This window comes from Corvus kubaryi, unplaced genomic scaffold, assembly GCF_017639235.1.
Source record: "Corvus kubaryi isolate FWS band 111438036 unplaced genomic scaffold, C.kubaryi_AGA036_p1.0 37270, whole genome shotgun sequence".
Classification (NCBI taxonomy): Eukaryota; Metazoa; Chordata; class Aves; order Passeriformes; family Corvidae; genus Corvus; species Corvus kubaryi.
The window spans coordinates 889,703-961,791 of NW_024581083.1; the positions used below are offsets into that span (position 1 = coordinate 889,703).

Sequence of the window (72,089 nt, forward strand, 5' to 3'; positions counted from 1 at the left end):
CCTAGGTTTTAGATTTATATTTTCCTGATTCTGTACTGCTTAGAGTGTAACTCTGAGGTTTCTTGTAGCTTGCTAATTTCTGCTCACTTGTGCTAGGTAGACATAACAAAGCCTCTCCGGGCCTGCTCTCCAAGGTCACCCAGACTGTCCTAGACCCAAAAAGTATAATCCAAAGAGCTTCTAAGGGGGGGCCAGCAGAGGGGAAATTACATCATTGAACTGAAGCTTTAACTGGAGAATTAACCCTGCCTTGCAAATGAACCAAACATATAAAAGTGTGAAGAACTCGTGACCTGTCGTCCATCTTGGGGTCCATTTTTGGCAATAGCCTGTGGCTCCCAGGGTGTACCTTTGAAGGCCTTTCAAATAAATACCTATTTTATTCTTTTACTCCTGTCCAGTCTCTGTGTCTAGGAGGCCTCTTAAGGCATCAACTGCATCCAATTCACTGTAAGCTTGTGAAACTTTTTGGGACCAAGTAGGTACAGAGTTTCCAAAGATAAGGCACAGATTGCCAAAGAAGCAGTAGTTATTTGGGACTTTAAATCTTTTGTGGACACTGCCAGCTCAGCAAAGAATGGAAAGAAGCCATCTGCTGACTTCCAGAGCCCCACACCGTGAGAGAGATGAAAGCTTTCCTGGGAATGGTCGGGTGGTGCCAACTTCGGATACCGAACTACAGGTTACTGGTAAGGCCCCTGTATGGAGCATTAAAAGCAGCAGAAAAGGAAATCATTACATGGACTGAGAGCACAAGAGCCGCATTTAAACAGCTGAAACACACTCTAATGTCAGCTCCAGCACTGGGTTTACCAGACTTAACTAAGCCTTTTGAACATTTCACACGAGAGACTCAATGTGGCATTGGGCGTATTAACACAGCGCCTCAGAAGCCAACGGAGGGCTGTGGCTGACTTTTCCAAACAGCTGGACAATGTTAGCCACGGGTAGCCTCGGTGTTTGAAGGCCATGGTGGCTACTGTCATCTTGATTCAAGAGGCCTGGAAACTCACCCTTGGACAACACATTGTAGTGTATGCACCACATGCCATAGCAGCAGTACTGGAACAGAAAGGAGGACATTGGCTGTCCAACAATCGGATGCTTAGATATCAGTCACTGCTGTTAGAACAGGATGATGTTACCCTGAAAACAACTTCTGTTGTTAACCCTGCCATGTTTCTGTCCCCCACCTTAACTGATGATGCGCCTAAGCATGATTGTTTGCAGACAGTCATGGAGGTCTATTCCAGCACACCAGACCTGAAGGATGTGCCCCTAGAAAATCCAGACTGGGAGCTGTTTACAGACGTGAGCAGCTTCATGAGAAATGGTAAACAAATGACAGGTTATGCAGTAACAACCCAGGACAAGGTGATTGAGGCGAAGGCCCTGCCAGCAGATGTGTCATCACAGAAAGCTGAACTGATTGTGCTGACAGGAGCCTTGGATCTGAGCCAAGGAAAGAAGGTAAATATATGGACTGACTCTAAATATGCATTTAGTGTTGTCCATGCCCATGGAGCCATCTGGAAGGAGAGGACTGTTGAACACTCCAGGTAATCAAATCAAACATGCTGAACAAATCCTTGCCCTCTTGGAGAGCATCAGAAAACCCACAGAAGTAGCCATCATGCATTGTAGGGGTCACCAGAAAGGGAAAACCACTCCAGAACTGGGAAATTGCTTTGCTAATGAAACAGCAAGAGGAGTTACAGAAAAAGGTATTCCAGTAATTCCACAGAAAGAGATTAATTTGTCAGGGTTCATCCCAAAATATGATCAGGCAGACTACAAGTTAATTAAGTTTCTTAAGGTTGAGATCACAGAGAATGGATGGCTGTTACACAGCGAACCAGGTTGTAGTCCCACCTCTAATCCTTCGAGAGCTAGCTCAAAGAGAACATGAAAGCACACATTTCAGGGTTGAAAATCTTCTGAAACATCTAAAAAAGGTACTAATAGGAAAATGAATGGCTGATATTGTACAATCAGTAGTAAGCAAATGTGAAATCTGCTGTAAAAACAATCCTGATACGAGGAAAAGAGTTGTGTTAGGAGTAACAAAGGCAGGGGATCTTCCTGGAGATTACTGGCAAATGGATTTTGCTGAGTTACCACGCGAAGAGGGATACAGGTACATATTGGTATTAGCTGACACCTTCAGCAGATGGCCTGAAGCTTACCCCTAACACAGCCAAGGAGGTGGTGAAAGTTTTGCTTAATCAAATAATACTGAGGTTTGGGGTTCCTTTGGGGATGTCATCAGACAAGGGACCACGCTTTGTTGCAACAGTGATTCAGGAAGTTAGTCGGATTTTGGGAATTGCTTGGGATCTGCATACACCTTAAAGACCCCAAGCAAATGGTAAAGTTGAACGTATGAATGGAGCCCTAAACCACAAATTAGCAAAATTTGTCAAGAGACATCCATGACGTGGGTTAAGGCCTTGCCTATAGCCTTACTGAGGATCCGCATACAACTGAGGCGGAGGGACAACATCGGTCCCTATGAAATATTGTATGGCAGGCCATATCAAATTCCACATGTTCCAGGTGAAATTCACATGAGGGGGAAACTTGATTTGCAGAGATCTCTAATGGCTTTAGGTTCCACTTTGCAGAAGCTCCAGAATTACATTGTGTTATCCAGACCCATAGGACTGGACACCCCGGCACATCCCTTCCAGCCTGGAGATTGGGTCTATGGTTAAGTGGCAGGACAGTGACCCTCTACAGGCCGAGTGGAGAGGACCATTCCAGATTCTGCTGACTACCATCACTGCAGTCAAAGTCACTGGCAAAGGATCCTGGATTCACTACTCCAGAGTTAAGAAGGCTTCTGCTCCCAAAACAACTGAGAAAACAGAGACTGATACAAATGAAGATGATGTAGTTTAAATGATTCTTTCCTTGTGCTTGTTATCTACACAGTTGGCAACCCTGACTCAGGTTTGAAACCAAAATTTGCATATGATTCTGGTCCAAAGTGTATCCAAAGATATTCATCTGGATACAAAGCTAACAACTGATATGTAGATCAAAGTGGAAAGATCAGCAAAAATTTGTCTACAATTTGAGAACTAACTCAGATCTTACATTAGATAGCATTCAAAGTAAATACATTGAGTTTTGATTTGACACTGACTTCATGGTTACCAAACTGGCCCTAGATTTAAAAACTGTTCAGAGTAGTTATAATTATAATTCTCATTTATATATACTGCTGTTAGACACATATTACTAGTAAATATTTTGAATAGAGTCTCAACAAGGTAGAGGCCCTGTCAAGCCTCTAAGGGGGGGGAATGATGCCTTAGGATTTAAGCTTTTATATTTTTCAGATCCTGTACTGCCTAGTATGTAACTCTGAAACTTCATATAGCCTGTCAGCTACTGTTCTCATGTTTTGGTTAGGCATAACAAACCCTCTCTGGCCTGAACTCAAGGACACCTTGTTGTCCCAGGCCCTGAAATAGGTAAACTGAGCCTCTGGACAGGGGGAGCAAACTTGGGGTAATGGCATAATTACCTGGAATTATCACTGGAGAATTAACCCTGATATGCAAATGGACCAAACTTATAAAAGTGTGAAAAACCCGTGACCCAGCATCCACCTTGGGTGGAGCCCCTTGGGAGCTTCTGACTGCCCAAGGTGTTCCTATTGAAGGCACTCAATAAATACCTACTTTTATTCTCTTAATCTTGTCCAGCTTCTGTTTTCAGGTAGCCACTTCAAGGCATCAGTTCTTGAAAACAGAACAGCTGCAGAGACAGTTACAGGAGGAACAGAAAGAAAAACAAATTTGGAGGAAAAAGTTGAGTTAATGCTTATGCGGGCTCCAAATCCTCCTGACATCATGCAGATTAGAAAATTAACTGCATCTCCTGAAGATTGGCCAAATTCTGCCTTGTTACAAAATGGGATAAAATTAGAAAAGACACGACCTCTGATGCACAATTGGCCAGGAGTGTTGCTGACATTTTACAACACAGGGAAATCCCCACCTGTGCAACACTAATGCATGGTTGGTACCGCCACGAAAATCACCTCATTCCACATCTCACTAATATGGGTGAGATGTGGGATGGAGTGATTTTTGTGGCGATACCAAGAATACTACGTGTAATGTAGTCATTCAATGGTCAATACTAATTGACCATTCCCAGGAACTATGATTTACAGGTTGTCCACCCAGAAAACAGAGGTGGAAAGAGTTATATAATCAAACACATTATTTCTAAGAATTCCAAAAATTGCAATTCCCCTCCCCCTGGGCAAAGGTGAAAAAAAACCCTCACTAAAATTAGCAAAAAAAAATTTAGAAGTTGTATCATTTCCAACAGGAGCAGCACACCCCCAGATTCCTGTTATAGCAGGATGCATTTCAGGAGACAGAATGGAGATGTTCTGAATGGGAAAAGGGACTTTTATCTCTATTCTGAGCAGTGAAAATAATGCCTTGATGTGGCCACCTAAAACACAGAGACTAGACAAGAATAAGAGAATAAAAGTAGGTATTTACTTGAAGGGCCTTCAAAGGTACACCCTGGGCAGTCAAAAAGCTACATCTAAGATGGACGCTGGGTCACAGGTTCTTCACACTTTTATAAGTTTGGTCCACTTGCATATCAGGGTTAATTCGCCAATTATAACCTCAGTTAATGATGTAATTACTCCAAGTTTGCCCCCCCTCCCCTTAGAAGCTTTAGTTTACACATTTTGGGGCCTGGTGTCCTTGAGGAGCAAACCCAGAGAGGGTTTGTTACATCTAACCAGCACGAGAGAACAGTTGTTAACAGGCTGCATAAAACTTCAGAGTTACACACTAGGCAGTGCAGGATTTGAAAAAATATAAAAGTTAAAACCTAAGGCATCAAAACAAGCTCACATTTTCCATATAAGCAAGTACAATGGGCCAAAAAGGTGGAATTCAATAGGTTTTCCACACCCCATGTTAGCCCCAGTCAAATGGAAGCACAGAACGGGCTAATGGCCTGTTGCCACATGACTGAGTGGGACTCAGGGTACTTCACCAACTAAACAATAGCTGTGGCCTGCTCAAGCATTCTTTGCAAACCCTGAATGAGGTGCTTTACAATCCCGACAACCTGTTATGGTAAAAGCAACACGAACTGGAACTGTGCCTGTGACTAACTAAACGTCGGGGCGCACTTGCTTGGGGAACTACCAACAGCAGTGGTACAAACCACAGAATTAGTGCACGGTGGCTTTTTTCTTTCTTTAATGGGATAAGAACCTGTCCAGGCAAACCCTGCTGAGACTTGTATGCTTTGACTTTTTCAGGAAATGATGCCAGCACATCTCCACTGAAGATCGAGTTATCCACTGAAGGACTGCTTATTCTCACAGAATGAATCAGCACCAGAATGAACCAGACTGGGCATATAAATCACCAAGCCTGACCCACTGGATGGAAATCTTCACTTTTTCCATCTGTAATAGTCACCGTGGCAATGGCTGTAACCATGCTTAAGCCTGAATGACCAGTGCTAATGAACAAGCCTTAAGTGTACAAATTCAGGAGCTTAGCCTAACAACATGAATTTGGCAGAGGGTTAATATAACTTTAATATGTGAAGCACAACTTTCAACCAACAAGGGGGAAATTTATTTACTCAGCTTCCAATATTGACACAAAATATGAAAGGGAAGTTTTAGTGGAGATACAATGTATCCGCAACTGTAAGTGGGTAATACATACTAGCACAGCAAAAACTAATTTAAACCTCACAGTGCATTCCACTACCTCCCAGGCTCCTGACAAGATTGGTGAAATCTTACCTCCACAAATTTCTAAATTTGGATGGCATGCCATCCAATATACCGGCCAAAACAAGTACTATTTAATCCTTCATGGTCCCTCAAACGAGTGGAATTATCAATGCAGGTTAATATCTCTGCAATTAAACCTGCCATTTCTGTCTAATCCCTATGCACAGTGGTCGGCAGGGTTGCATGGACAGACCCTGACCCCTCCAAAACCATCAGGGAGAGAGTGACTGGTATCCTGGGGACAGAATTGGGAGCATTAAGTTACACAGATGCTGGAGTCCTAGCAAAAAAAAAAAATAAATAAACTCATTAACAAGTGATTTATACCAATTTAAAGATCCATCACGATCTTCCTTATCAGCATTAGGAACTAGCCAATGGCCCTTATCAGATACCTCGGTGCGAAAGGATTGAGGTACAAAATCACCAGCTAATAGTGAATGCCACCAGGTGGTGGCACCTCTATTTTCGAGGGGTTTCATCTTTGCTGAAGACCAAAAACCACCTCCGAATGAGGGTGAGAACCCCCACTGGGGAAATACGTGCTGAAAGCGGGATAAAAGACCATCCCCATTCCTTCCTCAGAGCCTCGTGGCCCGGCCCTGTGGCTCCCGGGATGGGTCCCAGCCCGGGGGTGCCTGGGCTGTGTGGAGAGGCAGGACCCAGCTCCCCTCGCTCAGCCCCCGATGCTAACGAGGGACTCGCGCACCTCCGGCACCGGCTGACCGCGGCTCATCGCGGGGAACGGCGCGGGGTGCGGCGGCTCCGCGCTGGGACCGGCGCTGCCCAGCCCTGTCTGCGCTCCCAGCCGGGGCCCGGGGCTCTGGCACCCGCGGGAAGGGCTTCCCCGAGGTGAGCCCTGCCCGCACCGGGGCTCGGGGCTCCGGTCCCCCGGGAAAGGGCGCCCGACGTGAGCCCTGCCCGCACCGGGGCTCGGGGGCTCCGGTCCCCTTGGGAAGGGCTTCCCCGAGGTGAGCCCTGCCCGCACCGGGGCTCGGGTCCTCGCAGGAAGGGCTTCCCCGAGGTGAGCCGTGCCCGCACCGGGCTCTCCCGCCGCCCTCACGGCCGGTCCGCCCCGATAGCGCCCACCTTCTCGTCCATCGCCGACACTCCTGCTCTTCGTGATGCCCCCGCCGTTCTCGTCGTTCCCGCCGTCTGGGCCGGGGGAGAAAAAGATCCAGCACCGCCCCCCGCGCCGCTCCACCCCGGACGTACCCCGCGGCAGCACCCGCCCGCGCCTTCGGGGCCTCACCTTGCTTTGCTTTGCCATGCGGTGCCTTGCCTCCCTCTCCTTCTTGTACTTGACCACTTGTATGCGAGGCGAGGCACGGCAGGGGTAGAGAAGGGAAGTAGTTGCTGCAAGAGCTACAACAGCACCACCAAACTCCCAACAGAATTGTCAAGGTTGGAAGAGACCTTCAAGAGCGTCTAGTCTTATCATCAGTGTGAAAGAAATGAGAAGGAGGTGTCTTTACAAACAGACTGGTAGATAAAGCTAGATACTGAGTGGTGAAATAAGCAATGGGAGTGAGAGGAAAGATGTGTGCTATTATCTCTACAATTTGATGTGTGTTAATGTGTTTGAAATGGGTCTTAATGTCTCTACTAACTTTGGGCAGCAGGTTCGTTACTGGGCCCAGACAGTTTGTCTCCTGAAACAGGCAAGGGTCTGCACCAGCCTGAACTTCTGAACTTTGGGGTAAAACAGTAGGTTCAAGGGGGGATATGTGGTAGGCGGTTCGGGAAGGCTGCACCTTCCCAGTACCTCAGCCGATGGGGAAAGGAAGAGGGCAACGTGCGGCCGGGAGTTAGGATAAAAGGGAGGCTGTGCCCTCCAAAACCTCGAGAGAGAAAACCTCGCGGGCGTGTGTCCCAGTGGCCTCTCTCCCGTTATTCAAATAAAGTTGAAGGACTCCTCTGTCTCCTTTTTGGGCATAAACCCCTGGCATTTGTGGATTTTCCGGACAATTAGGGGCTCGGTCCGGGATCCTTCCACCATTTGGGTCCAGCACATGGTAAGAGGAGCTGGAGGCGTGCCTCACCCAGGTTTTAGGTGACCAGCTCCCTTCGGCGCTGGCTGGCACCAGGAGATTGATTGGGCACCCGAGACTGCTCAGGAGACAGACGAGAGGCAGACTAGGGGGGTCCATGAAGAGTCTGTAGGAAAGGACCACTGGACATGGACGCCCAGGGTGGGCAGCAAAGGAAAGTCGAAAAGGGTCTCGACTATAGGGATGGCGATCCCAAAATACCTCCTAAGGGTCCTTTAGGAGAATGTTAAGACGGTTTACACATTCTCCCAGAGGTAGTTAAGGACATGGACGCCCAGAGGGGGCAATAAGAGGAACCGAGAAAGGGTCTCGGCAGCCCACGGCCAGAGCGGGCAATATGGTGTTGGTTTGGGAAAGGATTGGTTGAAGGGGAGTGTGTAGAAATATGATTGAGGCAAATAGCAGGGGAGGCTATGTGATAAGACTGGGAAGTTCTCTGCCTTATTTTTAAAATCTGCAGTCTAATACAGGCCGGCTGCAGGTCTTTTGTATTCCCGGATTCCAGGAGAGGGAAAACAGGGAGGCGTTGTTCCTACACCCCCACCCCCCCCTCCCCGGGTCACTATGGAAACAGGGTGGAGGATTTGGGTTTGTAAGGGGGTTCCTCTACAGTGAGGAGTGCCGAGGCTGGGTGCGGGAGTGCGGGATCGGCAGCAGGGGCTGGGGCTTGTGGGGGAGGTGCGGGGCCGAGCTGAGGCTGTGGGGCAGCCGGGGCTCAGCGCCGGGCGGTGCCAGCGGGGCTGCAGTGGCCCCCCGGCCCCCATGAGGTCGCAGAACGACCCGGCCGCCTGCCCGCCCCTGTAGAACCATCGGCTGGGCCCTCCCGCCGGCACCTGGTGCTTTACAGAGCTTGTGGTGCTGCGAGAGCGGCGCGGGGGCCCAGACGGGTGTGCTGTGGGGCTGTCTGGACTCTGCGGCTGGAGGGAGCGGCTTTGGTGTGCGGTGTAAGAGACAACGTGTCACCAAAGCCTGGCCTGACACACGAAGGGGTTTTGTTTGTGTCACTGGAGAAACGAGTGATTTTGAGCTGTGGGAAAATGAGCTCGAGGAAAGGCAGAATAAGCCTCTGGATGAAGTGGTTAGAAAGTGTACGGAGGAAGGGATGAGGAAAAGGCGAAGGCAAAGGCGATGGCAGAGTTCTTACAGAGCCGGAGGGCTGAAGCGCAGGGCCCAAGGGACCCGGGCTAGAAGAGACGGGAGCAGTCGCAAGGACGTGGCAGAGGCATTCCCTCCTCGGCAGGGGAGAGCCGACCGAAACAGCGGCTGGGAAGGAATCTGCCGTTTTACCGGGGCTCAACTGAGAAGTGTGTTTCCTAGTAGACACGGGAACTTCTCTGTCTCTGTCAAATGTTCTTTTCATAAGTGGGAAAGATGATTGGTGAGCGTGTGTGTATACGGGGATGCCGGTGAGAGTTTGCTGAATGTGTGAGATGAGTTTGAAAAGCATGAGTTTCTGATCATTCCCAGTTGTGATTGTGGTTTGCTGGGAGGGGAGTTTGATAGCTGTAGTTGGAAATGCAGATGGGTGTTGTGGGGAGTAATGGGGAGGCTAACACTGTTGTGAATGCTGGAGTGAACCCAGAGGTGTGGGCAGTCCCAGGGGAATATGGAAAACTGGATATGGAGCCTCTCCACATTACTCTGAGGTGATCTGGACAACTGGTGTCTAAAAGCAATACCCTATTTCAAAGGAGGGGAAAAGGGGGTTGCAGCCTGTTGCCGAGCTAAAGGCAGGTCTTTTGGAACTGTGTTTGTCCCCCCATAACACTCCTATCCTGCCAGTTATGGTGCAGGACCTGAGAATTGTAGGTGAAACTGTTAAATCCAGGCGCTCCACGGTACCAGGCCCTTTTACCATCTTGAACCGGATTCCCTCCTCACACTGCTACTATTCAGTACTTGATTTAAAGGATGCTTTCTGGGGATGCCCTTTCACAGAGGATAGTAAACAGTATTTTGCCTTTGAGTGGGAACAAGAGGGAGAAGGGATTATTTGGGCAAGACAAGCGAATTTACTCCATCCCCAGGAATTGGGTTATTTCAATATGTGAAGGACTTGCTCCTGTCTGGAGAATGGGAGGAGGTGGTAAGGGAAGCCACTGTGAAATTGTTTGGTTTTCTGGCTGGAAGCGAGGCTTGGAGTGTCTGAAGGAAAGGCACAGGTGATGGAGAGAAAGGTTAAATATTTGGGACATATTTTGACTGAAGGGTTGCTGTGTATTGACTCAGAGAGGGTGCAGGGAATTTTAGATTGAACTGTTACCTAGGACTAAAAAGGCAATTTTTGGGATTAATAGGGTATCGCAGGACCTGGGTTGAGGACTTTTCTGTTCTGGCCAGGCCGTTGTATGGCTTTTTAACCCAGGATAGTCCCAATGTTATTGTATAGACACCAGAAAGAAAGCAGAACTTAAGAAAATTAAAAGAAAGGTTGAATAATGCCCCAGCTTTCTCTCTCCCAGGCCCGGAAAAGGAATTGGAATTGTATGTGAACTGGTTCCAAAGACTGATTTCTCCAGTGTGAATCATTCATGAATGTGGAAATACCCTTTAGAAATACTGCTTTTCTGGTGATCCCATGCCCAAACTTAGGAATGGTGAAGGAATTTGCTGAGCAGAGAATGCTGAAGGTAGCCAGAATTGTAATAAGCAGCGTGGTCCTCTGGTACAGGCCTGTGCCAGAGGAATTCTAGTGCTAAAATGTTCGCAAAGAGGGGGGATGGCCCCACTGTTTGCTCTAACGGGAACTGAGGCTCTTTTGTCTGCAGAGTTGTGCAGCCACGGCTTTGATGATAACTGATGGCAGGACTGTTCAAGTCTGGCACCGAGTTCTAGCTGGATGACCTGCACTAGGCTGTTACAGTGTGAAATGAAACCAGGGGGACTTAGAATTGAGAAATGGGGATGGGGAGTTTAACCCAGCCTCCTGTTTAACTGGCCCCGAGAAAGGAGCCTTAAAGGAGGCTCGTGACTGTGTCCAGGTAACAGATCTCCAGACTAGAGCTGGGGAAGATTTACAAGACCCTTCTGCCAAATGAGGAAGAGGTGTTTATAATGGATCTTCAAGAATAATGGGAGGAAAACGAGTTATCAGATGTACTACAGTAAAGGGAAGGGAATTGCAAGAAGGGGAGAAGCTACCATGCACATGGTCAGCACAAACCACAGAATTGCATGCCTTAGTAAAAGCCTGCAAACTGTATCAAGAAAAGGTAGTGAATATTTACAGATTCAAAGTATGCATGTGGGGTGAGTTTGGAAAGCTGGGAGGAGAGAGGTTTGTTAACTTGCGGGAGAAAACGTTTGCTCATGAGACCTCAATTACTCACCTATTGGAGGTGATGAATTTATCAAAAGAGGTAGAAATAATACATGTTAGGGGACATCAGGCAGGGTACTCAGGAGAAACAATAGGTAATCAACTGGCCAATGGAGTGGTTCAGAAATCAGCACTTCTGCCACAAGTCTCCAGGATCCTCCCTCTGCCGCCTGTGACCCAGCTGTTGCCAGGGGAGGGGGGAAGTGGTGGTGCTGTCCTTCCCACCAGAGGAGTTGGAGATAATTAAAGGTGGGGGGGCAGAATAAAGAGGGGACACTTTAGTTACAAAGGACAGTAAAGAGCGGATGCCAGGAGCTTTGAGCCTGCACGTGTTAAAACAATTCCATGGGGGGAGTCATTGTGCCTCTCGAGGATTGGCAAAGACCTTCGAGATGTACTGCCTTAAATCTTTTTGTTTAGCAAAACGAGCTATTGAGGGCTGCCTGGCTAAAGTTAATAGCCAGACTACAAAGGAGGTTGCAAGGCAGGGGAATGACCTTGGGCTGTACGTCCTTTCCAAGGATGCAGGGTGTATTTTGCTGAGATGCCCTGGGTGAGAGCTTAGCTATCCTCCGGTAGTGGTATGCCTGCTGGCAGGGTGGCCAGGGGAGTTTCTGGTTGCTTCAGCAACAATTTGATAATTTAATAAATGATCCCCCCAGTTTTACAGGGGGATCCTTCAAGGGATTATGGCTGCTTTGAGAATTCAGTGGGACCTCCCTACCCCCTGGCACCCTGAGAATTCAGGTCAAGTAGAAAGGATGAATGGAGGAATAAAGAAACACCCTTTGAAGCTGGTGACAGAAACTAAGATGCCATGGGTATGGCTTCTGCCATTAGCTCTGGCAAGAATAAGAGCTGAACCCCGAGGGGATATTCAATTATTCCCCTTTGAATTGTTTGGGATTCTTACCCTGTTGATTTTCAACGTGGCAGGGAAGTGAAGATTTGTACTGGGACCAGTATGTGGCCAGGATACTGTGTCCAGTGCAATCTCTTTGACAGGAAGCCCAGTTAGCACAGACTTTGCTGTTCATAACAACCAGCCAGGACTGCAGAGACAGCAGCCAGGACAGCTGCACATGGAGGGACCCATCATACTCAGGTCAAGGCCTCTGAAGCCCTGGAGACTGGGACTTTTCAGCAGGAGGAAAAGGATGGGAGCCCTTGGCTAGCAATAGCATCTACAAGGATTAATGGGCTAATGTGAACTGTCATTGACTACTTTGTTCTCTGTATTTACTGCATAGGCTGTACCTTCCCAGTACCTCAGCCAAGGGGGAAAGGAAGAGGGCAGTGTGCAGTTGGGAGTTAGGATAAAAGGGAGGCTGTGCCCTCCAAAACCTTGAGAGAGAAAACCCCGTGGGAGTGTGTCCCAGTGGTCTCTCTCCCTTTATTCAAATAAAGCTCCTCTGTCTCCTTTTTGGACATAAACCTCTGGCATTTGTGCATTTTCCTGACAGGAGGAACCATAAGTTCCACAGGAATTCCACTAATTGACACAGACTGTTACTGACTCAAGGCTGTACTAAATCCCTGGGCTTAAAGAAAAAGAACAGAGACACAAGGAAGAAGAAAAAGGCAGGGGGCTACACATTAGAAGGGGGCCTGTATTAAATGATTCAGGGAGTCTGTATCTTTTAAGTGCCTCAGCCAATGGGGAAAGAGAGAGGGAAATGCTTCCAGGAAATGAGGATAAAAAGGAGGCTGCATCCTCCAGCAGCTTGAGAGACCCCATGAGAAATGCCCATGGCCTCTACCTTTATTCGAATAAAGTAACAGGACTGCTCTGTCTCCTTTTAGAACATAAAGCTCTGGTGTTTGTGGATTAATTTTCCTGACAAGTGCAATAAGACCTCAGATAACAACGTCCTGAAAAGATAGGCCGGGTTTGAACCTATTCATACCTGCACAGCTGGAAGGCTTCGTGCTGCTTTTTCCAATACCTACTAACAAAGATGAATTTTTGGGAGGGTCAGAAACATCTACTATGAAGAAATCCTTCAAACGATGTCTGATGCACAGGAGAGTGCACTGGCCTAAATCTCTACTGCATTATGAAGTGCACCTCTGTGAAAGACTGAGATGTTAATGGTTAATGGCTCAACAATCGCCCATTTGTGGAGGCAGCAGGGGCTTTGCTGGCTCTGGGTCCAGGGCAAGGACAAGAGTTTTTGGGGGTGTGGTGGCAAAACCTGATCTGCATGAGACAGAGGGGGTGTACACCCACCACCAGAGGCTCTGGGGTTTGAACCAGATCAGGGAGAAGGCCAGACAGACCATGGTGCTTGTTTTCATGCCAGTGTCCTCCCCCTGCCCTCAAGGAAGGGTGACATTCACACAGGACATTCACCCACTTGGGGCTGAAGGTTTTGATCCCTTCTGATGGGGCATAACTGGCTCAACTTTGCTTGAGTGAGAGGCAGGGTCATGACTTAGAAGGGGTCATAAAACATCAAAGACCCTTCAGACAGTGTAAAATTCCCCTCCCCAGGAAGGTACCTGTGTGTTCCAGCTAAACCTGACTGTGTATTAACCCACTGAACCTTGTGTTTCTTTGGCTTTCCCCCACCCCTGATGGATCGTGACCATGACTCAGACCACCAGACATCAAAATTGCAACAATCAAGTCTCTTCAATCAAGTCCAGTTACTGGATCCACAGGTGGTGAGATCTTTCTACTCTTATCCTTCCTTCTGCTTTCTTTCTTACACATTTTCTTACCTGTAATTCCCATGCTTTTATATTGTTGCATTGCTATAGATAACAACCAGAATGGTTACACATCTGCTTTCCATTGCTTCTAAAAGGTTCCAAAATAGACCCTACAAATATTTATTTACAAACACCGCTCATTCAGTGCCAATTCACCTCTAATGCTCTCCAAGGGATCTATTAACAAGAACCCCGGTGTCATGGGTTGGCAAGCATAGTCCCAAAGTGATGTTCTTGCAAAGGGGTGCTTACAGCTTCCTCTGTGACTTGACAGAACCTACCAGTGGCCAGTTTGAATATGGACAATTTTTTAAGCCACTTAAAGTTGTGACTGCCTTTGTGATGCACACTTAAGAATAGACAACCCTCCCCCCCCCAGCTCTGTCTCGTTTCCAGCGCTGGGACAGGTGGCTGCAGGCCCTGTGTGGGGGCCAGCGGGCCTGGCCAGGCCCTGCTCGGGCCAGGCTGGGCTGGGCCACGGCCATCCTGGAGATGGGCCCTGTTCCACCCGCGGAACCCCCCCCCAGCCCTGCTGTGGGCAGCTGGAGCAGCCCAGCTCCCCCTCTCCAGTGCGGCCAAGATTCAGCCGAAGCTGCACCGCTGTCCAGCAAAGATCATGTGAGCAACAGCGATAAGAGAAATTCCAGCTGCAAGGGCTAGGTGAGATTAACCCTTTTAGTGCTGTGAAGAGCTGAAAACCTGAGGGAAGAGAGAGAGGAGATGCTTAAAGCTGATATTCTGTTGTAAAGCTATGATATATCAGAGTATCCCGTTGTAATTTCATGAAGGCATGGGGGGTGGAGCGTTCAACTTGTACTTGTGAGCAAAAGCACCTGTGCTGAGACAGGCAAATGCTGACGCAGCTGTAATTTCATGAGAAGTTTGGACAGGGAGAGATGGAAGCGATGAGGACTTTTGCTCCAAATGGGAAAGGAGAAACCTCAGTTCCTAGAGATGAACCAGATGAGGACTTTTGCTCCAAACAGAAAAGGAGAAAATCTCAGTTCCTAGAGATGCTCCCAGAGATAGCCCTAGAGATGAAGATGAGGAAGACCCTTTGCTTCCAGGGAAGGAGGAGGGCCTCTGTTCTTAGAGATGAAATGCTCCCAGAAATGGGTGAAGAGAACTTTTGTTTCTGAACAGCTCAACCTTAAAATTGTACCCCAGTAATTCAAGAGTGGACCCTCGAAAGCAGCTGTGGGAAAAGCTGCAAGTCGGGGGAAGAGACTCACATGCGAGCAGAGAACCATCTGGGCGGCTGTCTTGTTGTGATAATGTGTTCATAGCATGGGCAAGAGACTCCTCTTCCTAAATGGACTGAACAAGGTTATTATGGAAGTGGTAAACAGACTGAACATCTCAAGGGTTGTCTTTTTACATTGTCAGTGGGAGAAGGGAGAAAGGTGGGGGGAGGAGAAGAGTTCTGAAGGTGTGGTATGATTTTTTTTTTTTTTTTCCTCTTCTTTTAGGTCTGTTAATAAATTTCTTTATATTCTTTCAAGTTTGGTGCCTGCTTTGCATTTCTCCTAATTCTTATCTCACAGAGGGTAAGTAGCAATGAGTATTTTGGACCAAACCACTAAACTGGTGTTTCTGCCCGGTTACAAACCCAACCCGCTACACCTGGTTACTCCTGCTGTGTATAGGAATGCAGCCCCGCTGTTCTGGACCTCAAAGAACAATTCCAGCCCCTCCACAACATCATCTCTTGCCAGGCTGTACTCACTTATTCCATACGGCCCCAAAGCAGCACCATAGGATCTTGCAGGTCCAGATAATCACCAGTATCTCACAGAACTGTGGGAAGAGGAAAAAAAATTAATACTATAAACCTTGAAGTACAGATACACACACAAAAATCATACCAAAGAAATGTAAATTGAATACAAAATTATAGTAATTTTTAAAAAGTTTAAAATTTTTGTTTTTTCTCTTTAGGAAGGAAGAAATAGCTTGTCCAGCCAGTCTGCCTTGAACTGTCCTTTATATTTCTAAAGATAAACTGCTTGGCTATATCACTGTCTTGGTAAAAATCCAAGAGCAAGTAGAAAGGGAAGTTAATGATTCATACCCACAAGGAAAAAAAATCACTTGTGATCCAGATTCATAAAGACACAAAGAAACACACTGGACTACTGAAATAGGCTCTGCTCTCACAAGTACCTGCAAATGGAAACTCATTTTAGCAATGTGCCTATTTGTGCAGTGCTGCTATAAAATGGAAATAGGCTTTTAAATATTTTGAGTAGAAAAATAACTGATTATTCCAAAGAATTAGCAACTCATACCTGCGTCTGGCTAACGTCAACTTCCTTTTCCAAAATGCATCTCAGCAAGCCAAAGTGTTGCCACTAGATGGCAAAATGAGACTGAATCTTCTCTCCTACACAATCTCAAATTTTATTCATTGGATGGAGATAAAAAGAGAAAAACATTAATATATTTTTATCCATTTTAATCCTCTGACATTTGTTTGGAAGACAGTAGTGGTTGCAGGTATTCTGTTACGTGAATGGGAAGGTATGGTCGAGGTGAGATCCTACTCTGCTGTTACTTTAATCCACATCTCAGAGGAGAGACCTGACAGATCAGGACTGCTCCAATGGACAGTGACTTTTGACCTGTGCTGACCCTCCTTCGTAACGAGCCAGGGGATAAAAAGAATTGTCTTAAGTCCACTCATAGTACAATACATGTGTACCATTAAAAATATATGCAAAATGCTTGTTTATGAGAAAAAAATGCCTCTTAGGAATACACTATATTTTGAACAGAACAGTAAAAAGTTGAAAAGCATGGGATGTTCAAGAATTCAGCTCCTTGGAAACTAAACGAGTCATAGAGAGGAACATAAATATTGAAAACAAAACTAACATTAAAACCAAAACTATACCTAAGACCATGTTGGCTAGCAGCAGAATTTTTTCTCCCAGTCACCTGTGTATTTTCTGGTCTGTGAAATTCACTCTTGAAAACTTTCAGGATTGACAAATTCTTTTCCTGAGAAGGTCTGAAATGAGTCAGTGGAAAAACTGTAGAAGCTTTTTTATTTTTCACAGCATTGCAAAATCACAAGTGCTTTTCTTACTGGTCAGCAAGCTGTTGAAATATTTAGAGACTTGGAAATCATTAGGATCAGAATCCAGTTCTGAGTATGTGTATGGACAGGAATGTTGCAACTGCAACAATGACCAAAATCCCAGGTTGCCAACCAGTTTACAGTATAAACTCTGCAAGTTCTCTAGAGTTGAAGCTACAAAGTAGCTTTGCTTAGGTAAGGAAACAACTGCCTGTCTGAATAAAAGGAGATCACTTAGAAACAATGTCAGAGCCAAGGAGCTGCTTATGGGTGTCAATAGTCATTGGATTAAAATAGCAAAATTGGTTAAAATAATCACCATATCTTTAGCTGTCAGAATAGCTGGATAGACTTGAAATACTGCTGTTTAAAAAACTTTAATGAAACAAAAACCATAATTTTTGTACTGGCATTGTTGCTGAAAGAGAGCATGTACTAGTTTGAAAGCAAACCAGTGGGAGATCCCAAATCAGAATTACAATTTGATAGGAAAATTAAGATAAAGGCAGCGATACAGAAACACTGCCAGAGTCAGGATACAACTTGGCACCCTGTTGGGCAGGGTGGTGGTAGCAGTGTGATTAAGTGGTGGCTGCAGTCCTGTTGAAGTGATAGATGTGGTTTTGTTGAAGAGGTGATCCTGTAGAAGAGGCTGGTCTTCCTCTGAAGGGCCAGTGGTGGTTATGTAGCTCTTGTCCTCTGGGAACCCAGTAGGTCAGGGCTGCCTGTGGTGTTCCAAACCTCAGCTTATATCCAGGTAGGAATGCTCGGTTCCTCCCTCTGGGCGGAGCATCTCACAATGGGATGATGTCATTTAATGAGTCAGGCAGTGAGGCTTGGTGGCTCATTAGCAGAAGATACCCTTGGAGGGAGTTATCAGGGATGTGCCATGGAAGAAATAAACTACCCTGGTCCACCTGTTTTTAGCAGCTTATAAAGATGGTGATAGAATACACACTTTTGGTTACATCTTAAATTGTAACTTAAGACAGAACAATTTTGGGGTTTTGGTTGTTTTTTAATAAACCCATACCAAATAACCCCCCTACCAAAACCCAAAAGAAGGCACAGCAAATGGAAAGCCTGTTATGGAAGCACTGAATGGGAATACCTCAGGCTTCAGCTCCATCCAAGGATAGCAGCTCCCACAGGCTCTGGGTTCCAGTAGAGCTGGCAGATTCCCCAGCACAGCCCAATCCTGGAGTGGTGCAGAGGGGACAGGAGGGGCAGGGATCAGCTGGGAGCCAGAGCAGGAGCTGTTATGGCAAAAGGGCTGGTGGAAAAGAGCCTTGGGGGTAACTGGAGCCTTGCAGAGCCAAGGTCTTGGCAGCTCTCCCTTGGCAGCCGGCTGGCCTGGAGCTGGGGGAGGGAATCTGTGTTTTTTGACAGCACAGGAGTAAAGGGTTTGAGCAGTTAGCCCAGACTAAAGGGTGTGTTTTTAACTAAGCTCCAATGTCTCTGTCAAACTGGTGAACTCAGTTACAAAACTGCTGTGTTCATTGGTAGAGTTCTGTACCTGGAAGACACTATTGGTACAGAAGGGTCATATCCAAACCAGAACATCCTTTCCAGTTGTCCTTTTGGCCCCTTCTGTGTCACAGCACAGCTGACCCTGTTTGGCAGCTACTGAACTGCTGAACTGCACTGAGCAGCCCAAATACTGGAGGAGAGTTCTACAATCCCCAATTCCTCCTTCTCAAGCTTGCAAGAGCTCTTCTTGTTAGCAGAGCCCTTCACACTTCATAACTGACTGCTATCACCCAAAGTCACGAAGTTTATCTCCTTTTTTTGTTCCCCTTCTCCAACTTCCCTTTCTCAGACTTAGCAAACGTGTTTTTTAATCTTTCCTCAGCAGAGAGCTCTGCTGAGTCTCCTCAGTGTTCTCCTCTGCCTTTGTTTGCAGCATCTCTGGACAAACCAGACACATTATGCCATTTACGACCCAAACAGAATGGAATAAAACATGTACCTGAGCAAACTGCTCTTGCTAGAATATCTTTAAGTACTTGCCTTATTTTTTACAGTGCTTTAGTAGATATTTGATTCTCTTTGGTTTCTGAATAGAGTCCAGCTGCACTCTACAGTTGCTGTATTTTAGGATTTCAGGCCTTTTGGAACTGCCTAAACTCCTTCTTGACACCTGCTCAGAGTAACACAATTCACCAGCAATGAAAAAGATGCTTCTTCAAGTAGGCATATTTTCTTTTCCATCCAGGAAAATCTTTGCTGAGGGTTGAGTTCATATAAAGAATACTTGTTTGTTTGTTTGTTTTGTGTGAAATTGGATTTGAAGCCAGTATCTCAGGCACAGTTTTATTCAAGCCATACATTCCAGAGGCAGGGAGGTTGGTTAGCATTTACCTCAGCTGCTATTCCCATTAAAATGTCGTATTCAGTGTCCATCCATCCCTGCTCCTGCACCCAGCAGTCACCAGTGTGGGGCTGTGATTCTGCCATGGGTTGGGGAGGAAGTCTCAAAGTTCCATTCTAGAAATTGCTTTTTCAAAGTGGCCTAGATGTGAATGTGGATATCCTGACACTTTCCCCAGGGGGGGTTTTACACCTGAGCAAGGGAGGACATTGACGTGGTAAAAAGCATTATCCCACCTGTCAGGGTCTGCTTCCCTTATCTCCCTTATCTGCCTCTGAACCCAGTTCATTGCTAAGCAAAGGTCAGTTTGTTGTGGTCATCCTCTCATGGTGGGTGATGAAAATATCTGAAAATTCAGAAAATATCTGAAAATTCAGAAAATATCTGAACCCCCTCAGCACCGAGGCTGTTCTTATGATCAGAGGTTTGGCCACCACACACCCAAAACATGTTAAAAAGGGGAACTATAGGCTGTCTAGGGCAAATATTTCCAGGGTAAAAGGAAGAATCTCCCCCGCTCTTTTAAAAACAAAATTGGGCAGGACAAAAGAAAACCATATCATAAAGATCCACTTTGCTTTAGGACTGAGATGAACGTGAAGACTAATTCTTAAAAGGTTTGAACTTTTGTTTGGTTTGGCTCTAGGGATATGGATACGTAACCTGAGTTATTCTAGAAAAATAAACCCTTCTGAAAGTGGTTCAAAGTAAGCCCTTGACTCCACTTAAAACAGGGACAGAAGACCACCAGAGAGAGGTGAGAGAAAATGGGAAATGCTGCTGTTCTTTGAAGGCAGCAGAATGTCAGCAGTGTGAATTTCCCACGTGTTGCCTAAAATGGTTTGAGTCTCACAATTTCAAACATCAGTGACCAGAGCATCACTGCATCAGAAAGAACTTACCATTGGCAGCTGTTACTGAAGAGACACTTTTTGTGTGTGAAGGTTGTGTCACTGCAGGCTATAAAATACCCATGAAACACCTAGTTTTTTAAAAAGAGGAAGAAAAGTCTCAATGAAAAGATGTGCACCTGGTAATAGCAGTAAAGTCAATGTTTCTCAGCTTTTGAAAATCTAAGAGCTTAAAATCCACCTCATGAGATTGCCAACTGCTCTAGGAGTATATGTGAAAATTCAAATGTGGAGAATATGAAGTGGTGTTTCCTCAGCAAGCCTCACTGGGGCACCACATCCGATGTGTTTATCGCGTTGTGAAAGAAGTTGTAGAGAAAGACAGAGCTCAAGTTGGTGTGCAGCTGAGTTGTGCAAGAAGTGCATGAAATCTGCACGTAGCTATGAGGTACTCAATGCCCCAGACAGGATGCAAGCAAATAATAATAGATACATGTGCTAGAAATTCTGAGTTAGCTGCTCTCGAGAGCGGGAGATTGGCTTTAAAGGTAACTGCTCTCCTCCTTTCTCAGCAGCAGAATAAATGATGCTGTAATTCTCCTATAACATCACCGGCATAAATTTTGACCAGACTAATTAGTTTTATATTAGTACAAATAAGGAGTAACACAATTGCAATTAGATCTGCTACACTGGGTTTGGGATAGAAACCAGATTAGAAGGTAATGAAACACGTATTAGAAGGAGCAATTAGAAATTTAGCACAGGCTTCTTCCTGTCTCCCTGCTTGTTTCCCTGTGAAATGCAGGGGGTGTGATGGGGTGTCTGAGGTGTAGTTATGTAACCTCCCCTTTACCACTGCTGACAGAGCACCAGCAAAGCAACTTTTCCTTTGGGGATTCTTTGTCACCAGTTCATTCAGTCCTATTTCATCCCCAGACCTAGAGGTGATGATATTTCCGTGATACTGTCAGGACATGACTCAGATGATTCACACAGGTGATTTCAAGTAAGAACCCAGAAAACACAGCTGTAGCATGTATTTGATAAACGCAACACTGCTTAGAACAGCTGTGACAGCAGTTTAATTTCAGAGAGTTTTAAATACCATGCTGCCATCATTTACCAGAATTTCTCCAGAAAAAAGTAAGCTACTCTAAATCAGACTCTGAATTTCAAAAGGAAAGCTCTTGCTGTGAAGACTTGTAGGTCTGATCTCAAACACATGCACTCGTATGCAACACGCCCACAGATTGCAGACACGACGTTAGGAGGTTGTCAGTGACTGGACACAAGAGGGATGCATTTAATTTCTCTGTAGAAAGAACAAGAACTTTCCTTTCCAGTACTTCAGAACTATGCTCCTATTCTTACTAGTACAGGAAGCTCAGAAATTACCACCTTCATGCAGTCCAATGGAAGAGTGAGCCTGAGAGTTCTTACCAACACAGCTCTGGGAGGAAGCTCCACAACAAGAAAAGGGAGAATGGACATGCTGGCTGTTTTTAAAAAATACACATTGTAATCTCACCAAAGTGACCTACTGATGGGAAGGTGCTTGAAGTAGTTGTGCAGGACAGGTGAAAGTCTATCATGTTCCTGTGGTAATGTTATGGTTTTGTGGATTCTTTTTCAGATACAAAAATCCTCATAAGAAAGAAGTAGCTGAAAAATGAAGCATTGATACAATGGCAATGTAATAATTTTTCATCTAAACTTGTACATTTTTTAGTTTCACTGAGTGATTCCTTATTTGAAGGAATGCTGACTGTAATTCCGTCAGTAATTCATTAGTTCCTCATTATGTACAGCTCTGACAATAACCTTTTATTGTACAAAGAAAGATATTGCAGGGACTGAGGTAAATTGAAGAAGTTTTTTTAAGCAAATGTTTTCTTCTTTGTGGGTACTTACCTGGGCTAGACTTGCACAGAAGAGTAACCCAGGTCTCTGCAGATAACATGACAATATTTTTATGCTGTATAGTGTGAATAAATACATAAATATTTATGTGTGCAAATAGGGTCCATAGGAGCTCACTTACATGTAGCAGGCAGAGCATTTTCATCACTCTGCTGTGCTTCCTTGTTTACTTATTTATATTCAGAGAAAGGAAGTGGTAAGGCTGACTAGCTGAAACTTTTCTGAGAAGAGACCATTTTGTACCAGAGGAAGCAGTGCCTCTCTGGAACGTCCTCACAACATAGTTCTATGCTGACAGGAACAGTTCCTTGACAGAAGCTGTTGGGCAGGGAATTCCTTGGAGGTGGCCACGCAGAGGGAATACATGGCTGTGTCATCGACAGCACTGCTATGAACACTCCCTGACTGCCTCGGGGGAAAACCTACCATGGACCTGCGAAATGTCCCCTACCGCTCCGACGTGCTCGCCTGGGAGCCAGATGACTTAGCAGAATATTTCAGGACGGTGAGTTTGGCTGTGTTTTGTCTTTGTCTGATGGAGGAGCAAACTGCTGTAGCATTGGTTGGGCTAAATTTAGGGATTTTATAATGGGCAAAGCTCGCTGCGGAACTAAAAGCAAAACCGCTGTCGAATGAGAAGCTGAGCTAAACTGGTCAGTGAAAATGAATCTTGAAAGGGATTTTTAAATTGGGTATAAGAGAAACTCATGGCTTTTTAGAGAAAATAAACACATTACTGTAACACTTGTTGGTGTCGCACACATTGACAGCTGCGGAGGGCACTAAGGTGTGAAGATTACAAGTTTTCTGTTTCATCTTCAATGATTTTCAGAAGTGATATTTTTTTCCAAATTGCTCGGTGTCACAAATGAGCCTCTGAATATATTCATTAATCACATCCATGGCTAGACTTGTAAAACTTGGATCACCTTGGGCTTAATTTTGAAATAATGGGAAGTTTATTCAATGGCTCCTATAACTCTATGGGAGTTTTATCTGGGGAGTTGAGGCAAGTTTGATAGTAGAATGCAAAACTACTTGATAAAGATGAGCAGATCAAACACAGAGTCTATGTCTACCAAATCTCCAGAGAAGTGAAACTTCCAACTACTTACAAGCCCCTAATTTTAGGGTGCAGGGGTTAGTGACAGAGGAAAGTGAAACCAAAAACTGGAGATTGAGCAGATGAGATCATTATCAAGAGGTAACTTCAGACAAGTACGAAAAACATTACAACAACGGTGCAGGGGGAAGTTGGACCACCATTTCCAAGAAATTAGGAAGGGAAAAACGGCTTTCTGGAAGATCTGATAATGATATTCTGAACAGTGATAAAAGGATTAAGTGTAAGTTCTACCACAACTGAGTGCACATTTATTTGTAGTGCCTCCCTTCTAGGATCAAGATACCCTCCAGAACAGAGATAGTGGCATTCCACCCTTGGGGAGCTAAATCAGGGCAAAAGCTGTTTAAGTCATCTAAAAAATCTGGGTAAGACAATAATGTCAGCCCAAGGCAGCCAGCTCTGGGCATCTGTCACAAGTGACCAGATCTTGTCCCCAGATGAACTCAGAGAATGAATGAACCAATGAAGAACCAAATTTTCAAATAATTTCCAAAGTCTTTCACTATGGGGTTTTTTTTGTTTTTTTTTTTTTTTAGAAAAAGCAAAGTGCTCATATTTGGGATATTCCAAGGTTTATTTTTAATAGCTAAACAGTATTTTTCATCAATTACTGTAAGAATGAGATTAGGTCTCAGTCACAGTGATGTGTTGCTTCCCTCTGCACACAGACTTGTGCTGATAACATCACGATAGCACTTGTTGTATGAAAGAAATTACTTAACAGGTTGAAGTCCTCAGTCTGCACAAGTTTTAACCTATCCTAACATATTTACCAGAGTTAGGACAGTTTCTTCATATGAATAACTGAAGGTGGCTCCTAAAAATATCCTCTCTGCTGTTCAGTTGTTTCCAGGATCCGTTCTCATGTACACCAAGTTACAATGTTACACCTTAAAATGAAAAAATGGGATACAACTATGAAATGATGTAATGCTCCCTATAAGAGGTTCTCTGCCTCCGGGGGAACTATCCCAGCAGCACAGGGTCATAACCTGTGACTTTCACTAACTTTCACTAACTAAAGTTTCAGGCAGAACAAGGATCATTCTTTTGTCTCAGCCTTCAAAAGTCACTTTGTCTGCCTGCTCTTTGGGTTCCTTCTGATACGGACCTGACCAGCTTGAAACAGAAAAATGCATTCTAGCCAGATCAAAAATATAAAAATTTTAAAAATATCAAAAACTTCAGACACCTGCTGGAAGAGTTTAAAAGTCATATCTTGCTTCATGGTCAACCTGTACATGAGCAACTTCTGAAGAGCATGTCCTTGTCCTAAATGCTGCTGGAAAACATAATATTGTGGAAAAGCTTTACAAATATTATCGGTAATTTCCAGGATTAACAAGTGAGATTTCCATCCAGAAGTGAAAGCTTTTTGATCACAACAATGAATCCTGTGACTGGGATCAGTCAGCTTTAGTATTCCTGGATAACAAGGTTTTAGCTCCACTTCTGCAGCTGCTCATCCCAGTCAGTACCACAACAATCCATTTTTCAAATATTTCTTTGGGCCAGGCAACTGTGAGGTGGTTTGTAAATGTGAGGAATTATGTGTTCCTAAATGGATGAAAGCCCTTAAGTCCACTGAAGAATGTCTGTCATAAAAATACATGTTTATGGGACAAAATGGGCCATTTAGGCAGGCTGTAGCATACAAAAAGGTACCTTGAAAGCATCTACTCAAAGCCAGCCACATGTTTAAGCATCTTAATTGATTCTTATAGTTAAGGGTGCAATAATCATCTTCTCATTGACAGCTAAAGTATAAGGACTGTGAGAAAGTCGTGAGGAAGCACAACATAAATGGACAAAGGTTTTTGGTAAGTGGAGTTGTAAAATTCCTTCCTGTAAAATTCCAATCAAGCGATGACTCCTCCTTATTTTTCAGTGGCAGATGAAGAGCCACCTCCCAGGTGGTTACTGAAGTATAAATATGGGAGGTAAATGCTTTTGCTAAAATCAGCCAGACAGCTTGCTTTAAATATGGACTGCTGGGAGCCCAAGCATGTTGTTCAATATGAATATTTTTTAGTATTTTTTTAAACTGACAGGGAAGTTCTAAAACAATAATCTTGTCTTAAATTCATCTCTTCCTTTATAGGAAGTTCTTGTTTTCCAATATTAACTACAGAAAACCCACATTTATTAATTATCCTCTCATACTAAAAAAGACACAGCCCTGGTCAGAATGACTGGCCTTTCACTGTAATAACTCCTTCACTTCTCTAGAAATAAAATTAGATTTCTTCTGTAGCAATACACAAAATCAATAAAATTTAAGAGCATCAAAACTAGTAAGCAAAGTCCCAGTGGCTTTAAATTAACATTGTTCCAGGCTTGGTTTAATTTTAGAAAAGCTGATAATTTCCACTGACAAAGCTGCTGTTTCCTGGTCTTAAATGCACATCCATGAAGATGTATAAGAGCTTTTAGTATTACTGCTTTTTACTTTTATTTTCAAATATTAACAGTTCTGTTTTCTCCAGAAGTAGTAATTTTGATCTTCTGTTTAATTAGTCATAATGGGGAGATCTTTGCATACCTCTTCTAAAGTTTTATATTTTTCATTTACTTGTCCTAATATTCAGGTTTTTGGCATTGCATTGAAACACAACATCAAAATTTTCAAGCCCCTTTTGTAGGAACAGGATATGACCCCTCCCTCCTACTGGAGGGTGGAGTCAGCATTATTCAGACGTGTCATGGGATTTATCGTCCCAACCCCCAAAGATCCTCCTCAGCTCAAGCACTAAGGATCTGTGGCTGGAGTGGGAGTTCTGGCTCTGGAAGCATGATGAAACTCTGGTAGTTTGTGAGGTGCAAATAAGAAGTGCAATAACTGTGTGATTTCTAAGTGATGTTTGTGATTTTCTTTTATTTCCAGAGTGTTTCTGTAATTACTTAGCTCAGAGTGCAGCAGCTCTTCAGAGGCATCCCAGCAGATTCAAAGGATGTTTTCTACTGAGCAAGCCAAGCAGCTGCTCACCTCTGCTCAGACTCTTTTTAAGCTTTTGACTACTTGTCAATTGTATAATGCAAAAAAAGAGAAAAGGTTCACTTGTTAAACAGAACCACAGAAAGAGACGTCCAGTAGAATATTTTAGACTACAAAGCAATCTGGAAAAAAATTGCTTCTCTTTATGAATAGTTTTCCTAAGAAACATCTTTTTCCATCTTGTGAGTGACTGGAAACTGCCAAATTACATTTGCACAGGAGCAGCTGCTCAGGCTGAGTGTTTGCTGGGTTTGCAGCTGTTGTCAGGTCTACATCATAAACCTGGCTGTAAAAGTGTTGCTGTAATTCATCAGAATAGCATCCTAGTTTCAAAGTCACCTTTCTGTGTCCACTGGCTACCACAAGGAAAGCCCAGTTGAGATGTAGTAGGAGTAAAACCAAAGGGGTTCCATGTAACTTATTCTAATAAAATTCTCTACTATTTGAAACAGAAAAGTGGCCCTTATAAAAGAGATTATACCTCTAATATTTGTCAGGTTTATCACCAGAACAGAACTCCAGAGAGAAGCTTAAAAAGCCTTTAGAAAAAACCATGATTCTTCAGGAAGTACTGCAGAACATTTCCACAAAAGTAGTACATTTTTCCTGTGTTTCACTCCTCCCAGAGGCAAAACAGCGTGGAAAAGTACAGATTGGATTTGTTCTGTCCTGAACATTGAACACTGGTTGTGAACCAATGTGTGATTAGAAACCTATTATTGTTACCAGTAAAAAAGACAGAAAGAACCAGACTATTGTCCATGTTCCAAAGAGAATTCAGGAAGCTTGTGATTAACTAAACAAAACACTAAAGAAACTAAATCCAAAGTTTTCATAATGCCTGAGTCTGTCCTAGCTGTGGATTTGCACATGCTGGAGGAAGAGGAGGGATGACTCTGCAGGAGCATCAGGAAAGCACATCTCAGTCAGGAGTTATCTCAGTCCAGTTGCTGAGTTATGGTTGAGGGGGGAACAAACACTCTCCTCCCCCCATCCCTGCTTCTAGAGAAATTTTTTTAGGCTGCCAAGGCTGCTTTTAAGTCCAAGGAGTTTTCTAGCTTTTAAGTCCAAGGAGTTTTCTTTCATGCCCACTGGAACATGGGATTTTACGTGTATTGTGATGTTACAGATAAGGTTCTTGGAACAAAACTCCAGCCAAAGGTCCTCTATTTTAAAATCTACAGCTTTACCCTGAAATTTTGCAATCATGCACAGTCTTGTCTAGTTTCACTGTGCAGACATGAAGGAATTGAATACACCTGGCTTCTGAAGTTGCTTAAATACCACATTAATTCATGCCACATTTTTGACTATATAAGTATGACTTACTTGGGTAAATCACAGGGTGTTCCATGGACAATTTTGTCATGTATCCCATGTGTTTCCTTTCCAGAACATGTCTGAAAATGATATTCAGAAATTTCCAAAGCTCAGAGTGCCGTAAGTAAAGTCGAACAACTCTAACATTAAAAATTATTTTAGCTGTTTTGCAGTGAAATCTCATAGGAAATATCAGGCAAATGATTTGTGAGTGTTTGGTTAGAGACCTGTTTATTGGAGCGTTTACTGAGAGAAAAAGAAGAATATTCCAAAATAAAATGAGTGTTGGCATGACTGCTCAAGCAAAATGATACGATACAAGAAGATTGTCTGGGGGATGTTCAAAAGAACTCGTGCATAAGTTCTTTGACTGATAGCAGCTACACAAAGGTTAAACTTTCTTGCAAGTATTACCTTTGAAGTATGCCTTAACTGTTCACTGCTTAACTGTTGACTTTAACTTAAAGGAAAAAAAAGTCAGTTATGTCCACAACAGAGGATTTGAAATGATTTTCATGTGCTTTTGCTTTAGGTGGGCGTTCAAGGTAAATCAGTCTGGAACATGTGATTCAGTGTTCAATAGCTTTCCTCAGGTCCTGTGGATTAGGCCTTGAAAAAGTTTCCATTTCATCTGAATAGCTTCCATATTTTCATGGAAGTTACTCAATGAAGAGCATTAATCTCATTAAGTCAATACCGAGTAAGAGAAATTGGCTTCTTCTAATGGTGGAAAATGAAGGATTTTATTTTGCTATGAGTTCTCTGCTACATGTTTAAGCTGGAGGTTAGAAGGTTCCTAACCATGAGACACATGGAGCTCTTCATGGTCTTCCAAACAAAGGAGGGGGAATAAAAGGGAATTCAAGCTGTTCCAGCACAGCTGTTTCTTTGTTGCTCATTCCAGACTCCCTCCCTCCACGCATATCTTGATTTTGCTGCAGAAGATACAATTTGCTTTGCCTTTTCTGATGCGTCAGAGCTTGTGTAAGGTGTTTTGGGGAAGACAAAAATATTGAAGTTTTGTGCTCGTGAGTGAGCTGGTGGGAAGAGCTGAGCCCAGCAGGACACCCTTGTTCAGATCAGATATGAAGGACTGAATTTGAAAGCCTTGGGCATGACTTGTTTCTTAGAATCACATCTGTATTGTCACACAATAAATACCCTGGTAATAGGGGTTGGTGGTGTGCAATATGTTTGTAAGGAGGTCCAGATATTATTTTAAGAAGATGCTCTGGTGTCTCAGAATTTCTGAACTCATTGTCAATTAAAAGAAACATTTAACAATGGTACTGATAGACCAGATTAGAATTTGTAATTCTCTGGTAATTTGTCCCACTTTAGCAATCCTTTGGCAGAATTACCTCTTGTTCTCATTGTCTGAATTTTTAATTTTGAGACCTTTTGGTGATTTCCTTTCAAATTGTGAATCAAAAGTAGTCAGTGGATGGTCTAATGAACTCAAAGATATTAATGCCATAGGTGAATCATTAAAATGAAATCTAACCATGTGGAGTTGCTCCTACCTCCTCACCAAACCTACTGATATCTCAAAATTTGATTTTCACAGTCCACTTAACTTGTGACACCCTGGAAAAAGTAAACAGCCTCTTAACTTGTGACACCCTGGAAAAAGTAAACAGCCTTTTTTAGCCAGGCCTTTTGGGTTTCTCACTTGTTACACCCCAGCAGAAACTGAACAGCCTTTTGCAATGAGATCTTTTGGGTTTCTCAACGAGAAGAGAATTTGAAATCAAGAGCTTTAAAAGAAGAGTGAAGCTTGGTGCACAGCTTGAGGAACTGAATAAATAAGTAGATATTTAAATCTGAGTGAAAGCTTGGGAACTAAGGCCTCTGTTCTCGGACTTTTCCACACTTACAAACAAGCAAAATATTCACTGGAATATGGTGATTTTACATGCAGAAAGGTCCTCCATGTAATGCCACTGTTTAAAACAAGAATTTAGAGCTTTAATAGGGAAGAGAACTGGTTCTCACTAAAAACAACCAGCCAAAAAAAACCATCCACAAACAACAACAATAAACCAAAAATCCACCAAAACCCAAAACAACCCTCCTGGATAGAATTAATGGGCAGAAGAATGTGCCATATTTTAAAACATTAATTTTATTACTTCAGAAGATCCACACTCATTGAAACACAAAGTGCTGGCTGGTGGCTTCTGCTGGAATACATTCACACGTTTCTTTTATATGATAATGCAAACCTCAGCTGGTAGGAAGAGTTCTTCTACAAGCTGGAAGACACATTAGCATATTGTAGTTGCACTACCTGATGCTCAATAGCAGTGCTAAAACCTGAGAATATTCTGCAAAAAGGCTTAATAGAGATAGCAGATGTTACAGCGTTGGCCAGCGATGACATGAATAAAAGATACATAAACAAGAGAAATTGTTCCCCAGTAACTTTAGCAGGAATATTCTGACCTACGTGCACCCAGCACCTGGAATTACACAAGGTTTGCAAAGCACAGCCTGCATCTGTACAGGCCTCCTGAGCTGGGTGTGTGGGTTTGCTAAACATGTTCCTCTGAGCAAACCTACAGCGCAGGCTTTTAATTTAACTGTGTCATTATTTGGGGATGATTCTGTGATTTTTCAAGAGTCAGAAGTAGGTCAGGGTTGTCATTACAAGGGATGACAGGTCATTTCCTGAATCTAATAATAAAACTCCACAACCGTCTGGTATTACTAACAGAATTGTTATTTTAAAAATTAATCTCCACTAGCCCTATTACAGGTGCATGTCTTCATAAAACTTTTGGCTTCTTTATAAAACCAAAAAAAAAAAGATTTAAGCACTATTTTGAAAATTAAAATGCTTCTTAAAATCTTTAGCTCTCTCCACTGAAAGGGCTGAACTTCTTGGAAAACTTTGCTAAAAAAGTTAATATTAATACCACTGTGTTTAGATACACACCTGAATTCTCACAAACACACTGTGTCCTGAAAGAGATACACTGGTGAAACTGGGAAGGGATTTGGTGTGTTTTACACAGAGCAGACATTGACCATCAGTCCTAAGTGCTAAATGAAACTCAGACCTAATCATGAGGGTGTTACTAACATTTTGATAATAAATCTAATGAAACAAGAGGCCAATATACAGCTTAAAACAGTTTTCCTATTGCTCATGAGCACTACTGGCAGTCAAAGAAAGTCATGAAGTTTTATGCTTGTGGAGAACAAATTTGAGTCTTGCAAAATATTTAAGCACATTCAACAGGGTTTGCCTTACTTACTGTGGTCAGAATTGATAAACAGAAAAAGCAAAGATTTCATTAAAGATGACACTGGTGGTTGGTTGATACCTGAGCCATGACATAAACACTGAAATTAGTCTGTCACTCCTGTTTACTATCTTGAGAGAAAAGGGTTCCAAGTTTTCAGGAGGCTGTTGATCCTTGTGGCTATTCCAGTGGCAGGTTCCTCGCAAAGTTGAGATTTGGAATTTCCAGCCTTGTTCAGAGAGCTTAGGGCATATCCCACAGCACTCCAAAGTGTATCCCATAGCACTGGTGGAAATTTCCAGTAGCAGAAAGCTCATCATTGCACTCATTGCATCTGCCAGCTCAGTGACACAGCCAGAGCCTGCAAACATTGCACAGTCTGAAAGTCGTTCTACTTTCAGAAGAGTAAAAGTGCAAACATAAAAATTGAGAAATCTGCACTTTCTCTATTGAAAAGGTAGGCTTTGGGCAGATGATGTCAGTGTGTGTGCACACATGCTCTCAGCTGAGATCTAAAGGTTGTTGCAAGGATTGGAACAGAACTGGTATTCAGGCAGTTTTGGAGTCAATAAAACAGCATTGCATCTGCCCAGCAGGGTCTTCTCAAAGGCCAGACCAAAGACTTGGATCACCAACTGTGCTTTTGCATAGTGCTCAGTATGCAGCTGTGCAGCCTCCTGGCTCTAGAGGAATTTGTATTCCACCTCTCTTACCCATCTTAAGCCCTTTATCCCAATACATGTAGAGTGGATTCCACCCATGTCAACAGTATCTGCAGTTAAGTGAACAAAAGCCAGTTTTGGAGTCCTGCTTTGGGGGCTGGTGTGGGTTTTTTTAAATTTCAACTTCCTGCCAGCTTTAAGTTTAGCAACTGGTGGAGGAGGTAGAAAGAGAAAGAGAAGTCTGAGTAACATTTTCTGCAAGTGCTGTTGCCTTATCCTCTCCTATCATCCACTCCCACATCTCAGAGAGCAGTGTGGTTTTGGTACTTCCTTCCTCACATGGTGACAGGCTCAGTTGCTCAGTGCACCAATCTTCCCTGAGAATGTTGCTTGTAAAGCGTGACCCTCCTAAAATTTTCTTTCTTCTAATAAACCCTCTGAGCCATTGGTTTTAAGCATTTCAAATAAACTAGAAGTAAAGATTAGACACTGTATCATCAAATGATTGATTTTTCTGGCAGAAAGATAAGATGATCAACTTTTTCCTGTCAGTTTTTCCTCAAAAACCAGTTCATGTAAATCCTCATAGCAGCTACCTCAGGTTTAGTCCAGAAAGCTTCCAAACACTCAGGTCTCATTCACCCCCATGGAAGTCTGAACTCTAAGAATTATTAGCTCCAAAACCAGTGAACTTTTCTTTAGCTGAAAAAAACCCGAGACATTCTGGAAGATCCTCTGCCTCTCCTACAACAGGGAATAAGCCACACAAATTCCATAATCCACTTCTCCACCAAAGCACTGATGTGTGCAGGGCAATGCTCACCCCAGGACATTTCCTGATGTCTCACATGGAATTTATTATTCACACAGCAACTTCTTTATCCCCTGCAGCAAAGGGAAATGTCTTGTGCAGAATGGGGTGGGTTCCATGGGAAAGAAGAGCAAGAGCACTCCTATGCCTATACCTTGGCATTTCTCTTGCTTTATCCAACTTGCTTGGGTAGCAATGTCAGGTTTGGACAGCTGTAATCCTTCTGAAATTGTTAACACTTGTGCATGTACTTATTTCAAAAGGGGCAAGCATGATTATATTGGCTTCAAACCAGAAAATTGCGAAATACTGCCTTAAACAAGAAAACCTAAACAATATTCTTTCTCTGTATTTCTCTTTTCATACTTGGATCCTTGAGTGCATATCCTTAACTTCACACCACTCATCTTCATCCTTTTCAGACAGCACTATTGCCCGGATCTGAAATAACTTCATTTTGGTTTGTTTTTCATATTAGATTGCTTGAAAACCTGTCTTCCTCCAGTCCCACCTCAGAAGAGCAGTTAGACATGAAAGATGCACTAATTAGGTCATTTGGAAAAAACTAGGGCATTGTTATTGCTGAGTAGCAGAAAAAGACATGAAAGGAGAAGAAAAACAAAATTTATGCCTGGCCATAAACGAATATTTTACAGTATTGATATCAACTTTGACTGGCCCAGCCTAAGATGTGTGGGGAAGAATTCTACAATAACAAACAAATAAGTTAAGATTTTACAGAATTTAGAAGCTGAGACAAACAGATATGTTAAATTCCTGTTTCTTTCATAATACTTGTATTTCCACAATTACTGTCTCTGACAGACCTAAATAATCAAGAGGGAAGTAAAATGGGATATTTTTAAGTGGATATATGTAAACAATTTTCTTTGCCACAGGACTTTCTCAATGAGAAGTAATGACAATTCAGAATCAGACCATGGCTCATCCTAAGCTTTCTTTGAAGAAAAATAATCATAGAGGCAAACTTCATTAGTAGCAGAGCAGAATTCTGGTCTCTCAGTAGAATTAACCCTGTGGATCTCAGTACTGACTCTCATCTAGCTTGGAAAGATCTCCCCAGGCATAAAATTACAGCTTTTTTATATTCCAGGAGTATTTCTGCTATGCCCTGAAAATGTATTAAAACATGGAACTAGATCAGCCTTTCCCCCTTCTGTGGTGGAGGGATTCTGGATGAGATATGGATTGGTTGCAGAGGAAGGAACATGAAAAGAATAAAGAGACTCAGGGAACATTTAATCCCTGCTTTTGCAGCCATAAGCTCTGTTTCCTGAAGTATTATTTGCTTTTTCCATGCAAAATCATACGAATGCCATGACCATTATTTGAAGCCGTGTGATGTCTACAATACCAAAGATTCTGAGACTTGCTGGGTTTAATGCTTATTTTTAAACATGATCCAACAACGTGGGGTTTTACCAAGGTCAAAAAAGTCTTGTTTGGAATTGGATGTGCTGTAGTATGGAATTGGATGTACTGCCTCCTTAGCAGTAAGATGGTAAATTCAGTGCTTTTATCACATAGTAAATAATAATAAAAATGAGTTACCAGATTAAATTTAGCAAATACGGGGGGATAACAGCTAGGAAAATGACTTCGCTGCTTTGACAAGTGACAAGGTTTTTTTTAAACTATTTTTGTTCTTCTTTTCAACAGAATTGTAAGTAAATTAAGCCAAGAAATAAACAAAAATGAAGGGAGGCTCTCTTTCCTTCCAAAATGGTGAGTAAGACAACTCAGCTTTCTTGTTCAAAGCTTTCAGATAGATCTTTTCTGGACTGGTTTTCACTTGATCAGTAATGCCTGGATCAGAAGTACAGCCTGGAAATTCTATAAGATAAAGCTCTGTTTCATTAATGTCATCTGATAAGAATATCAAATCCTGAGCCCATGAACACCCCAGACACTTCTGCCATGTCCAGAACCAAGTAAAATTTGCACATTTCATGCAGTTTTCTGCCTGAGTACATAGCCTTTAAGAAGGCTATGAAGCCTATAGAGCCTAGGTATATATTATTAATAAATCATCACTAATGCATTCCACAGATCTGTACATCATTACACTTTTTAATTCTTAATGATTTGTCATTGAATATAATACTTGCAGTAGAAAAAGAGCAAAAATTGCAAGAACATTGTATGAGAAAAGAACAATTTATGTCCCTACACAATGGAAACCAAGTCCAGTCCACATAATGTAGTTTTGCATCATCTGATAACATGATTTTACACCTTTCCATTAACTAGAATCCAAAACTAGAATTGAAAACCATAAAAATATTTTTTTAACCTTACAGATATTTATGAACTTGACTTTGAACATCTTGATCAGAATTAGTAAAGGAAGTTTCTGTTTTCAGGACTGGTAAATGTATCTACTGAGTCCCCTTGCTTCAAACCACTTGACTTCTCTGACTTCAATTCTTTTTGAAAGAGTCTAGATTCTATTAGGATCCTCTATGCAAAATATCAACTAATGTGTTTTTGGCATTTTGGGCAGAAACAAATTTCCCTCATCTGTTTAAGCTTCATTCTACTGTAACAGTTGGCTATTGCCTTTATTTGCAATAGAAGCATCAAACATTTAATAGAAAAAATTTATTTTTTGTATCTTTGTTGCAGGGCCCAAACACAAAAATCTACAGAAAACACAGGTAAGTGTATACTGGCAGACTCTAAAAACAAAAAGCTTTTAAAAGTATTAAAATGTTAAATTAGTATTTGCAGAGCAGAGTCAACTGAGGGGACCAGGGTTAGGAACCAAAAACCAAAACAATAAATGAAAATATAGCAGTATAAAGAAGTTTCAAAAAAGAAAAGAGTAGATGCAGGACAACAATTAAGAAAAAGTATTTTTAAAGAGCAAAGATGGTGAAGGAAGTCAAGAGCAGAGACTTTTACATGAGAATCCCCAAAATGTCTTTATTTAACCCAATAAATTGTATCAGTGCTTATATATTTCTGTTTCAACATCTCTGCCCTTCCTCCTAGCAGCACTGTATTAGAGAGGGAAGCTGAAATTAAAAAAAACCATCCTTCTTTTATGAAAGCTAAAATAGTCTTAAGCAAATAGATAAGAAGTCTGGGCTCATTCTGAAAGCACTTTGTTTCAAATTATATTTAAAAGTGGAAGTGGGACAAACTCGAAGTGCCAACACCCAGATCATGTCATAGCGGGGTAGCTCTGTCTTAGCTTTGAATCAGGGTGTTATTGACAGAGCCCTCCGTGGCTGCCAGCCTGCCTCTGAAAGAACAGCTCGTTCCTGTGGCACAGGACTGAGGTTCAGAGCTCACCTGGCATTTGTTGGGTTCTTTCTGTCAACTTATTATGTCTTTGACTGTCCATGCTCAGAAATGTGTGGTTGTGCTTCTTTACACAGGGTACGCTCAGGATGATGGTGGCTGGTCTTCATTTGTGAGTATTTGGGTTAAGAAACCCCCCTGGCTCAGGTTTTTCTGTTCTATCTGCTGTCCCTTGGGCAGCACAGCTGGGGGGAGCTGGGGCAGGAAAAGCAGGAGCAGGAATGATTGGAGTGGCTGCATACAAATTTCCTCACTGAGGAAGGGTTGTCCCCTAGAAATGCAAGGCAGAGCTTCAGAATGGCCTTCCTTATCCACTGGCTCAAGTAGAAGCTCCCAGCCTATGCCCAGGTCCCCACAGAACCACAGCTGAATTTTATGCAAGAGCTGTTTCAAGCTCTTAAAAGATGTGTCTAGTAGATGAAACTTTGCTGTGTTTATTCAGTGCCAAATTCTTGCCATTTTATTCTCTAGAGCTAATTTATTGAACAGTAATTTTTTTAAAGCTATTTAGACTGCAGAAGTTCCTTTTGCCTTCTGGCATAGAAAATGCCTTGACAAAGGTCATTAGGTGAAGCACACACACCTCAGCTGCTGATGCACAGCCTGGGTTCATGAAGATCTCTGAGGCTGACCAGTGCTAATGGCTTTTCTACAGAAATAAAAGGGAGAGGCATTTTTAGAAGACACTTCTAAAAACTTCTAGACACTGTTGCTAAGTTCACAGGAGATTTGCTGCTATTCTGGGAGCACAAGAGATAAAAGTAACCACCTACAGAGCACGTGGGCTCTGTGCCAGTGCAGAGGACTCTGGAAATTCCAGCTGTGATACCAGTGACAAGTGGAGTGTTCTTTTTCTCTCAAGCCTTGGCAGATTGCACAGATGTGCAATGACCATATTGACACTGTGACCTTATGAGGCCCTGCAAGTCCTACCAAGGCTGGTTTGGGTCAGGAGGACACCAAGACCCGAATCAAAGACCTCTGTTTTCATGAATAATTTTTAAAAGTTGGATTGCATGCTGTAGAGGACATGTTAGAAAGCAAGAATGACAATCAGAAGCATCAACTGCTGCTCCAGTGTGTTCCTAGGAACACTGGATCGTTTGCTGGTTCCTAGTCTATTCCCTAAAACACTTCATGCATTTCAGTAAACCTGCACCTTATCTTGACCTCCCACTGCACTTACTGTGATCTAATGATATTTGTTCCTTTCTTAAGCTCTTGAGTGCTCCATGCATTAGTGGAATGTTGCCTCCTTTCCCCATATTATTTCAAGAGATTTTTTTTCCCTCCAACTGGTTGTAAAAACTTGGTCTCTTCCAGAGTGAAAAATACCACAGTGAAAGGCCACAAGGAAACTGCTCTGAAGGGTTTAATATTCTGTTCCAGCACCCACTTTTTATGCTCATTTCCCAGGATGATGATGATGACTATGAAAGCCCTGATGAAGACCAGGAAAAGGAAGATGAGGCTGACTATGAATCACCAACAGAGGAACCTGAGGAAGCAGAACATGACAGTGATGGTTATGAGCCACCTCCATCCAATAATGATGAAGCACATCACAATGTCATATTTCCTGCCAAGTCACTTCCAAGCACCACAGATTATATAGGTAATTACTAAAAATTAAGCACTATTAATAATTTACAAATTAGCTTTTCCCACATTATCAGCCACATTTTAGGTAATGGAATATAGAGGGTTTTTCCTTGAAGTTAACAGTGTAGTTCATGAACAAGACTTAGTGACACAGACTTGGTGGGTTTGTGGCTTTCAAAGTTATATCTTCTACTTTGGACAAGCTCTGTTGGAATAGTTTTGTATGATGTGGGCATTATTTGGCCTTTGATTTGAAACTCTGTGAGGTTACACACATGTACATGCTACAGTAGCTTTAACAGTGCAACCTTGGACAGAGCAAGTTGTCACAACAACGGCAAAAAAGCTCTAGTGGAACTTGGGAAAAGAACAATCAGCCTTCCCTGCCTGTCATTTTTGTTTTACATCTGATTCCTCAGCAGCCTGGAGCTGTAGAGTCCATTCAGGAGCACAAAGCTGCCATTCAGATTGGCTGGTGTGTCACACACCGTGCTGCAGGGAATGAAAATAAATCCTGTGGGCCAACAGACTGGTGGGGGGAGTCATCCCCACAGGGACAGACCAGCCTGGAACTCCCAACACAACACACTGATCCTAAAGCAACTGCTAATTATATCCTACAGCAATGCCTTTATGATTAACTTCCTTTATGCTTAACTTTAGTATCCAGGTTCTTGCAAGGGCCCTTTGTCATAACGATCTAACGAGTGTCAAATAATCAAACTCTGTATAGTTGGTTAGTTTGAGATTTTTGTTTTCTTTAGACAGACCTTCAACAGCCAGATCACCACATCAGCCTCCACATCAGCCTCCACATCAGCCTCCAGTACCACCCCAGCGACCTGGCCCAGCCCCAGGACCAGCCTCATTTGGGGGAAGAAGTGCTACTGTACGTTCCTTTCTTAATATCTCACCTATTTCCTATGTCAGTATAGAAGTCCAAGTGTAAAGCCATTTTTATTCACCTAGTCTATGAGGAGGAAGAATTTCAGCCATCAAAATAGATTTGAACTCTGTTACAGGGTGGCCAATGTTCAAGGAAAAATTAAATTTCACAGGAGAAATATATTTAATTATTTCATATTACTTCACTGTTTCTTACACTGGAAACACACACCTACTTGTGAATGCCTCTCCCACATAAATTATGTATTTTACTGTAAGAGATGCCTCTCTGTTTTGAAAAAAAAGTTACATTTTTCTGAGCTATGTTTTCTAGCAGTTGTCCAATTGAATTAAGACCACATAAAAGTGTAAGAGATTGTATAATCACAACACTGATGACCAAAATTTGATTCCTTTTTTTTTCCCTGCTGTGAATACTTCAAAACTGGAAGCTCTTGTGCTGTTGACAGCTGGCAGTACAGGTTTAGTGTTTGCCAGAGTAGATGTACACTAAACCTACCCTTGGATACACAAGTAAAGGTTTAGGCTGTGACAGGGGGACTTTTGGTCTGATGCAGTGTCACAGAGATACAACAGCGTGGTGAAGCTCCTGTTTCTTTCCTTTGACAACACACCCCCTCCCTGAAGATCCATCCCACTGGGGTGCTGGGAGACACAACAGATGGAGGCAATTCTGCATCCAGCAAAAACCAATGAGTGTAGGTCATGCTGCAGGAGGGTCCATGGCTCCTGTCCTTCCTGCAGTGAGCAGAGACTGGGTCCTTGTGCTGTACCACACAAAGACTGGCAGATGTGCATGGTGGGGTCAATACACTCCAACTACAACAGAAGGGTGAAGACACATTTTAACCACTTGTTAAATACTTGTTTTAGCTGCCAGCTTTCCCTCCTCCACCAAGCAACAACGACTTGAACAGAGACAGAAACATGAAGCTTTTGAAACGTGAGTACAGCTGGTGCTCCCTTTGCAAAGCTTTTCCCACAGACTCTGCAGCACTTCACTTCTTCCTCTTTTTCCTCAGTTCCACTCTCTTCTACTACTCATACAGGAGTCTCACTTGTTATTTTAAGAAGTAACACCAGTTCTAATGTATACAAAATAAAGATGTATTGACATATACCAGCAAATTATCTTACGCAGCTGTTGTGTTTAGCCCCAGCTCCTTCTATAGACAGAAGCACAAAACCCTCCCTGGATCGCCTTGCTCCCCCATATGAAAGAGAAAGCCCAGGATCAGGTCAGTGTTTGCTTACATTGATATCGCTGGGGTTGCTTTAATTGCTGAAAATCAACATTTGTATATAATTAATGCAAAAAAACAACCAAATGCAATCAAGGTGATCTTGAGCAGAACTTATAAAGTGGGAGAGAAATTTCATCTAGAAAACAGCAACCCTGGGTCAGACAGGTGAACAGACAGACATTATGAGCACCCTGTGCAATAAAGGTTTGATGTACACTTAAGTGATTGAACAAGGAAATATTTAGTAGATTAAAGGAGGAAATCAATTTTGCATACAAAGGTAACGAAACTCTGCATACACTGCTGTATGTAATGCTGCAACAGACTTAAAAGAAGGCTGAGAACTAATAAGACACCGAAAAAAATGGCATTTCCTTCAGACCTGAAAACCACATTATATACAAAGCATCTACAGATATGACTATATAATTTTATTATCTAAACTCTTATCTGTTATATAATGGCAAAAAAGCACACAGTAGTTCAAAGCTGAACCTTAGATAATATGATTGTGACACATGCCACGTTGAAAATGTTTAAATGTCCCTTTAATATGAGATATTGCAATTTTGCCATCATTTGCAAAGCCAAAATATTTTTCTGGCTTATGTCTCAGGAGGCTGAGAGCATCAACCTGCAAGATTAACTTTCAGTTATATTCAAAAGTCATTTATTTCATAGGAAGTTTAATTAATTTACTTCCATTTTTTCTAAATGTAAGCTTTTTCTGTTTTCAGGGAAGAAGCCAGGCATTCCTGAAAAGGTAAATATTTTTTTTGTGATTATTGATAGCTTTTGCCTATTTTGATATACTTACACATCCTCTTAACTATTCCTTGTTGTTTTACAGCCTCTGGTTTCACAACTAAGGTAAGAGTTTGTCCTCTGCAAATGATCCTCTCATTGCCAGTATTACCCAGTTATTAAGCAGCTTTTTGCCTTTATTTTATCTCCTGCTCCTGTTTAGATCCCTGGGAGAACAGTTAGCAATGATGCCGAAACCTCCTGTCCCACCAAGCGACAGATATGAAAGAGGCAATCCACCTCCTCTAAGGAAGCAAAGCCCTGGAAAGTAAGTGCTCATTTAATTGAAATTCAATAAAGGAGAAATTAAAATTAACAAAAACATGGGCAAGCAACACAGGATGGTCTGATTTAGTGGTACTGCATGACAGCAGGGCCTGTGGATAACAAAGTTTTGGTTTGTGAATATGCACAGAATGTGTTCTAAGCTGCAGAAAGGTGTGAATGCAGAAAAACCTCTCTCCAGTCATATCTGAAAGAGCCATTGCGTGGGGCATGACTCACTTCCAAGTTGTCCAATGATATATATGATCCATGGTTTTTCCATCAGATCAAGTTCTTGCTCTAGGGAACATTCTTACTTGAGTGCTATTGCTATTGTTTTAGGGTGTTAGAAAAGGAAAGCTATACTTCCGTCCCATTGATTTTATTACCCTGCAAAACTCCTTCTTAATAGCCAACAGCATTTTCTAGCAGAACTGGATCATTCTCCAGCATTTTTTAGACAAGCTGGGGGCTGAGCACTGACTGAGCTTAAAACAAGATAAGAAATAATTGAGATCTGCTAATCAGCCAGGATAGTTTATCAGAGAAACAAAGCCTGATTTTCTTATGATGTGCTCCAGCAGTGCTGCCAACTATTATAAATGAGTTCAAGACTTGAAGACTAATGTTTCATCATTGTACAAACTTGTTCTAAGCTCTAATCTTACAATCAATTCATCAGACATTTTCCTTGTTGATAAAATCAAGACGGGCTAAGGACTAGAATAATGGCTTAGATTATGGCTGAAAATTAGAATCTTAGATATTTTTATGAGGAAAAAAGTGTTTCAACATCCCTTGGTCTTTAAAACTTACTATAAATTCATGTTCTAGTTGAAAATATGGCCTAATGCACACGAAGTGAATGAGTAGTATTCCACCTATGATGAGTGCTTTGTTTTAATTTCAGGCAGAGTTGGCCACCACACAAGAAAAATGAAGTAAGTATAGTCTCAAAGCATATATTTAAAAGTATAGGGGTTACAGTTAAATTAAGTACCAGTATAAACTAATCATTCTGGAAAAGGGAAACAAGTTTCTTTTATAAATTATAAGGAATACTCATGGATCTTTCATAGCACATGGAGTGTTTTTAAAGAGTTCTTCTATGTCAAGCTCAGTTTATTCCCTGAGAACTTTATCTTGGATATCAGGAAGAAAAGGCCAGAATTTGTTCTGTGACATGGAAGAAGGGGTTTTGCTTAAAGAAGATTTGGGCTTCTGGGGATTTTTTCAGCTTAAGCTGACCTAAAAGTTTCACTTTCAGATAACTCTGAGAGTCTACACTTACTTGAAGGAATAAGGAAAGTTTATATGTCCTGAGAGTTTCTGACTATTTTAGGTCAAGATGTGTTATGGGTCATCCACCACACATCTTGTTTGTAAATAATAGCTGCATTTTAATTAAAAAACTTTAAAAATTATTTGGTGCTGCATGAAAACAAAACAACAGCATAACATTTTAGAGGGAAGTGACAGTGTAGATATTACTACACTCAAAATTCACCAATGTCCAAATTTTGTTTTGTAAAACATTCCTAAGGACTGTGCTATAATATGTTGCTAATTCCTTTTTTTTTTTTTGGCTCCCCAGGAAGAAGAAGACAGTAAGTATTTCTACAGTGATTTTTCAAACTTAAAATCTTTTTGTCTTACTTCTAAAAAAAAGATAAAAAGGAAATTATTTCAGAGTTGTTGCCTTAGAGCCATTTCAAAAGTCAAGTGCTACCTTGATAGGCTGTAGAATTCTTATAAAAGTGCTTCATGCAGATTTATATATCAAAGCCACAAACCCCAGGAAATCAATAGCTAATAGCTTCCTTCAGCCAGACAGTTACCAGCCAGCAGGATTTCTTATTTTGAAATGCATTACATTAGAGAGATTTGTGTTCTGCACACAGCATCAAACAGCTGGAAACAGAAACCTGGTGTCTCCCAGTTCTCAGTAAACCCTGCTGGCACCAGGCTCTGTGCAAGCTTATTCACTTTTATGAACAGAAGCAGAACTTCTTTCATGTATCCAGAGTGTTTATAAATTACTGCAGAATCCTGATTTCTAAAATTAAGTTGGTAAAGTGACTCCATAACAGAAACAGGACATTTGGCCAACTCTGTGAATGATCACTGCCCCTAAGCCTCCATAAAGAATAAGGTTATTTTAGCTGTGCAGAGCACAGTTAACCTGTTCCACTCTTACTGCTAGTTCAGGACTGAGGACACTGCAGAAAGAAAATGTTTTATTTCAAGCTGGTAGAAATCTCAGAAAGATGTTCCAAAAGGTGATCTCAAACCTGCTATTTAGAAGCAACGTGACAGAAAACGTGTACCACCTTCAGCTCTGCTGCAGTTAAGGTACCTCAGTTGTGGCTTATCCAAAACAGAAGTCAGAAGATGTAAATGTTGCTCAAGTCTGTTCCATTATTTTTAATTTTAATACCTACTTTTAAGTTTTCAGCTGACCATATGAGTTTACAATCTGTAACTAACACGCCAAGGACGGTTTATTGCATTATGCTTATCTAATTAAAATGCAGTGAGGTGACAGAATTTCTTCATTCTACTTCATTTAAGAATGTCTCACAAAAGATTTAAGTTTCCTCCTCTTCCTCTCCACAGCTGCCCCCCAAAGACCAGTGCCACAGCTGTCCTTGCCCCCATACAGCTCCAACGCATTCCCACCCAAATCTGTCAAGCCTCCACCTAAGCCAGGATCCAACAGTATTCCTGCTGCAGAAAGGTTTGTTTCACCGTGACTGGTCATTCCTTTTGAGTTTCAATCTCTTGGCAGTTCAGCAAATACCAGCATGAGTGTGGCTGTGGGGTTCTCAGGCACACAAGGTAACCACGTGTGATGCCTTTTCCTGGTCTTAAAATCAAGAGTTGTACATGGTTAGAAGGGGAAAAGGGATTTTACCTTGGGATTTATTTTAAGGATCCTTAGATGCACACGTCCAGATCATATGCATCAAGATGCACCCCGCTGAATATACCCCAAAAGATGGGGTATAACATTATAGGTGTTACTAATTAGCATATCTATCAAAGATTCCCTAATGAAAGGCTCAAGTGAGCCCCCCTCCCCAAGGAACCTTCCCCTGGATGGCTCTATCTTGGTTTACAGAATGTGTTCTGGAGAGGACCTTGGGCTCTGGGGCACACTGATCCCTAGCTACGAAGCTTCTAAGATGTTGAGTCTCTTAGCTTGACAAACAAGTCCAAGAATGTAGGCAAAAAGCACTGAGAATACAGGAGTTGTAAAAAGGTATAACAGGGGTATAAAAGAAAAGGCAAAAAATCTTCATGGCATCAGCGTGGAGTAGTTCATTACTCAGACTGTGCCCTTGCCTCTACAAAATGCTCATTAGTGCTGTTGCCACTATCCAGGAGAATCCTTCCTAGAACTGAAGCTCTGTATCAGTGGAGCAGAGAGTGTACATCAGGCAACCAAGAAAAAACCACGAATCTCTCTGGTTTATGGCAAGGAACTATCTTAGACCCTACATGGTACAAGGCTTCCATTCTTGAGGCATCTCTCCCATTGCCTGCAGGATCCACAAGAATGACAAGTCCTTTTGGGAAGGGATCATCTCCTACAAAACCAGGCAGGATGTAGGACAGAGGGGTCCTCCATGCTCTAGGAGCTTGAGTGTTAGAGGTGCAACTCCTCACACTTCAAAACTAAAAAACAGCACAACCCCAGTGTCTGGAGTTGAATCTGAAAGAATTTCACCTCCCTTTTACTAAATTTTACTATGATGGTTGATAATTCCTATTTAAAATTGTGAACCTTCCTGCAGTTTTTTCTCAGCTTCAACTTAAAAATATTTGATTTTTATGCCTTCATTTGTTAAACAGAAGAGCTCCTAACTAAATTTTGATTTCCGATGTAGCATGCAACAGACTTAGACTTTGATGAATTAGAGTGGTCTCCTTAAGTCCACATCTGATGCCCATTTCCTAATCTCTGTATTCTTTTAATGGCTCTGTGATGAATTCCTCACATTTACCATCACTCTCTGGAACTGCTGAAACCAAGCAAAACAAATATTGCAGTAGCAATAGCAAGGTCATATGCAAATTGAACTATTCCTGTGATGAGCACTTCTGCTTGTATTCAAAGAGCATTGCCAAATTTTGCTGTAGCAGAGGCCCCCAGTTTGACTGATTCTCTCCCATACATCAAATCATGATAGGGTGTTTTTGTTCTGCAAACAAAATTAGCATATTTATCTCAGAACCTTTTCAACAGCTCATTTAAGCAGAAGAGAAATATGAACAGTAAAGGAAAGGAGTGCAGGCCATTTGTTCTCAATTAGGTGAAGAAACCAAAAATAGTAACAAAAATTGAAGAGTGGGACTCCATTTTGAGCAGTTTTGGATGTGGGTTGAGGTTGGCAGAGATCTCTGGATGTCTTCTGGTCCAACCCCCTACCCAAGCAAGGTCACCTTGAACAGGCTGCCTGGTACCATGACCAGATGGCATTTGTATGTCTACAAGGGAAGAGAAAGATTCCACAACATTCTTAGCAACCCACTCCAGTGCTTGGTTGCCCTGACATTAAAAAATGTTTCCTGATGTTCAGAGGGAACCTCTGAGTTTCAGTTTGTTCCCACTGCTTCGGGTCTTGTCACTGGGCACCAGTGAAAAGAGCCTGGCTCTCCCTTCAGGTATTTATGTGCTCTGATAAGATTCCTCCTGAGCCTCGTCAGCTTCCCAGCTCCCTCAGCCTTTCCTCACCTGGGAGATGGCCCAGTGGCCCTTCCTAGCTTGCAACATAAATGTGAAACTGCATTTTTATCAACAATGTTACAGAAACTGCAAGAAAAATAACTCTGTAAGTGGAACCCCACAGCGAGCAATGTCTAGTGAGCTGCTCCCTGTGCTGCCTGCTCTGGGGGAAGGACAGAGTCATCCCTGTGAAAACTCAACAAGCTGAAGTACTTCTCTCTGCATTGATCCTGGTACAGGAGTCTTGGTGGCCTTGACTGATTACCTTATTCCCAGATACTGAGCTCCAGATAAACTTAAAGGTGGATCCACTTACATGAAAAGAAGGAAAGAAACACAAAAAGAGGGAAAGAGAAGGCTCTCCTCACCCTGCACAGGTCTCAAGGGGCTCTCACATTCTGTAAAACAGGCACAAAGTCCAGATCAGGTGATCAGAGCACAGAAATGTTGTAGAGAAATGTTGTATTTATACTGACTATTTTTTTTTAAACAGTGGTAGAAACCTGTCTACAACTGGCTCACTACCACCACGCTTCCATCCAGGTTTGTATCCTGCATTCTTGCATTTTTTTTCTTTTTTAAGTGATTGAAAGTTGAAGGGTAGTTTCAGTGCAGTCAATATAGTAGTTTGTTTTTTTTTTTCCTATGGATGTTTCTGCTTGGTCTGTGAACAGAAAACTATCGAGCTCCTGAAAGGCACCTTGTGTACCTTCCTTAGTCTGAATCAAAGATTTTGGGCTTCTTTTCCTCCTGAAGTTTGGTCTTCCTGCCTAGTTAAACCAGTGTCCAAACTTCATATAACCATCCTTTTCTGTACAGTACTGAGAGCTGAGGTATGCAAATCACTGTGGTATGCTAATACTCCCCAAAAAGGTTAGCAAATGCTTTTCATGTGAAATATGCTCCATATTTATCTGGTAGGAAAAAAAAAATAAAGAAAACTTAGACATCAGTTGCTTTACAAGTAATTTTTTTGCATATGGTAACAGCTGTCAGTGTCCTACAGTGACATTTTTTACTTTCTAATTGCTGAGAAGGCAAGGATTGCAAAGAGATAATATTACTTCTGTCTCTAAAGAAACCAAGTTGCTCTCAAGTGAATAACTGTGGTACAGAAACTGATAAATTGTCACCTTTATTTCAAGTTCATCTGTTCTTATGGAAATCTGAACTGCAAGAGCTCAGTTAAAGCCCCTGTGCACCAAGGATGAAATTAGGTAAAGAACCTGGTTCTCATAGAGAAGCCTAAATCTGATTTCAAATCAATTCCAAATGTCTCAGTAGCAGGACGATACAAATACTTCATGCTTCGTAAAATCAAGATCCTACACCCTGGATGCACAGATGAAATTATTTTCCTGGTTTTAACATTGTTTTTCTACTTTTGTATCTTTGAAGGCGGCAACAGCAGATCTCCTTCAAGAGGCCCAGCTGACATGAGACCTCCCCTGCCAATTCCTAGCAGGCAGACTGTTCACCAGACAAACACAGAGGAAGATGAGGTACAAAACATGAACCATAACTGTAACGACAGCAAATTTTCTGGTTTCGAGAAAGAACGTCTTTCAAAGTTGTTTTTCTAGTCGGTAGCCACTGTCAGGACGCTACTGAGTGCTTTCAGTTTCCTTTTCTGTGTCAAACTGTAGTGCCTTATTTTGTCCTCACCAAGAAAAACAGCAATGGATAAACCCCAATAGAACAAAATAAGAGAAATACTTGGTTGCTGGGTTACTTGTTTTGCACAACTCCCTTCAGGCAGCATTAGATTTTCAGTTCTCCTTCCACAAAACTTTGATGAGTAAAGGACTCATTCTTTTAAGTGCATTTTTCCTTCAGATTTCCTTAAATAAAACAAGTTTAGAGCAAATCACTTGTGGTGATAACACTGGGCAACCATACAAAGTATATTCACAGGAAGTCTGCATTATTGTCTCAGATGATAGTTAAAAAACAAGCAGACAAACGAAGGCAAAGGATGCCTTTGTGCCCAGCGTCCAGGTAGACAAAAGAGAACATGCCACTTAAAATCTTAAAATATTTGGAAATATCTGTTTTCTTATCTTACTTGCAGGGGCATTACAGCAAGATCTGTAATATTTTCAAATTTATTGAAGTGAGCAGATAATTTAAAACAATTTAGCACTACTTTCCAGGAGCAGGATTACTTACAGCAGTATGATCCCTGAAACTCATACCCTCAGAGGTTCTGCACATAGACCCAAATATCCCTCACACTACTCTACAGATTTCTCTCTACTTATTTGTGTGTTGCCATTCCTGGCAGCTGACTCTGTCCTTGTCCTGTCCCCCAGCCCCAGGGCTCTCTGAAGGATGAGTGGTACGTGGCTTTCGTCAGCCGGCCCGAGGCAGAGGCAGCGCTCCGCAGGATAAACAAGGTACCTGCAAAGGGCTGGGCATCCCACACTCATCTAGGCCATAGAGACCAGCAAACTGAAGTACAGGTTCAAACAAGGCTTGTCTGTGCATGTGGAAATAAATTAAAATCATAAATAGAATTATATCCCATTGCTGTGGGAGCTGTGGTTGCTCTCTGCTGCCTCACAGCACATGCCATGAGCTGAAGATGGCACCTGCACCACACCAGGGACTCCAGTACTAAAGTCCAGCTTATGAGGTCCCATTCAGTGCCTTTAAGAAAGGGATTTCCGTGGAAGACTTGTCAAAATAGATCTGAAATTAAGAAAAGCAGAGAGAGTGATACAGTATCACTGCCTTTACCTAAATTACACAGACAATGGCATTATTTTAAGCTGTCTGTAAATACATCACATAGGAACTTTGATGGGCACTTAGCAGAAATGAACTTCTCTTCTGGTTAAAGTGATATGAGGTTTGGTCTTTGATATCTTACTTCCTCATTTAATGGAATCTCTTCCTCATTTAACACCATTCCTACCTTCCCTAAAAATCTGCTTTTGGAACAGAGAGGAAAATTTTAAGTAGCAAACTGAAAGACAACCCATTTGTCAAATGACCTAAATGCTTTAATAGAGCAGTTTCTCTTATGGGAAAGGAAAAAGATTTCAGAAAGAAAAACCAGTTAAAAGCATGAGTGCTGTAGGTAAGGTTGTTACATTGATCAAGCCTAGAAGTGTCTGCTATTTGTCATCTTTCATTTTTTCATGTTTCAGGATGGAACTTTCCTGGTGAGAGACAGCTCACGCAAAACTGTTACTCACCCTTATGTACTGATGGTGCTGTACAGAGATAAAGTGTACAACATCCAGATCCGGTACCAGGAGCAGGATCACTTATATTTGTTAGGAACCAGCTTAAAAGGAAAAGAGGTACTATGTGTTTTTCACACTGCTTCTCTTCATTGTAAGGGATCTCCTGCCTCATTTCCTAAGTGTCAGGTGACTCTTCTCCTGGAATTCTGCTTATTGTCTTAGAGTTATTCATGGGAGAATGTTGTTATTGCTGGAAGTAGAATCAGGCTGTGCTGTTTGCACTCAGGGAATGAAGGGGTGGCCTTAGAACACAGCCATTAGAAGTCCATGTACCTGGTTAGGGAATGCTTGTTTACCACTGAGATACCAGATAAGGGAAATGCAGAGCTGAGAGCTAATCCATACCTGCCAAGTTACAGCTTTGCTCCCAGACCGGTGGCTCAGCCCCAGCCAGCAGGACTGTGTGGGTTTGCTGGCCCCAGACAGACTGGTGAGCACACTCCTGGCAGTTCTGATCGAGACAGAACCCCCTGAACTGATCAGCCAACTCTGAACTCCCAAGTACAGTCATCACATCAAGCAGATTGACAACATCATGTATTAAACAGACCAAGACTACATAAATTAATTATACAACATTGCAGCAGCAATAACAGAGTTACTGAGCTACAGGTCATGGCAGGAATGAGAACAGTTGATCTGGTGGTATTTACTGGACCTTATGTATTTTTATGATACTGATAAATATTTAGAATTTTAAAAAACCCTTTTGTTTCTACTGGTTACTAATAATTCTGACATTTTGGCCTTAGCCTTCTCATTTTTTCCATCCCACAGGAATTTTCTTCTGTAGCAGATATCATTGACCACTTCCAAAGAACACCCCTTCTTCTGATTGATGGAAAAGACAGAGGTTCAAGAAACCAGTGCATGTTAAAATATGCTGCAGGACATATTTAAATGAAACCTTAAAGAAGATCACATATGGTACTGAAGCCTACTGAAATTTGTAAACTTCAAGGTATTTCCCTTTTCAGCAAACTAAAATAATGAAGTCATTAAAATTCATAATTTCAAAGAAAAAGGACTATGTTATTTTTAAATTATGCCTTAAATACAGTACTCCGTAAATATAATTTTCCTACAAAGTGTTTATTACTGTCCATTAATCATACAGCACATGATAATTTTTTATCTTCCAAGATATGTATATCCTCTTGAAATTATTTCCACACCAAATTTGATGAACCATAAATAAATATTAGTACAAGTCTCTGCTTTCACAGGAGCTCTTTTTTTTGATCAGAATTGCAGCAGCAATTTTGTTATTTGAAGCAATACTGAGTAGGCCCAAACATTGTCAAAGCTGAGGAGCAGACAGAAGACAATGAAAGTTGATTTTTCCCCCAATAAATCTAACTATGTTCACTTCTGTGAAAAGACTGAGTCCAACCCAGATCTGAAGGACATGCAGGTTTCAGGGGCACCAAAAGCCTCCAGCCCTGGAAATGCAGGTGCATGTCAGGATCTGGGTCTGGGTTATTCAGCTGTGAAACTGTTCACACTTTTCCAGGAAAACACCACACCCACAGACAGCACATCCTCTCTGCCGGGCCACTGAGGATTCCATGCCTCAGCCCACAGCTGGAGCTCTGCATCTCCTAGAATTCTCTAACCTCACTCAGGAAGAAGATTCTCTCCACACAAACCTCTGTTCAGCTGTGTCTTTCTGACTGAACCAAGCAATTACATTTTTACAAGGAGTACATCAATAATACTATTATTATGTGATCCTTAAGTGGCAGAACCCCCCCAAATCTCTTAGAAAGCACACAGTCAGGCCAAACTTAGTTCCTCTTGCACTACTGCTTTTTGTTTTACTGTATTTTTAAAAGAAAAATGGGGATATTCTCAGTTCAAAAATACAAGTTGCAGTTGATTTATCCAATTCATTCCCCTGGGTTTCAATTTCCTTTGTGTTCTAAGAAGACCTTGGTTTGATAATTATGACAGAGTTGGTTACACGTTTTCTCCTTTAGAGCCATTTTTGTCTGTATCAGTTAAAACACTGGAACCAAAATTCAAGGTAGAAAATACCTTCCATGCAATCTGTAAAGCTTCCCAGATAATATAATCAGATTTCACAAACAGTTTTACTTATATGTTTTGTAAATGTTCCTTTCTAAGATGTTTAGCTAAGAGCTGGAATTCAAAGTTAGCAAAGTTCATTTCCATGCAACTACGAGTCCAAAAATAAAGATGAAAAATAAAATTTTAAAAATTCTTCATCTGATAAAAGCTGCTTCTAGCCCAATATTTTAAAAAACTCATTACTAATCTGGTGAAAGAAAAGTCAGTTCTAATCTATCTTTTCCAAAAATGTTAAAATTAAGAACAACATCCCTCATATCAGCACTGACTCTTGTGAGCTGTAATTCTATTCCATTGCCCTACCTTGAAAAATCTGACAATGCAGAAACACCTCCTATGGAATTGTGTTTTATTAATTTTAAATCATCTCACCAGTGAAAGAGAAATAAAATATAAACCAGCATAACAAATTCTAACACTGCATATTTTTTTTTAAGTAGAATAAATCTCCATTTGATTATTCAGGTAAGTATATTTGGCATAAGAACAAAAATACATCTCAACATTCAAACATGTCAACAAGTAAAGTACGATTGAATATTAATTGTAATGAACTACATGAAAATAGTGGCTGTGCAAATTTTGGGCCAAGAAAATTTCAGGATAGAGTATTTCAGCCACCAACTCCTCCCTGCTTTTGTAACTAGTTGCATTAGAGAGTCGTTACTACTCCACTTATGGAATGAAAAGTACATTTGGTTTTCCAGAAGTAATCTGCTCTTTGACCCCCTCCTCAGCAACAGTTTTAAGATGAGGAAGGCAGCTGAAAACACAAGTTGCAGTTTCTCCTTCACTGACAGTTTCTTATCCTGTTTCCTGGAGCACAACTGAGATAAGAGAGCAATGACTTGAAGATATTTCAAATCTTTTGTTACTTTTCCAACACGTTTTTGTTTAAAAGGAGAAAACCATGTGAAAAACTTCATGCCCAGTTTCCTGACCTTTAAAATTAATTACATCAGTCTTTCCAGCCCTAGTGGGCTTAATTTGGGACATGTGGGTTGAAAAACCCCTCTCAGAAACAATAACCTTTTTTTCCATTCCACATGTTTAGCTTAAAAATAAAAGTAGTCTAACTACAGGAAACCATGCTATCATAGTGCAGTTCAAACTTAATTAAAAGAAAGAAGATGAAGATGAAGAAGAAAGAAGAGGAAGAAGCAGCAGCTTCAGCAGTATTAATAGAAGACAATACATGAAAGTAGATGTTACTTAATCTGTCAAACTCCAAGTCTTTTCTTCAGCTTCTCTGGAATCTTGGGCTTTCACAGGATGGTTGAAATTCAAAATAAGATCACAAAGCAGTAGCTGGCTTTCCACTGAAAGACAAAGGGCAGTGCATCACCATGGTACTTCCTGAATGGCAGTGAATGGTAATCTACATACAGCATTGTTTTAGTGGTCATCTAGCAACTCATTCAAAAAGTTGAAGGGTTGCCTTGTTTCGCTTACTTCGAGATGGTTAATTCAGTTTGGTGTTAGCATATTGGTAATATTTGCTCTAGAAGACTGTCAGTGTTCCTACAAAGGAATGACTGATCACCTAACAGGTGTTTCCCATGGTTAACTAACACGATTCCATTGCTCTGTAACTACTCTGTTTCATTAATTTTTCAAAACACAAGAGCAAATCTATTGCTTCATTGCATTAAAACCTAGTTGCCTGACATAGAGAACCAGGCCATTCACAGCTGCACACTCTTAGAACAATGTCTTAAACAGTTTCTTGTTCAAGAGCTTGGAACTTGGATGATGAAGTCAGAATTACCATTTATTTTCTTCAACTCAGTGGACATTGTGTCAACACTTTTAATCGCAGCCTCAAGGTTAAACTGCCCATCAGAATGTTTGATCACCTGTATGAAATAGGAACAAAACATGACTGGCAGGATATATATGATTCATAAACTCATTGATCCAGATAATCATAATACTCATGAAATCTTTTCTTTCATTTTCTTAAATAATATTTCAACTAAAACTTCCCCCAGTTTATAATTATCCACTTAGACATTCTAAATGACAACCACGGAAGGTGAGTACTAAACACTCAGGGTTGGGTTTTCTTCTGTCACTTTTTTCTTATTTAAACAATGGCAATGAAATTAATCATGCCTACAATTTCCTCTCCTCGTCATTTTTCATGTTTGTTTTCGACCAACCTTTTCCTACAGAATCGAAAATTAATCGAGAATAATCATTCAGCCACAAGATGGAGCTACAGTGACATTAACGTGAAGCACACACCTGGTCACTATTAGCGCTGAGCGTTAATGAACCTGCCAAAACATGCCCAGAAACATTTGTAATTACTTTATAATCAACGTCTTTTTGCCTACTTTAGAAATCATATTCCCTGCCTTTAACATTTAATTAAAAACTAGTCAAAATCTAGAGGAAATTAAGACTAGAAACCATTTGAAATGAAGTATAATTTGAATTTTCAAAGGTATACTATACTCCTTTTTTTGGAATTTCTTTTCCTTATGAAGAATTTCAAAGAGAAGTGCACATAGCACAATTTCTGGGCTAGCTATAAGCTCTCTACTTATTGTTCAGAAATTCTGAAAATAAAATCTGGAAAAACTCTGCGTGATTCATAAATAATATTCTTTACATAGAAAACCTCAGCACATTAAGAAGCATGACCAAAAAATCTAACATACATTTAACACAGATTCTTTGTCTGAGTCTCTTTTCCCTTCAGTCAGTGGCTTTATGTTGAGTTCATCAGTCAGGGACAAGGATCCTAAAAAGATGACCCCCAAATTTTTAAAGATTAGTATGTATAAAAGATATAAATGTATATATCTCACATTAAATATATCACAGCATTTAAAAATATAATAACTAAACCTTATTTTCATTAGTGTTTTTTGAAAGTGGTGTCTAAGGGGTCAAACAGTTTTAATTCTTCTTGAGGAAGAATCAAAAGCTTGGATTCTATTTATTTTACTTTCTTTTAGCAACAGGGTTTCAGAATTTTTTCAGGAGTTCAATGTGGAATTACTAACAGAGAATAAGTGTATGTGTAATGGTGATGAAGAATTCCTCAAACATATCCCTGTATTTTTTTAATTGAAAACTTTCTGAGAGATCTAAGAAGGCATTGCAATTGTTTTCTAACATCAATGTGTGGAAGGGAAATCTAAAGCACACACAAAAAAAGTCGTGTTGATTGTCTGGTGTGGTGCCTCTCCCCCCCCACCCCGACCCCTCTGCCCAGGCCACACCATGATCTGAGGTTCTTTAGGAGACCTTCCAACACTCCTTTGGCGCTGTCAGTAACAGAGCTGAGATTAAATACCAGATCCCCGGGCTTGTTCTTCCCCCATTCTTCCTGCTCGGCTCTCCTTACACGTCAGGACACCTTCGGGCAAGTTGAAGTGTGTGACAGCCACTGGAAAGCTGTTTCAACATTAAAAAAGGGGGGAAAAAACGGTGAGAGGGGTTATTTCACCTTGGGGTGGTTTCAGAAGGGGTGCAATGACGTGAGGAAGAGGGTGCTCAGCTCTAGAGCAGACAGTCAGTGTGTCCCCCTTCGAGTGCCATCCAAAAAGCCTCTCGGTGAGGGCACAGCTCCCTTGGGCTCCTGTGGCTCACTGCCCTGCACAGGGTGAAGTCCCTGCACAGGAGACAGTCCTCCAACACTTCGCCAACATGAGCTGTAAAATGGTTTATGTTGGCAGGCACCATAGAGGTAAGAGGTCCCAACCCCCTGCCATGGGCAGGAAACACCTTCTGCTGGACCAGGCTGCTTCAAGCCCTGTTCAGCCTGGCCTGGAACACTTGCAGCGCTGGTGGGGACTGCAGGCAGCAGGAACACAGCTCTTTCCCCCAGAGAGAGGACACCGCTGTGAACACAGCCGGGATGAGCTGGTCCCTCGCTGCCAGCAGCACCCCCAGCAGGAGGATGTGCAGATCCCCCACACGGGCAGCCCGAGGCCTTCGCTGCCTCCTGCTTCTCTCAGCAAGGAAAGTCCCGAGGTGTGTCCCTCTTCCAGGATGTGAGAGGTCAGCAGGTTGCAAGAGTCCTGGGGAAGTCACAATTTTAGGAGTGGGTGGTAAAAAGTAACTGCAAATGCTGCAAGAGCTGAAGAAGAAATGGAGGAGAGAGGACGGAGGTGCCAACAGGGGGTGGTGAATGGTGAAAAATTTCCTGTTGTCCTTTGAGGCCCTGCCTGTGGAGAGCTTATTGTGTGTTGCAGCAACTAATTTATAAACAGGTAGTTCCTTTTTGTCATCAGTTTAAATTCATATGGAGTAGAGTAACTTATACTATTTGAGCAAAGCTTAATAATGAACCTAAATTCATGGAAGCCAAGAGAGGCACTTTACTAGACAGATTTATCCATTTAGACCGTGCTCAGTGTTAATTTAGCAATGAACACTGCCCTCAGATGCACATACCTGACTTGAGTTGGAATCAACAAAAGCTGCTAACTGATGACCTGGGCTTGGGAACTGCTCATTTATTGCCCAGTGTGTGCTGTAGTACTTAAAGCCAGGGACACCAAGCAGGGGAATGTTTGTCAGCACTTTAATTTACTGGGACCACTTTTCCTGCTGCTCAGCACTCATCTGTATTTTGAACTTGCTGTTTGGCACCATTGGAGGACAAATTACCAGCACCTCAGAGGAGAATGGAATTACTTGGACGTGCAGTAGAGAACAGATGGACAAGGTGTGCCTGGGATGTGCTTTCATGGTACTTCTTCTTTAAAATAAAGCATTCTAAATGTATTGGTTTGTGACTGCAGGGGAAGCTGAATTGCAACTCAGAACAGCATTTTCTGGTCTGGCACAATTAAACTGTGATTCAAAGAGAAAACATGATATGCTGCTTACACTGTGGGGCTTTCTGGAGATGAGAAACGCAGAGCAGGAAGCCCTTCACACATGCACTAATTCCTGTACTACAGTCTTTCAGTTTACAACCTCTTGCCAGCACCTCAGCACAAACAATTTGGCTGTGCCCTTTCTGTGGGCCTCTAAGGAAAAAGTCCAGCTGAAGCTGCTGATTTTGCTGGTAGAATACAAAATACAGCTGTGTACAAATGCACATGCAAGGTGGTTTTATGTATCTTCTACATACAAAAGAACCGACAAAAGTTTATACAAATATAGATACAAAAAAGCAAAATGGTATCCTAGCAAGGTCCTGAAAAAATGTGTGTCAGTAGAAGGAGCAGTTATTTGCTTCACTAACCCGTAAAGCAGAATGCTTCAACTGATAAACCCCTGTTTCTGCCAGTTTACTTTCTATATTTGGATGTTTTTTCCACATCCTATAAATAATCTATCACATTGTACTTAAATTCTTCAGTAAACTAACAGTAGAAGGAAAACCAGGATATTGGAATGACCAGAAAAATTAGATTCAAAATATGTACAATAAACTGAATTGCCAGAACTAATTGCACAAACCAAATAGAGTGTTTCTTAAAGGCAGGGCCTTTCTAAAAATAATCTTCAATAATGTGAGATATTATCCAGCAAGGTGACCAACAGTGCAGGAGATTGACTGTACATGGCATTTTTTTTAAGGAGGAAAAAAGAGAGTAAGAGAGATTTAATTTCTACACTCAAACTTACTTGGAACTGAAACACTTTCTGGATTTTCTTTATGAGGCAATATTTCAAACTGAAACACTGAAATTACAGGTTTAAATTATTAAGTTATACCTCTATGAGGAGCGTTCTCGTAGGTGTTGCTAGCAATTTCACATCAGCATTTCAGTTTATGAGCTGCAGTTTGCTCTTTGCCTGAGGTAAACCCACAGGTTTATGTGCAAAGACACCCAGAGCTGAAGCTGGCTGTACCTCTCTTTAATCACGGGCTGCTCTGGCTGTGTGGGGGGCTTTAACACACAAAACCCCTCTGGCCCCAGAGGCTTTCGGACAACACATTCGGTTATGGCAGGTGAAGCTGTTCAGACACTTTCATGAATCCCTGATAAAGACAGAATTATGACCAAACCAGTTCTCTAAGGAGGGGAAAAGATCAGGAAGACTAGCAATATATTTCAGGATGCAGAATCAGGGTTATGATGTGAATCAGCAAGCATTGCAGGCAGCTAAAGCAGGCAGATCACTCTACAGAACTGCCTTCCTCACCCCTGAAGTAAAATTACCTTGAGTGTAACTTTGGGCAAAATAGAACAGTTAAATACATAACCATTGGACAGGAGAGTTTGAAAACAAAGGATATACAAAATTATTTTCCTGTGTAGTCAGAGAGAAGCCAGGATCTTTTATTGTATCTTACGGTTACAAAGAAGTTTTAAAGCAATTGTTCTAGTGGGAAGTAGAAAAAAATGTATTGACTTCAAAATCAAACAATATTTTAGTGAGCAGCTTATAAACATTAATAGAGTCTGTCTTTTAAGGAAGCCATATTTATACCACTGCAGCAACAGATGAGACAAGGAAATCATAGAATCACCACGGTTGAAAGAGACCTTCAGGTTCATCTAATCCTACCATCTACCACCATAATCACCCTTAAACCATATCCCCAAGTGCCTTGTAAGCTTTTATTGAAAATATTACCATTTGCTGTTACTTTGAAGGCTTTAGATTTCATAAAAAATTCCCTAGTGGGTTTAATAGGAGAGTTTAAAAGTTTCAATGCATGTTATTAAACTTTCACATGAAAAGCTTTGACAAAAGAGAAACTGATTTTTTACCATCGCCTGAGTATAAAAATGTTTAATCCAGATTGCAAGGAAAGTCAAATAGTAACTAAACCAACACACACAAAATACCATGCAACCATGACAAATGACAGTAATTTCTGAAAAAATACTGTATTTCATAAGCTCTGGAGCACATGTCACATTTTAAGTGATGAAAACAGGTAAATGTCGAAGGCCAAAAAAAAGTTTGACCAAATCATGGTACAAAGACAGTAAAGCAAAAGCCAGACTTTGTCTTTAGAAGTTACAATCCAAGTAGCTAAGGCAAAGAGTGGCAGGTGGAAAAGAGTGCTAAGCAAATGGCCTTCCCTTAATACATGCTTGTGAAATAGGAAAAGTAAACCCTGAGTTAAAATAGATATTTGTGGCATAGTATAATGGGTGAAACCTGTTTGCTTGAGTTTGCAGCCAGAAAACTTCAAGAAATTATGTAGCACATAATGTCATATTACATTTCATTATGTAACACATAAAACAATTTCCTGAGAATGTTTTAAAAATACTTGATTAAGAACATCTAGTGTTGCACCTACAGAATGAAAACCACTGCAGCCTTTCACAGCAGAAATGCAATGATTTAAACTATAAATAGCATAAGCTTATGCTTTGTAGATAGTCTGGAAGGTCTCCACTTGGTGATCTGGAAAGTTTTTTATGTGTAGTAATATGGATATAAAATATGTGTAATAGATTCTGAACTATAGCTTTTAAGCTTTTAAGTGGTTCTTAAATGTAGTATTTAAGGTAATTATATGGCCTGTAAAAGATTGGAATATTCAATAACTGATGACAAATGCACATCTAATGCTAATACAGATGGAATTGTGTGCTGAAACTGCTTAGTTGGTATAAATATCTTTTATGCAAAAGTAAAGGTATATTTCCTGTGGCTCATTCATGTATAACATTTGTGCTGCTCAATTTTTTAGTAAAGTGAGGTAACTAGGTCAGAGGTTTTTAAAAGATGAACAGTAAATATCAATTATATTCTGGTGGGATAATTTGGGCAATTAATCATAAATGCTATTTTTACTGGACCTTTGGGAGATTCACAAATATTTTTGCTTTCTTCATAGTCCCTATATCATGGAAAGGGACAGCTACTGGTGAAAGCTTGGCATGCAAATTCAGAGCCACTGAAATTTGGAAGCACAACTGGTCTTGCAGTGGTTTTTAAAGTGAAATTCAGATACATTAATGAGTTGAGTGGAAGATTTTCACGAAGCATTTAGAAATTCCTCATGCTTTCTGGATTTCACAATAGAATTGATTTCTGATGCTATCAAATATTTTAGCAGCTCATAATAAGCCCATTGAAATGATACAGGGCTTGACAGCAATTGTGAACCTTTACTTGTTCACATGCATCTGTCTAGAGCCATAGAACTGTGTCTGCTTCTAGCTCTCAGGGACACTTATATCTACTTCTCTACATCCTTTCACACCAAATGCTGTTTAAAAAGATTTTGTTCACCCACCCAGGGAAAGCAAGTTTATAAAGCAAGGAATTTTGAAATTGTCTCCAGTGCCTAAGAAATCAGAGAATCCAGTTTGCCTTTTGGAAAACACTGAGCCCTTTTGACTGAGATGACATTGCTTACAGATATTTCACCACAGCTCTTTTATCTTCCTAGATTTTCATAGCAGTAACAACAGAGTGCCTGAAATACTGCAGAGAGAAATAAGGGAGTGTGTTAATACCAGTAAGTTAAGTTTATAATTTGCTACACTGCGAATTATCCCTTCTTCATTTAAATGAATTTAATACCATAAACTGTAAGAGACATGATGTAGATATTACAGCTTGTATTAGCTGCTTCTATTATAATTATCCGTGTTATTTTTCACTTGCCAGCTTGCATACATTACAACATGAAATGCCCTATTAACATTAGAGGTACAGAAATGAGAATTGAACAAAACAATAGCATTCTGCTCAGGGAAATGGTGTTATCATTTTGAAATTACAGGCTTGATTACTTTTGTTACTCTATCAGAAGACTCCTTTTTGATTAACTCGTGAAATGGCCAGGAGGAGGCACAACAAAACATCCTGAACCAATTCCTGTCTTGGCTGTTTGAATGGGCATTCCCTGTAACTACGGCTTTTTACAAATTCTTTATTTATTTCATAAATAAAGACTTCACTTTTGCAACACTGTTCATACTCTATAAATACAGCTGTGCCACAAACTCCACCTAATGCACTCTCAGTATTACAGTCTCTGAAAGATAGAAAGGTGGAACTGCAGAGCAACAAGAGAGAAGCCGCTAGATGCCCTCCTTCCCACAATCAGAGCGTGTTAGGCAAAGCAGGGGGAAAGCTTTTTCAACATGCTTGCCTGAAAAGGCTGGTGATTGAGCCCAAATGTGAAAATGACAAGTATCTAATAGATGTCAAATAATTAATGCCACTGCCTTAAAAGCACATTGTGTTAGCTTCCCACTCAGGGAGCCTGTGATCTCAGGGGGAAGGCTGTAGCTGGGGAAAGGAATACAAACACACAGAGAAGTTGCTCACACTCTGTACTGGCAGAGTGATTATCCCTCCCAGTGCCATCCACGGGAGGGAATTCAGGCATATTCAAACAACTCAAAAGGAAGCCTTTTTCCTTCTGCTGACTACAGTGACAGCTGAGAGACAGGGACAGCTGGACCTCCTCCTACTGAATTTCTCCAGTCTTCAGCTCTGGCTTGTGCATTTATCTTGTGCAAAACCTGACGTTTGCATGTCCTGGCTGTGTCTGTGTCTGCACAAAACCCACCAGGTGTGTACCTGGGTGAGCTGCCATGCTGGACGTGCACACACGGAAAAGTTGCATTGTGTTCTGAAACCAATAAGCAAACTCAAATACTGGAGTTTGTTCAGTTTCTCTCAGCAGAAGGGAGAACATGTGAAATCAGTTATTTCAGCTGGAATTTAACAGCTTTTCAGCTGGGAGCAAGACTGCTCTGAGATAGCTATGACAGGAGTGAATCAGTTATTAGGTGTGATCATTTTGTGGCAGCTACTTAGCATCAAAGACTAAGACCTGTCACTGTCCCTGGAGGGATTTAACAGACATGTAGATGTGACACTTGGGGACATGGTTTAGTGGTGGCCTTGGCAGTGCTGGGGGAATGGTTTCACTTGATGGCCTTAGAAGTTTTTCTTTCCTAAACAATTCTATGATTCTATGTTTTCAAAATTGGGAATCAGGACCTTCTCCCTGTTGCCTCACCAAACTTGGTTTATAGGTAAGAAATTCAATAATAATTAATGCCAAAATTATGTTTCTTTTCAAGGTCTGTCCTGTTCAGATAAATTTTACATATATATCATTGCTTTCATTTTTTATCTAATAAAAATAATCTAAAATGTGCTATGAAACTGTATGAGAAAAAGTAACCCAAAACTCCTCAAAAATACAAAAATAAGAATTTGAAGACTGTTCCAGGAAGAGGTCTGACAGTTGATAACTTCTCTTGTAAACTCTAAATGGGTGAAATCTCTCATGACATTACTAGATTTCTTTGGAACCACAGAGAAATTGTTTTATGACAAATTAGGCACATTTAAATGCAGCAAAACGTCTATAGTTATACATAATCCCCATTTCTGTGCATTTTGATATTTTAACAGTGACATTTAACCAGAGAAATATTTCACAACCCTTTTATATTTTGTTCATTTTTCAACAAATTTGGAAGCCAGATAAATCATGGAGAGGGTCTGGGTAATTTGGTTATCAGGCTGATGCTGCAGACATGCTGGAACAACACCACAGCACAAAGAAATGGGAGGTGCTTCCCCTTCCCACAAATAACACAGGAGCTGGATTTAGTGGTAAATAAAGGAAGTCAATCCTAACATTTTCAAACTGCCTGAGCAAGAAATAGCACTATATATAAATTTCACAAAGTGGAATGTGGCTGTCAAGAGTTGGTATCAGCTGACAGTGTCCTTGCCTTACAAATCCAGGCACCCTTTCAGTGCCCTGGCCTCCTTGTTTCCCTGCACATGATGGACCTGTGATGCCTCCAGTAGGGTGAGAAGCAGATTCCAGACATCACCAGGTACAAGGTAAGGCACGTTTGCCGTGCCAGCTGCCTGTCTGCTTTCTGTGCCTATGTCAGTTGTGTGCTGACACCAGTAAACTCACAAAATGTGTTTTCTGCTGGAGGCACTACACAGCTGACATCAGTAAAAGGTTCCATAAAAGCTTTTTCTTCAGGTTCAAATCCAGAGCTAATTAATACTTACACAATGTACCTTCTACCCTCATCATAGATAGTCTAAAATCCAGACTGTGTGGATCCTGTACAGAATTGCATATTTTATAAGTGCTTGCAATCTAAATATCCTATTCCAGCCCAGCAGATGCTTTAGTTGCCCCTCAGCAGCAGACAAGATAATTTCCTGGACTTTTATAAGCTTACATTGTGAGACTTTCTCCCTTGACATCCCAGGTATACTTTCTGGAGTGTGGCAAAGTATTTAAGTAAAAGGGTGCTCTATTTGCTGTCTGTTGCAGCCAGGCAAGACTTGCTTCCCAAAATTAGTTTATTCAGTTGCAACCTTGAGCAGCAACAGGAAGGAGCTCCCTGACAGGGTCAGTCAGCTTTGCTGGCCGCACATTCCAAAAGAGTGGATGTGCCTGTGGAGCTGTGCACCCTGGACATTTGCAGATCCAGGCACTCTGATGTGGCTGCAAGGACTGAAATTACCTGGCCAAAGTTCCCCCTTTTCTGCTTGGCTCCCACTGAAGGTGCAGAAACAACAGAGACAACATGTTTACAAAGCAATGGATTAGGCTCTGTACAAACCAAGAAAATAAAGATGGCCCACTGAAAGTGGAGCTTTGCAAGCTGATTTAACAGGTTATTTTTGTTCCTACCTTCCTCAAGAATTTGAGGAATTTGATATAGAACAGTTAGTTTAACTTTGGAGAATTCATGCACATTCACAGATAACATTACTTGACAGGTATTACACCAAGTTCCTAATCCATTCACATTATTCCTCTGCACAGTCCTCAGAAGGAACGAAATAAAGCGGGATTATTTCTTCAGGCTTAATACTGCTTAATATCTCTTTTGACACGTCTGGGACATGTAAATCACTATAAATTTCCTTCCAAAGTTAAATGAGATATACTGAAATTAAGTAAAATAGAAATGGTAAAAAAGTTCTGACATTAATTGCCAATTTATGCAAAAGAGTGCAGGTTTTTTGTTGCTGACAATTGTAAGAGATAACTTAAACAAGTAACCTATGAAATTGAAAACTTCTTTACCTGTGTAAATATTCACCTTTTCTGAGTGCACTTGTCTCAATATCTTATTCACAAAACCCCTCCTGTAATTTTCATTTGAATTTATATTCCTCAAAGATATTTACTTTGAATTTATACTCTTACAATGGAGATAATAAGAAAAACGAGCAGCTACAAAATAAAGTGTTCACTGCTGGTCAGGCTCCTTGTTCATGGTTGTAATTAATCTGCAGGTTTTTGTTACAGTAACTGCAGAGGTTACTCTCAGAAAGAGACCCAGAAGGATCCTAAGGAGCCATCTCTGAACTAAATCCATGAGAGCACAAGAATGTTTTTCAACCAGAAGTACAAAATTTTTCTTAGTGAAGATTTGAATACAAACAAAAGCTTGGCCTTGAACAGTTAAAGTACAGTGTCATTTCAGCAACCAAAGAGTAAAAATCTTTGTGTGACTCTAAAACCAAGGAAGAAAGAAAGTAGGGACACCAAGATCACAGAATAAAAGGGCTCTGCTTAGATAATTACTTTGGTCTGGTACATATCCCTTAGTAATATACATAGGTCACTTTTATACCTTATCATCTGATCGTGACTTGTGGTCTTTGGTACCTCGGTTGATACCAACAACTGATCACTGGACTTTAGGATCATTTTGGTGTTGCTGCTCTGTGCTCATCCTGACCCCACCTTAGCACTTAAAGGAAAAAATGGGGCTCCACTGAAAGTCATGAGAACATTTATTTTCTGGAGAGATGATGACATTTTACTGCCCAAGCTTTTTATGACACCTAGGTTATATTGCTTCAGTGCCTGCTTTTTTATAGCTTTCTCCTCTAGCAAGAACTTTCAGTGTAAATGTGTAAGAAATGTTTATAAAGAATCACAAAGAGAGGAATCTGGAAGTGTAAAATCCTACTCTGACTTACTTTAATCATCATATCTCATCAGAGGAATGTGCATTGTGTACATATGACAAATCCTAGCCCCTCTTGCAAATCAACCTTTGGGGAACCAAAAATTCATCAGCTCTCTGATACTCAGTGTTTTATAACCTACTCATTGGGTTTACTCTCAAGAAGGCCATCTTTTAACTCTTACAGGTTTGATTCTGATACTCTACCATGGAAAAATAAATGTGCCACAAAAAGATTCACAAATACAAGTATGCAGTCATTCCAAAATCAGAAGGTTAAAATACTTCACCAAAATGATTCATGTAAAGTTGTTTTATCACCTTTTTCTTAACAAGTTCTCTGACACAAAGGCCTATCAGCTGCTGAATGTTACTGGCCAGCCTGGCCTCGGTCACTTTTTGAAAAAGCTGTCAGAAACAACTTTCATGTCATTGTTCATTAACACTTTGATCACATTAGCAAGAATTTGCTGGCAACTGCTGGTGCAATAAAGTATATTTTAAATGCTTTGGATGTAGAGTCTACTGTCCCTAACCAGGCTGGCATTGCCCACTCCTGAACAGTGTTGCATGATTTACCACTTAGCCCAGGCACTTTCACTTGATTAAATCCCTCTTTCCTTGCTGCTGGGAAGCAGAATTGGCAGCAAAGAAGCATCTTTAATATTCTGCGTAGTGCAGCTCTAGAGGTCTTTGAATACATAAGATCAAATTTTGGTTTAAAAGCTCCCTAAATTTGATTTTACTTGACTGCAAATGGGCAACCTAAAAATGAGCAAGTAAAATATTACAGTTGATGCAGAAAAAATTTAAACTCCCACCTACCAATGTACTTCAGTCTAAGGTGAAGCTCGATTGTGAGTCACTGGAGCATTCCCACCTCGTCTCTGTAGAGCTGCCAGATTAATGAGTCTGTCATGGGTAACCCAGGGGCTACAGGATACAGCAGCTGGGAAGTGACATGAAGTCACTTTAAATAAAGCTCTGTACACCTGTCAGATAGTTAAAATTTTAGGACAGTGAAAACAGTCCATGATGTGAAGGGCAACCTGGTTAATAGTCCTTGGAACATCCCATTAAACTGTTTTCAGAAGGAAACAATCATAGTATTGATATAATATATAATAATATATTATTATTAACAATTAGCAATTCCAGTGCTCCTCTTCATTTGTCTAAGCTTTGCTGGTGTCACCAGTAAATGGAAGCACTTTGGAACAGATTGTTTAGGTGTTCACTGAACTGCATGTGACACTATTCACTCCAACATTGTTGTGTGGATACCTGTACAAGCAGTGAGATTTTGGTCTTTTCCAAGACTAAGAGGGGAAGAAGAAAATCTTTGGTCATTAAAATGACAGATTTCTGAATCAGGCAATTAGAACAATGAAAAGCAAGGCACATTTCATAAAAACCCATATGCAAACAAAATGCTTTGTCTCAAAACTTTGTGACAACTGAAACTTTGCCAATGTGTGGACATTTTCTCCAAACTGGAGCATATACTGCAAGAGAGCAACACCATCGACCTTCAACTTTGAGGTGGAGCAAGGTTGTTGGCAGGAACATACCAGTAAAATGCTGTTGAGGAGCTGAAGTCTTATCTCGCATTTCCCTCACCTGGTATTATCTCCAGAGTTGTGTCTAGCACAGTCAGATCTAGGCCACTGGATTTCCTTCCAGATAAACATCCTCCTGAGGACTTAGAATGAATCACAGAATGGTTTGGGTTGGAAGAGACCCTTAAAGATCATCTCGTAGCACTCCCCTACCAAGGGCAGGGACACCTCCCACTGTCCCAGCTTGCTCCAAGCCCCGTCCAACCTGGCCTTGGACACTTGCAGGGATGGGGCAGCCACAGCTTCTCTGGGCACCCTGTGCCAGGGCCTCATCAACCTCACAGGGAAGAATTTCTTCCTAAAACTTCAGAAGTTTCTGTAAAATGTGGTTATTTTATTTTTATGCCACAATTTCTTCCTTTCCTTACGATGCTTCCTGGCTGGTTTTCTGATAGCTTTTGTAATGATACTTGTAAGGAAGCACTTGATAAGTACTTACTTCTCTGTTTGTCTTATTTAATGAATTTGAGAATTTGGGGTTTACTCTGAAGAATAAATGAGTGTATTCAACCAATTAGAGTGGAACTCCAGAAGTTACACACAGCAGAATTCAGAAGGACTTGCCCAGACATCAGCTGGAAAATGAATCATGGCCTTCTTCAAGCATTTAAAATATTTGCATTTTTCTGACCATTTTGCTTTTGAAACGAGGAAGATGCAATAAGTAAACAACTGTCCTCTTACCTCTGTCAGTCTGAGCAGATTGTTTAGGACTCAATGATGAGGGCAGCAGGCAGTTGTGTGATCCTTTGCAATGACAATGCAGGAGCGATGTCAGACAGTTTCTTTGCCACTGCTTCTAACACACCTCGTACCTGGCTGCAGAGCCCTCCCTTCCCCACTCTCACTTTGCCATGATGATGATTTACTACCAGGACTTTTCTAGCTGGATCCCATAACTTTTTTTTGCTGCCTACTGTGCCAACACTTTGACAAGCTGGGATAGGAAAAAAGGCCATGTCTTGGATGGATACAATTTCTTATTCAAAGGTCATTATGGTTTGTTTCCTTCTGCTGTAACCCTGCAGTGTGGTCACAGGTGAAGTGACAACAGGGCAGAATTGGGGGACTGCAGGAGGAAGTGGCTTTTAAATCTTTTCAAATAGTCACAATTTGATAGGGCTTAGCCTGTAAGACAGTCTGGGTGAGGAAGCAGGAGACTGTGTCTGCTTTATAAAAGAGAAAATAAAATATTTATGAGACCTTTTTATTTCTCTCTTCTCCATTATTAGCATTATGGGAGGCTTAGTCTGGATTTCTGACATCCTCACAATTTAGGATGTTCAGATAAGGAGTTTCTATTCACTGTAACAGGAACCTTCTGTACTCTGTACTCATGAAGTTCTTCCATGGCTTCAAGGTTACAGCAACCTTTGCAGGCCACTTTCTGAGGTGTGCTCTGATCCAGGGTACACTGCACAAGTACCATCACAAACCACTTTAAGGGGATGCTGGTAATGTGATTGAGGCACAGTAAGTGGGTGGCTGTTACACTGATTTTTCTTCAACTATTTCAATTTCAAGGAACACATGAAAGACAATGCTAATTTTGTTGTTGCTGTTGCTTACTTTTATAGCTCTCTGTACTACAAAAACTCAAAGGAATGAAAATGTGCTGTATACTTTTCTCATGCTCAACTCTATCCAAATCCCAGACGAGGTTTAAAAGAAGACTTCAAAAATTGCAAGAGGGGATCTGTTGTTTCTCAACTATTTCCTCATCTCAAATGCTCAGAGACATAACCTGATGTGAATTTGTGACGCATTTCAATTTGGGAAATCTTACTCATCAGGATTCATCATTGCAGCTCATTTTCTGCCTGTGCCTCCTCAGGAAGACTGTAATTTGTTTTCATTGCCAATGGATTGCCTGGGATAAATACCTGACTCTTATTTTGTAGGCAGGGAAGTTCAATAACAACCTTTATAGAATCTCTCCATAAAAGGTGACAATAAATAACAGTTTAACCTCTAATCTATATTAACAGACTACCTTTATTTATTGTTTGACTTGTGCAAAGACAGGTAATCCAAAAGGAGCAGCCACAATAGAAGGTAATGACCTTCTTTTACAAGAATGAGCAAAACCCATTTCACTTCAGCATCATGCACGGGCTATTTTGCAAAGAAACACTGTGTGTTAGTTGTTGAAACTTTTTCATGCATTCCCCGAAACAAACTACACTATTCTGAATATTTTCTTCTCTGTGCAGTAAATAACGTCTTTCATGTTGACAATGCTAATATTATATTTTAAAATATATTTGCATTTGTGTTTTTTGTCATTTTTTATTGCATTTTATGAATCCCAGAGCAGAGACCCACTAAGCTCACTTCGAGAAAGCCCCGTTTCTTGGGATAGCATCAGGCAGTGACACAGGTGATCAGGTGGGATTTCAGTGTGGTTTACTGGCTGGATCTGTGGGGACCTTATTTCAACCAGAACTGTGGATAGGAGTTGGGAGTATAATTCAGGAAGGTTAATTTTAAGTGGCTTTTAAGATTGAATGATTTCATAGGAATGATTTTCAAGGGCAAATATTCATAATGCAAAGTAATATTAATATATTTTAGTTTAATTAGTGTGTTAAACTATTAGATAATCATGGGAAAGATGGGAAGGGGGAGCAAGAAAATTTTATCAGTACTTGTAATTCTGGGATATAGCAAAGCCACTGTGGCATTTAGGGGACATAATAAGAAATTACTAGTAAGCACTATATTTAAGAGATGCAATTTTTTGTTCCATCCCGTAAATATTTTCTAATGTATGAAAAAATATATATAATTTTTACTTACTTTTACATTTCAGTAATGCACAAGACAGGTAGCTGGAAAATGCTCTTCGACTTTAAATCACGTACCTAGAAATAAGAAGCTAATTTTTATTTACGGGAAAATATCTGCTCGCTATTTAATTTGTTCTTAAAATACATCCTCTTGGTTTAAGAACACCTTAAAAGATCATTCAATTCATTTTTTAGTCTCTTTTTTCACTAAGTGAAAGAATCAATTTCTAGCTGATTTTTAAAGATTTTTTCTTCCTCTTCCTACTTTATGAAGCCCATTTGTAACATCAAATGGCAAAATCTCTCACATGAAGAAACTGAGGTGGCAGTTGAAGGATTATTAGAGTTGTAATTATGTGAGAGGGGCTTCCTGAAGGTACTGAGTGTAACTGAATGTAAATTCTAGGAGAGTTTACCTCATCTTAGCGTAGGAAATATAAAAAGAAAGCCACAGAAGTTCTGAGAATGGAAGATTCTAATTTTCTTTTCAGTTACAGAAGGAGTTTGATACCAGTTCTGTAAATGTACAGAGCGTGCTTTTTTACTTATTCTGATTAATAAGAAATTGCAACAGACCTGCTCAGCACTGTGGGAAAGGTCAGTGGCAATTTTTGAAAATAAGGCCTTGGAAACACATTGGGCTTCCAAAATAGAGTAATCCAAAATGGCCAGTCTTATTTTCCTCCATTTTTGGCTTTGCAATTTAGCTTTCTGATTCTCCCATTCTCATTAGGTGCAGTATTGTGTGGATCCATTCTAATAAATTCCATTACTTGGAACAATGAGGTTGAGCATGATTCAAATCCCGAATTAAATGCAAATCTAGCAGCAGAAAAATGGATTTAGTGGTATGATAGGATTTGCAATATAAATATATTGCATTAAGTATAAAGTTAAATTAAATAAAAGAAATAGATATTGTAAGGACTGGCATTCAAGCTAGTGTTGTATCTGTGACTAACTAAACGTGTGTGCTGTGAGAACACTGTGGAGTTCACTCACTGATGCCTCTGGAAGCAACATACAACTGCCTTTGTAAATATTTTTACTCAGTTTTGGACAAATGGTCAACTGGAAGAACCTCTGCAGAAGACAGATGTCCTTTTTTCAGGGTGAGCAATGTTGGTTTTGATACCACGAGTATTTAACTTTGTGACTGAAATTGTGAAGTCTCTCCTGAACGGATTTACTGCAGGACCATGGCATTATTTCTTTGGACTTCCAAACAGAAGAAGAAGAGATTTCAAATCATAACAGCCGCCAGATAAGTACAATCTTAACTGCAATATCAATATGGAGCAACTTTAAAGCTTTATGGCTGTATAGTCCTTTGTGCTAACATGTGGATCACAGTAACACACAAAGGAGTGGGGCTACAAACCCAGGACAAATTTCCTACATTTCTGCTCAGTAATGATTCTTAGTTGCAGGGGGGAAAAATGATGTTGCTATTTTCCTTTTCTTTTAATGGGGAAAGGTGTTTGTTTTCCCTCTTTTTTTATTTAAAAAAAATTTGTTGTTGTTTATTTGGTTTTTTGTTTGTTTTTTTTGTGGGAAATACTACTTTGTACATATACAAGGGAATTCAAATAATTGATTGATGCTTGGAAACATGGAAGACCATTGTGGTGTCTTTTCATTGCAAGTACATAAATCCCAGAAATATGGAAAATGTACCCCTGAGGAAACAAGTGTCCCATTTTCTTTATGCCAAATAACTTTCTTGACAACTTGACAACATTTGCCAAACAAGACTTTGGCAACAGAATGCTTTAAAAGGCATTTTATAAGGCTGCACGATTCAAAGTAGTTTCTTTTCTTAAGTGAAGCATTTGTAGCAACTAGGAAAGAAGGGAACAGGAGGGAAAATGTTTCTTCTGTAAGAATTCTTTTGTTTCATTGATGACGAAGGGAAGTGAGTGCAGGCAGATTTTAGTTGCTGTGGTTACACACAAACAGCACCTGCCTCCATTTGCCACAGCCATAGGATAACTGGAGACAAAAATATGATTGCTCAACATTTTCAGAATCCATAACAGGTCATGACTAAATACTGCTCTCCTCTAATTTAAACTCAAGGAGAGCCACATACTTGGATTTAAGTGCAATTTCAAACCTTTGAATTTATCTCATCTTTCTTCTAAGTAATTCTTAGTATTAAGAATTTTATTACTAATTCTTAGTAATAAAAATAAGTAAGTAATAAGTAATAAAAAGTATTTTCTTTAATGATTCTTCTCAAGCAGAAATAGATACTGGAATCAAAACTGACTCATGGAGTCCTAGGGAAGGCAAGATTCTGCTTACAACATTTTAAAATAATTTGAAAATTTCCTGATTATCAGTGACATTTCCAAAAGTGCTGAAGAGTTCTGCTGTGGGATATGACAGTAATTATCTTACTTTTAGCTCATCTGTCTTTCAAAGATATTTATCTGAAACTTTGGATAAATTTGCAGCCCCTAAGACAGACAAACAAAATACTGATAACTGTCAAGGATTAGGTCATGCAAAACTAGACATAATTTTCTTTGAAGGTCATTAAAATTTTTATGTTGCAGATAAATAATATGAACCATTTCTTTATTTGAAATGAATTATAATATTTAACATATTCAGCATGCACCACTATAAAAGGTCATCCGCTCTCTGGGTAGATGAGGTTCTCTTGTGACACAAGAAATGTTAATAATGCTGATCCTAAAATAAATAGTTTCAAAAATGACACAACTGAAATTTGAAAAGAAATGTGTTCAGATTTCCACTTACATGCAGCAGTATTTCCTAATCACATAACAGTGTCACTTCTGCACACAACAAGCCATCAAGTATTTTTATTTTGACCTGAGCCTTCACACAAAGTATTAATTTACTTTGCAGCATAATAGAACCAGTTCTGCTGTCACCACAGAGAGCTGCTGTGCACTGCATTAGAAAGAGATATGACAGAAATTTCAGCAGCAGCAGAATTTAAATGTCTTGCCTGTAATTTTGTTCAGTAGCATCTTTGTACATCTGACATGTGAAACATGTCGTTAGCTTTTGAGACAACAAATGACATTTGGTTTTGCTAAGAAGGCTTAGCAAGGGAAAGGCACATTCAAAATGTCACTTGTGTTACCACAGAGGTGTCCTCTGAAAAGAAACTTAAATATCTATAGAATATTTTAATACTTAGAAATTTTTCCAAAAATATCATTAACCAATTCGAGTTTTTTCCTTCTGGAAATGCAGGCAAGTGCTCTGACCTAGTTTTATGCATTTATTTCTCCACTTTTTTTTTATCCCAGCCCTCCCAGTTAAGTGGACTTGGCACTGTTCTCCTTAGCTTTTGGAAAATGAATGAATAATGAAGTGATGTTTGAGAAGACAATGGAGAGCAGAGCAAAACCTGAACACATTTCTCTCCCATTTCGTAGAGTACTAACTCTAGTGCATTTTGAACTTCCAAAAGTTAAACATCCTGTAGCATAGGAGAACTTATTTAAATATCAAAGACCAGTTTTGCTGAATTAAAAACATAAATAGAGTTGTTTGGAAAGACTAAAAAGTATAAATTTTTCATTTGTCAATGAGATAATAGGATTTCCTTGAAAACAGATGGACTTCAAATGTCCTTATCATTAGCATGCTGGTATTTTCCAGTATTTGTATTTGCTGGCAACCTTTTTGTCCTTTCAGGAGCGAACACTTGTACTTATTTACACAAAATAAAGGCAGCTTCACTTTCTAAGCTCAATATTTTGGGGATGCAGTAATATACCAGTCTGCTAGCCAGTCTTAGCAGGAAATAGTCCTGGTGCTGATCACAATGAGATGACTCGTGGTATCAGCTCATTTTGAGAAGTTTACTAAACATGTTATCTCTAGCACGGGGCTGAGGTAATGTTTATAAGTTCAGTCTGTCCTGTTTTGCCATTGTGGGTGATACTCTTGTTACCAAAACAGCCCAAAAGTCTTTTCATACATCATAACCTTCTGAAGGTCACATACAGATGGTGTTTCATCATGATTTAATATTTGAAACACATTTGAAGAGAAATCCCCCATGCTGTCAAAACACTTCCCTGAATTTAAAACTTTAATTCTTACTTATAATAAAGCTTGAACAACTTGATACTGCAGAAAGCTTTTAACTCATCATCTGATCTGTGTGTAAGTAAAATCCATTTTGTCTAAATAATGAACATGTCAAGTCATATGGTGGGTTATCTATATGACTGCAAATGTTTACTTAACATTATGGTTAGATGAGCATCTATATTTGTTAACATAAGGACCAATACATGTCCTTCAGGACACTTGAGCTAAGGCTGATTCATAATCACA

General features: G+C 41.0%; 2 protein-coding genes and 1 long non-coding RNA gene across 3 annotated transcripts in view; 1 reads left to right on the plus strand and 2 right to left on the minus strand.

The window, feature by feature from the left end:
- Positions 1-6,963, minus strand: part of DND1 (DND microRNA-mediated repression inhibitor 1) — a 14,762-nt gene extending 7,799 nt beyond the window's left edge. Inside the window, exon 1 of the mRNA XM_042025371.1 lies at positions 6,887-6,963. Within this exon, the coding sequence (XP_041881305.1) occupies positions 6,887-6,898 (12 nt within the window). The 5' untranslated portion in view covers positions 6,899-6,963. The remainder of the gene's footprint in view (positions 1-6,886) is intronic.
- Positions 6,964-22,318: 15,355 nt separating this feature from the next.
- LCP2 (lymphocyte cytosolic protein 2) lies at positions 22,319-49,618 on the plus strand. Its single transcript, XM_042025373.1, has 21 exons — positions 22,319-22,611; positions 24,990-25,052; positions 27,621-27,667; positions 33,949-34,014; positions 34,915-34,946; positions 35,673-35,707; positions 37,012-37,210; positions 37,962-38,086; positions 38,977-39,046; positions 39,258-39,341; positions 40,085-40,110; positions 40,198-40,217; positions 40,315-40,419; positions 41,326-41,356; positions 42,010-42,022; positions 43,032-43,152; positions 45,638-45,687; positions 46,543-46,646; positions 47,457-47,540; positions 48,297-48,452; positions 49,173-49,618. Exons 1-21 carry the CDS (start codon positions 22,534-22,536, stop codon positions 49,293-49,295), a joined length of 1,632 nt encoding a protein of 543 aa, XP_041881307.1. The 5' UTR covers positions 22,319-22,533; the 3' UTR covers positions 49,296-49,618.
- Positions 49,619-50,699: 1,081 nt separating this feature from the next.
- LOC121663291 lies at positions 50,700-53,888 on the minus strand. The gene is made up of 4 exons (XR_006015591.1): positions 53,794-53,888; positions 53,153-53,235; positions 52,255-52,342; positions 50,700-51,805 (listed from the first exon to the last, which is right to left on the minus strand). It is a non-coding gene; the product is annotated as an uncharacterized LOC121663291 (long non-coding RNA).
- Positions 53,889-72,089: the final 18,201 nt, after the last annotated feature.

Coding starts and splice junctions, on each gene's coding strand:
- LCP2 (XM_042025373.1), top strand. CDS start 22,534: ATGGACCTGCGAAATGTCCCCTACCGCTCCGACGTGCTCGCCTGGGAG. Junction 22,612..24,989: donor TAGCAGAATATTTCAGGACG/GTGAGTTTGGCT, acceptor TCTCATTGACAG/CTAAAGTATAAGGACTGTGA. Junction 38,087..38,976: donor TTGGGGGAAGAAGTGCTACT/GTACGTTCCTTT, acceptor TACTTGTTTTAG/CTGCCAGCTTTCCCTCCTCC.